Source organism: Antechinus flavipes, chromosome 1, assembly GCF_016432865.1.
Source record: "Antechinus flavipes isolate AdamAnt ecotype Samford, QLD, Australia chromosome 1, AdamAnt_v2, whole genome shotgun sequence".
NCBI lineage: Eukaryota > Metazoa > Chordata > Mammalia > Dasyuromorphia > Dasyuridae > Antechinus > Antechinus flavipes.
The window spans coordinates 560,408,844-560,480,932 of NC_067398.1; the positions used below are offsets into that span (position 1 = coordinate 560,408,844).

The 72,089-nt window shown below is 37.3% G+C and overlaps 1 protein-coding gene and 1 long non-coding RNA gene across 3 annotated transcripts; both read left to right on the forward strand.

The window, feature by feature from the left end:
• Positions 1 to 10,764: 10,764 nt before the first annotated feature.
• NRN1 (neuritin 1) lies at positions 10,765 to 22,573 on the forward strand. Of its 2 annotated transcripts, none has more exons than XM_051970735.1 (3): positions 10,765 to 11,759; positions 17,156 to 17,300; positions 19,287 to 21,340. In XM_051970735.1, the coding sequence occupies exons 1-3, from the start codon at positions 11,705 to 11,707 to the stop codon at positions 19,477 to 19,479; spliced, it is 393 nt and encodes a 130-aa protein (XP_051826695.1). In that variant the 5' UTR covers positions 10,765 to 11,704; the 3' UTR covers positions 19,480 to 21,340. The 2 variants fall into 2 exon arrangements, with proteins under 2 accessions (XP_051826695.1, XP_051826694.1); XM_051970734.1 differs by lacking the exon at positions 19,287 to 21,340 and adding an exon at positions 21,347 to 22,573 and having other exon boundaries at positions 10,999 to 11,759.
• Positions 22,574 to 23,661: 1,088 nt separating this feature from the next.
• Positions 23,662 to 28,366, forward strand: LOC127544207 (uncharacterized). The gene is made up of 2 exons (XR_007949400.1): positions 23,662 to 27,206; positions 28,044 to 28,366. It is a non-coding gene; the product is annotated as an uncharacterized LOC127544207 (long non-coding RNA).
• Positions 28,367 to 72,089: the final 43,723 nt, after the last annotated feature.

Here is a 72,089-nt window from a genome sequence, read left to right on the forward strand (position 1 = left end):
GCTCAAATACCCAAGTGCAATATAATAGTTGGTCCCACGGTTAATATTGGTTCTGTATTCTCCATCATTCAACCACTCAGAAACACAGACCAGACTGACACTTGCTACTTCCATCTTTTGTTCCATAGTTATTGACTTGCATCTCATACTTCTGATCACTTATCATGAGTCATGATTTTAAAAGTACCCAGAATGATTTCTCCTCCTTGCTTCTGATTCTTTTCCCAGCATTCCTTGACCTTGGTCCTTCTGAAGCATATATCTTTTAGCCCACTATTCTGGGAAATAGAATCTTTTTTTTTTCTACTGAGAAAATATCTATTGTAGCACATCCCTTTCTTCTCTCCCCTCAATTCCTGACAAAAGGATAGGAAAAAAAAGAATAGGAAGAAATTCACCCTGTGATTTGAATGCCTTCTATGGAGATGAATATAAATAAAAGATATTTATTATCTTTTTGATAACAACAAATTTCTGTTTGATTGTCTACCAACAGACTAAGACATCATACCCTCTGACTAACCATACTCACTTTCCCAACAGGTGCATAACTTTTTTTAAAATTGTCTTTGGAATAAATATATTAACCTCATTACTTAATACTTACACATAACCTTTTTCCTAAAACAGTATTAAGCAATCTGAGCATCACTTTATTCATTAGACTTGATTTCAAATCACTCTTGTCCTTTTCAAAATTTCAAATATGCTCTCAAAGAATGAAGTTTTGCCATAACTGTGGTTACTAAAAAGAATAAATAACTATTCTAAAAGGATTTTAAAAGAAGAATGTTACCAATGTATAAATTGTCAACAAATGTTGAGTAATTAGTTTTATTAAAATAAGTGTCCAGTGGCTCTTTTCAACAATGAGGTGATTCAGGCCATAAAACTTATGATGGAGAAAGCCATCTACTTTCAGAAAGAGGACTATGGGACTGAATGTGAATCACAATATAGTATTTTCATCTTTTTGTTGCTGTTTGTTTGCTTTTTTCTTTCTCATTTTTTTCACTTTTTTATCTGATTTTTCTTATGCAGCATGATCAAATGTGGAAATATGTAAAGAAGAATTGCACATGTTTAATATATATTGGATTACTTGTCTAAGGGAGGAATGTGAGGGAGGGAGGAAGAAAAATTTTGAACATAAGGTTTTGTAAGAGTGAATGCTGAAAACTTACTTTGCATACATTTTGAAAATAAAAAGCTGTTATTAAAAAAAAATAATAAAATATGTGCCCAGCCCCTAGGTAGACTACTTAGAAGAGGATATAACCTAGTTGGATTTATTCCTTTTGGTATGTTGGGGAAACAATTGTCTCTTTGCCTTACAATCATACTTTGACTTCATATATATCACACGATACTTTTGTGAAAAATAAAATCAAACAATGATAAGTCATGATTACAAATCACTTCTTTTGGCTATCAGTACTGACATCTCCAGAATATACTTAAGGATAACATGAGCCCACTGGGGCAAAGAATAACCATATTCTCAAGCTCAAACAAGATACTCCTACCTTAAGGATCTGCATCATCCAAGGATGTTATATTCCTTCCTCCTTGTGCAGAAATAACACAATGCACACACTTCTTGTTTGATGAGCTAGTCTGAAGCATCAAAAGTTAAAGCCCCCAATATTTGGCTGCCATCTATGCTTCCAGACTTATCCTATATTATTCCCCTTAGTGTGCTCAATTTCCAGTCAAACCAACCTACTTTCCCCCATACATTTGATTCCATTGCTTTCTATTCCTTTGCAGGGTTTACAATAAGTAGAAGTATCTGCCTCCTCATACTTTTTTCTTGGAATATATAGTTCCCTTTCAAAACTCTTGGCTCAGGTGCCTCCTACACAAGGATTTCCTGGAACCTCAAAAGCACACTTAGCACTCTTCTTCCCCCCCCAAAAAAAATCTTAGTATATTGTTTGACCTTATTTATGTTTGTAAAATTTATCCTTGCTTTCCCCAATAGAATATAAACTCAAGAATGCAGGAATGGATTTTTTTTTTTGCTTTTGATTCTCAGTGCTTAAATAATGCTTTGCACATAGAAAACATTTAATAAATTCTGGAGGAATTATAATACAATGGGAAGTATGAATTTGGACCAAATTTTGAAGTTTATCTCTGAAATTTACTAACTATTTGATCTTGAGCAACTCATTTAATTTCTCTCAGCCTCAGTTTCCATCTACAAAATAGGGATAATAATAGCACTTATTTCACAAGATTGTTCTGGGTATCATAGGAAATAAAAATGCTACATAATACTAGCAAGAAACAAACACAGTTCCTCTTCTCCTCACCAATTAAAATGCCAAGAAGTCCAAAGGAAAGATCAAAAAGCTGTAAATGATAAAGAAGAATTGGAAAATTGTGTTGTCTTCATCTATGTATAACTCATGTTTTACATCATCATGTGAATACCTGAGGAATCCAAAGAGGCAGGCAACCACTAGGTAGAAGATATCCATGACTCATGCTTACTAAGATCCTTACTAGGCTGTGGACAGCGTTTTCTACCTTATATAAGTCCTCTTTGGGAATATATCAAGATTATTACTGAGCAAGAGAAAGTTTCACAGATCTATTTCACCTTTCAGAAATCATACATTCCTTTTATTGGGAATTGTAGGAGGTAGCAATGTGTTACATCCAACACAGAAAAGCTTTCTTAAATTGCAAGATAAATTGGATTGTTTATATAGGAAAATATTATAGGAATTCTATGTGGAATTTCTCGACTTAGTCATTGGAGAGATCTGCAATCTTTTTATGTCTTAAATCTTAATCAGCCATCCCAGTTATACCATCTATAACCATTTCTTGTAATCTCCCCTTCTTCTAAGCCTCCAATTTGAGCCATATTTACTCACACTATAGCATCTGGGTAAGAAATGCTGGGAAAAAGGCTTCCCTATTGCTATATTCATGAAATCTGTTTTCCTGAGAATGCACAAATTAATCTAGCTCCCCTGAAAGACCTGAATATAGCTCAGGGGCAGCTTTACTGTCCTTTATCCTTGACATTCATTGTGTACCAAAATATATTTTGGTAGGTAGGTAGTATTTCCTAGCTGAATGAATGCTGTGAATTTTGTTGGGATCGTTTCCATAATGTCTCAACCACCTTGTGCAAAGATATGACTGTAACTCTGAAAAATTACATCTTTCTAACAAAACAAAGCTGAAGGCTTTGTGATTTGGTCCTAAGGAAGTCCCAAGCACAGTAATTGATCTCAAGCTGGAAGGAGCTTAGAGGGTATGTGACTGAACCCCTCAATTTACAAGTGAGGAAACTGAGATAAAGAAGGTTAAGCTATTTGTCCAATGAGACACAAATGTGTTAGAAGAAAAATTTCCACTCAGATTTTCTGACTCCAGAATTCTTTCTACCATACTACACTCCTGCCTTAGATGAGAAAAGCCTTCTTTCCTTGAGGGAAAAAAAAAAACAAAGGTTGTTGTGATGACCATGTATTTAAAATCAGCCGGAGTCAGGAATTCAGGTTAAGGGAAAAATCTTTAATATTTATTCTCAGTAGAGGTGAAGAAGGATTACAATAGCAATATGGACATTGAAGAAGGGTTGCGATAGCAATATGGGCAGCTGCAACAGGAAGCCAGTTAGCAGAGGGGGATCAGAGGTGAAGGGCAGTTGTGATAGCAATGCAAGCAGCTGTGACAAGATGCTAGCCAGCAGTCTCTCTTTCTCCTTGGTTCTAAGAGTTCTTGCAGCTTTGTCCTTTGCTTCTGCCTCTGCTTTCTTCAGCTTTCAGAGCCAGCACCAAGTTGAATCTGTTTTGCCTCTGAGGAGCACTTGAAGCTTTGTCCTTTGCTTCTGCCTCTGCCTTCTTCAGCCTCCAAATCCACTGAACTCTCTTGACTGGGCTTATATATGACTCTTCTGAGAGAATAGGATTATGGGTTTTCTCCCAGAGGGCTCTCTGGCCATAAGAGCTTCAAGAGAGGTATGAATTCAGAAATCTCCCAAACTGTGAACTCCAATGAGTAATTGTATTGTATCGATTACATTGTATTAACATTAGGATTCTAACATCTCCCTAGAGTTATCACCTTGTTTCAAGTTGAGTTAACACTAGGATTCTAACATCTCCCTTGAATTATCACCTTGTTTCAAGTTGAGTTAATACTAGGATTCCAACAGGTTGTGTATGCATATCAGACAGGATGAATATGTGACTTGGTCCTGCTTACCTGTTTGGTTTAGTTTTTATCTGTTAGAAGGGAAGGCTTAATGTGAGAGAACAAACGATCTGGAAATTATTTAAGAACAAGACTCATTAATACAACTTGAGCAAAATTTTAAACATTTTAAGAAAGCATCTGATTACTTTCTCATTTCTTCAAAAAGACTTCAACTCTCCTCAGTCAATCAGCTTCTAATTAAATATTCAGGGACAATCTCATCACTCTCAAAAAAAAAAAACTGTCATCATATGTCTCTCATATATCTTACCTATTTATTTGTAAGTAAATTTACACAACAAATAATATGGAAAAATAAATTTATTATGAAAATCAATGTTTAAGTCAAGTATTTTATTGGTATAAACCTCTCATTTGATTGTAAGTTCCTGAAAGTCATTGACTGTCTTTTGTCTCTTTTTGTATCCTCAAAGTTTGGCACAATTTCTAGCAAGTAGTAGGTGCTTAATGAATGTTTACTGACTGAATAATTGAATTATGCAAGAAAAAAAAGCATCTGACATTAGTCCATTCATTGCAGATGGAACTTTTAAAATTCCAATTTTAATTGCATTGGCAAGACAGAAAGATATCTAAATACTTACCTTGTAATCTAAACTCAGTATTTTAGTTTACCATTTCCACTAAGAACAGATATTGTATTCAGTAGAAGATGAAATAAATGGTAAGATTTTTTTAAAATTAAAATATCATCTTTCTAACAACAAATACATTTTACATCTGAAATTCCCTCTTCAAGTATTTCAACAAGAATCATAGACGAGGTAAATAAAATAAGCTTCTATTTGGAAGACGATTACCACACCCTTGACTTATGCATGATAAAATGTGTTGCCATACCAAGAATGGTCCTAGAAAAGAACCTATTCTTCTTAGTAGATACTAGGAAACATAAACATGAGGGGACATATTTATCATTTCACCACTTACTGGAGGAGATTGCATTAGAAGCATTATTTTAGCTAAACATTTGGGAAGAAATCCAAAGCTGTGCAGCTATTTTTGGTAGTTACATAGAATATTTCTTCTAAGGTTTTCACAAACATCATCTGACAGTGTTTGGTAGGCTCCTGGACTCTGGAATCTTGCTGAAACACTATCTGTTATCAAGTAGAATTTTTGACACAAAATAGATCTCAGACTTTCGCTCAATTCTCTGCAGACAACCTTCAGTTGCCTATAGGAAAGAACTGCCAAAAATGGACCCTAACCCTTTATCCTTTCCCTGAGAGGCAAAATTTAACTAATGTCCAGTTTAAAAATAAATGTAGCACTCCATGAAACATAAATGCATTGTAAGAAAATTATAATAGAAACCTATTGTAAGATTAGATGTCTTGATTAGATGACTAAATATTTTTCTGAACTTAGCCAACTCTAACATATATGCATCACCAAAAGCTAACATCAAAAATCCATTGGTAACGTACAGCTCAAATATGCAATTTTCCCTCCTTGATTTATTAAGTGTTAATCAGAGACCTTAGATCAATTATAAGCTAAATCTTTTATAAAGCACCAGAGAATGTAAGTCCCCATACAAAGTTTTCACAATAAGAAATGGTCAAACAACTATCACATATACTAGACTCTAAAAATCTAGACCCCATCCTGGGTGGCACGTTGGGGAAAAGGATGTGGCACTTCACAACACTTGGATAAGTTGAAAGGGATCAATGGCTTTCCATTGAAATTGAGTTCCACTATCTGTTCCGCCCTAGAGTCCTACAGGTCTAACCATTTGCCTTGTACATAGATCCTACAGACTTCTGGGCATTATCATCTGACCTGATGATGTTCCCTAAGGGACATTGGACTTACCATGGGTTGTGCAGCTGAACCCCTTAAGGCCTTTCACTCAACCAATTCAACTCTTTTATATATATGATGACCCCTCATTACAGTGTTAGCTCCTTGAGATCAGAGACCATCTCATTTTTTCTAGACATGCCTCCGATTGCTAAACCCCTGGTATAATGTCTCAGTTTCTCTGAATTGTAATACCTCAGTTCCCATGCCTCAGTTTCTCTGAATTGTTCTGCCTCAGTTTCCCTGGTGGACACACACCCCCATTCCTTGTCCCATTAAATCTGAAAGAATTGGGGCCTCAAAATTCTGGCCACTCTCACATTCCAAAGAGTCACAAAACTCCAGAGGGCTTATCTCAAATGCTTGGGTATCTCCTATCTCAGACTTTTGTCTCCTACTCCACCTCATTATCTTGACTCCCAATCTGTCTGGACTAAGTTATGGTCCTTCCTGGAATTTCCACTCAGCCAGTGTTCTGCTCCCCCTTGCCTTTGTTTACCTGATAGCTGGAACCCTATAAAAGTCCCTGGAATTACTTACTGGGGGGCTGGATGATTTGAGACAAGAGTCCCATTCAGCCAGCTGGCTGTGGCTAGTCTAAATTCTCCAGTATTAAAATATTAAAAATCTAATCTTTGTCTTGCCTCAGTTTCTCCAGCATTACACTTGTTCATCACATCTATTTTGATTTTTGCTGGTTTCATTCCTGGGGCTCCCTTACTAAGTTGCACTCAAGAACTGTGATTGTTGAAAGTCATGTGATGGGTCTTTTTCTCATACAGAAATAAGTCTTAAGCCAGGAAGTTAGTTACTAAAGTACCTGTAAGACCTTTAAGACCAAAATACAGATTTTGGGAAGACAACTTCACTTATAAAATAAGCCCATGCCACAGTTTCCTCGTCTATAAAATGAGGGGGTTGGACTATATGGTTCCTAAGATATAACATTCAGCTCTAACATTCTATCTAAAGTCTCTTCTAGCACTTAAATTCTATATCTATGAATTGTAATATTGAGGATCTTATATATAAAATTCTCATTGTAATCAAAGGAGAAAGAAACCTGAGTATGATGAAGCAGAATGTCCTAGGTAATCTAGAAAGAAGGAAAGAAGAGAGGGAGGGAGAAAAGGGGAGAAAGGGAGAGAAGAAGAGAAAGAAAGAAAGAAAGAAAGAAAGAAGAAAGAAAGAAAGAAAGAAAGAAAAGAAAGAAAGAAAGAAAGAAAGAAAGAAAGAAAGAAAAAAGAAAGAAAGAAAGAAAAAAGAAAGAACGAGGAAGAAAGAAAGGAAGGAGGGAATGAAGGAAGGAGGGAGGGGGGAAGAAGGGAAGGAAGGAAGGAGGGAGGGAAAGAAGGAAAGAGGAAGAGAAGGAAGGAAGGAAGGGAAGAAAGGAGAGAAGAAAGGAGGGAGAGAGGGAGGAAGTGAGGGAGAGAAAGAAGGAGGGAGGAGGAAGAAAAAAGAAAGAAAAAAAGAAAGGGTTTTTTAAATTAAAAAGCTATATAAATTCATGTTGATGACGAATGTTTTTAGTCGGAGATGTGAAATGACAGAAAATAATATGAAAGAGCCATATTAGTAGGCCAAACTCTTCATAATTTTATCTATGAATTTTATCTGAGAAGTCGGAGGTAAGATTTTTATTGTGGTCCTGGCAAATGTTCTTTGCATCTGAGAGTGACACAATCTGAGAAGATAGCTTCTGTTAAGTTCAGTTTTGATTGGAAGGGTTAGTTGAGGGATTGACTACTACACCCTTTAAAATATTTATGTGGGTGATTTTGAGATTGCAGCAAACCAACAGTGAAAGTTCCCACAAGTGGAAAAGGTACTCTATCTCCCATGCCAACCAAATTTAAAATTTTACATGACCTCTTCAATAATTAAAATGAACTCTGTATCTCTAAAGTTGGTCATGCAGACCGCTCACACAATCTAAAATGATTAACTACAAACATATAGCAACAAAGGTTTTTGCAAATACTAAGCATAATGAAAATGTGTATCTTCTTTTATATAGCATATTGATATCAAAGAAAATGACTTATTAAAGGCAGAGATGATAGGATATTCTTCCATAAGAGGCTGTCCATAAAAGAAGCATTGTAATCAGTAGCTTGGTCAGAGAGTCTGATCCTTTGCATTTGGGGTCTGTTCAAAGCAGTTTCTATGTTTGTTTTGTTTTTCCTCAGGGGAATTTATCCAGCATTTTCTGGGCACACCTTTAGTAATGGGATGTTCTAAAATAATCAGAACTCTTTGACAAAAAGAGATCCCATTTTCCTTTTGTACAAAGACCAAAAGCAGTACGTCCAGTTGACCAGTGTTTAGGCTGCAGAAGGATATGTGTCTTAAAACATTTGTCATCTGCCTCCCATCATCCAACCTGGGAACCCTTTTGCAAGAGGAGCCTGCAGTAGATGTAGCATTGTGCTCATTCCCTATTTTAGTGCAGCCTTTTTCTTCATTTTTTTTTTCCTTTAGTGAGAATTCCAAACAGAGAAGTCCATTTCGGGAACCGAGGCTAGGAGGAAGAAGTGCAGAAGAGAGGGAGGTCAGGTGGGGTGGGGGGGAAGGTTTTAGAAGTTGCGCTATGCAGTAGAGCCAAAGTGAAAACTCTTTAATGAAAGATGGATTTGTTAGATACTGGACAGAAGGCAATCCCACTGATCTTGCAGCATTGCACATCTCCAGCCTGCGCTGGCTAGGACCATCCTAGTGCGCATGTGCTTCCGTGTTTGGGATACAGAATGAGCAGATGCCAGGCTGCTGCGCACATACATCTCCACACGTTTTCCAGTTTTGTTTTGTTTTTTCTTGGCATTGTAGCCCTACATACACACACACACACACACACACACACACACACACACACACACACACACACACACACACCTTCTGTCCCTGGAGAAATATATCCCCATGCATTGTTGGAACATTACACAGCATTAAAAACTGCAGCTACGGGGAGAGCTAGAGATGTTCCCCAAGGACTAGCTGAGAAGTGGAAGAACCCGGGAATAGGCACAAGAGCCTAGCCTGAGGGTACCAATAACCTCACTTCGCCTTCCTTCCAAGCTAAACAAAAAGCTAAAAGTACGCGCAGGCTGGAGTAGTGGAGGGAAGGGCAGAAACTGGGAGCAGTGAGTGCAGATAAGCTCCAAAACCCCGAGACCAGAATAAAAGAGAGAGAAAGGTCAGAGCCCGAGCCGGGCGAGAGGGCGCGCGCCTCCCACCGTGAGCCCCGAATCTTGGGAAGGATCTGAGAGCTAGCCGGCGCCTCCACTTTCCCTTGGGTTCCCCGCGTCTCGCCCCCGGCTTCTGCCTTTCTTAGAATCTCTAGAGTTCAGGCAAAGGGAATACCCCAGGTTGCTGCTCTGCATTTGGATGCCGGGAAGGTAATCCCACTAACTCGTCTCCTGGCCACGTCCCCACCAGGGATGTGGGGAGGAGGAAACAGACCCAGGTCAAGTGGTCCCGCCCCGGTGACGTCATGTAAGGCGGGGTGGGGAGAGAAGATAGCTCCTCCCGTCTTCTTTCCCGGCTCCTCCTTCTGCAACAAACGGAACGCGCGCACGCGTGCACACACTCAAGCACAAACACACACATAGACATACACACACACAAACACACACATACACACACACACACAACACACACACACACACACACACACACACACACGCCTATCTCTCTAAAAAGAAAGTAGAATAGCAACAGGACAGATCACACTAAACCCAAAATAATGTACTTTGGTTCCCCTGCTCCACTGCAAGTGCCTTTTCTTCACTTCCACGGTTATAGTGTTGCACCCTATGCTTTCGTTTATTTTACATTGACCCCTTTTTCAAACAAACAAACAAACAAAAAACTGAGTCTTGAGAAACTGAATCAATAAATAGGTGGGTAGATTGTGAATAATTACTCTAAAAAGTGAATTAGATTATCCTCTTTCCTTCCTTTGTCATATGTACATTCATGAAATTGTTGGGTTTTCCCCAATTCGTATGTATTATAAAATCTCAGTCTATATAATCTATTTTTTTCAAAATAAGAGAGATGAAAAGGAGCAAAGAAGAAAAGGAAGAGAGGAGAAGAGAAGAGAGGAAAGGAGAGGAATATGTGAGGAAGGGAAAAGAAGGGGGGAAGCATTTATTAAGCACCTAGTTTGTGCCAGGCACTGTACTAACCGCTTAACAAATATCTCACTTGATCTCAAATAGATATGGATTTGTATATGAATCAGGGAATAAAATACTGGAGAAGTGAAATGACCTATTTATATTATTTATAATCTTTCGCATTTATAGACCTGTCTTTGTTCATCTTATCTTAAACACTGCGCCTAGCTCAGGATGTTTTTGCAGAAACATTGACTTGAATAATAAACTGGACATTGTATTGCACCCATCAAAAAAGCAGATATGAGTGTTAAGAAACTGATCTGGATCCAAAAACACTACCAAATATAACCCATCAAATTTCACAGTTTCACAATATGTGAAATCTGTTATACTAGAAAATAATCTTTACAGGATGCCCATCACACCTTCTCTCTCTCCTCATCCCCTTCTATCCTTCCCCGCCCCCCCAAAAGTGAATGAGGCCTCCCTCTTCTCTGCTGAGGGAATTGGATGCAATTCATGTATTTATTAGCCCAAGGATGATATAGATCAGATTGCGTGTGAGTGCACGCTTGTGCAGGAATATACCGGAGCGCTCTCGTGGGAGTATGTGGACGTGTGTGTGGACGTGTGTGCGTGCTGTGTGCTTGCTGGAGCTCGGGGCTGCATACTGAGCTCAGCTGTTGAGTTGTGAAGAAAGGGAGGGGGTAGACCAGTGCGTGTGTGTTCGGGGAGGGAGGTGGGGAGGGAAAGAGGGAAACAACCCTCCAAGATTAATAGAGCTTGTTTGGCTTTTTTCCTTCCTTTCTTTTTCTGTAGAAACTCCCCTGCAATATTAAAATGTTAAGGTGGAGAAAGGATTTTTCGATGAGCGAATTTCTGGTGAATATTAGGGAGAAGGACAGAAAGTGAGGTTGGGGAAAAGAGGAAGAATGAAGAGGCAGGTTTAAAAAAAAAAGGATCAAGAAATAGTGAACTGAGAGCGCAAGGACTCCCCAGCTCAGGGGGTGTGTGTAAGGGGGGTGGCCACGGAGCCCACGCCTAGCGCAATGACGGGGAGAAGATGGAGAGAGTGAAAATGGAAGAAGATGTGAATAGTGGTGGTAGTAGTACGGACATTTTCACCGTGAAAAGGAGAGGTTTCGTTCGGCTTGCACATTAACGAGAGATATCTGGATAATTCCAGCTTCTGATGACTATAAATGGCGATTCTCTTCCAAGGTGCCTATATTAAAAAAAAAAAAAATCATTCCGTGTCATCCCCCACGTCAGGCCTACTCGTGGGCGTGAGGCTGTACTTCCTCCGCCCCCTCCTAACGGAGTGAACCATTCCCAGCTTTCTCTCTTTCCCTGTGTCTCTCTCACTCTCTCTCTCTCTCCATCTCTCTCCTCCCTCTGCCTCCCCTCTCTACAAAGTAGTCTTCTGCTGCTGCTGGAACTTGTTGGCAATGCCTATTTTTCAGCTTTCCCCCGCGTTCTCCAAACTAACTATTTAAAGATCTGCAGTCGCAAATGGTTTTACTAAATGTAGGATGGGACTTAAGTTGAACGGCAGATACATTTCACTGATCCTCGCTGTGCAAATAGGTAAGTGGACGGCAAAATGATGTTTCGAGTTTTATGCACCCAGAACCCGATTAGTGTTTGTAAGACATCGCCTGTCTAAATAACTTAATCGGACTGATTTGAAGGGTGCAGAGGTGACAGGTAGCTCCTACTCGGATGATTGCATTAGGGTTTTCTTGCAGGGCTGGTAAAATCCAGAAGGGACAAATTGGTCATTGGTTTGCTCCTTAGATACTCTCCGTACTCTTCCCTTTTGCCTAAGAGAATAGGATACCTTGGCTTGCCTAAAATTTTTGTATGCGGTTGATTGCTTTTCTTTCTTTTTTCTTTTTCTTTAATCTCGTAATCTATATTTGCTTCTGTATCTAGACTCTTAAGGTATGTCATGGATGCTGGCGGAATGGCTTTGATTCCCCAGCATACGAAAAGGCACGTTTTGACGGGACAAACGGGTAAGAAAGGGAAGAAAGGCGATGGAGAGACAGAATTGAAAAGTTTGTGTGCCTGAAAGCAAAGATATGTGGGGTTCCAGCTGCTGCATATAGAACTTTGTCATGCCCTCCTTCCCCGCCCCCATCTCCCAGCTGCAGTGTTTGCCCAGGGAACCACATTAGGTGCACGGTTTATTTATCCTTGCTGCAGTATTTGCACAGTGCTGTATGGGAAGGGGGGTGTTAAAATAATAGATAACTTCACAGACTGAAACAGAAAAGGAGCACTATTCGATATATTAAAAATGTTATATGCAAAGCATATATGCATTTAGAAATACAATTAACCTTTGAACATACTTTTGATAAGAATTGGATTAGTTGCATATGGTTTCTCCAAACATTTATGTGTATTCTAATTATGTGTGAGAGAAGAGTTTAAGGTGCGTGAGTTTCTACAGTACCCTCTTGTTTAAGGAGGTCAGATGTCTTTGTTCACCATTTTGTGTCAAGGAATGTTTCTCCGTAGTTACACTTGTCAAACATTTTGGTATCCAGAATGAAGAAAATGCTATAGAAAGATTAAATGAAATTACTGACTGTGCTGCTTAGCTCAACCATTAATTAAATTTGATTTAACGTGAGAGGAAAGCAAGTTACTAATAGACTTAGAAAGAGGTTTTAAAAAAAAAAAAAAAACTCTTCAAACGGGTTTTCTGCAGACAGAGGGATTCGTTGCCTCAGATCTTTGCAGTCTGTAGCATTCTTTGCAGACAGATCTTTGCAGTATTGGGAGGAGGTTGATGAAGAGAGTTAAGAGAGTAGGGTTTAAGGCGGGGAAGAGGAAAGCTACACATGATAAATAGCATTTTGTCTTCCAGAGAAATCTGAAGGAGATGTTGGTTTCATGCAATTTGTAAAGGAAGACACTGTTTTCAGACGGATGTTTTAAAGTGCTTGAAATGATCTCCTATTACTAAGCCATTTTCTTATAAAGCTTTTTGGGATTTGAGAATGGACGAACACCAGAGGGGTGTGTGTGTGTGTGTGTGTGTGTGTGTGTGTGTGTGTGTGTGTGTGTGTTTCCCTGTGGGTTAGGTCAATTTCTTCTAAGAATCTTGATGTTTTAAAATTCTGCCATTCTTTCATATATCTATAATAAGGAGCTTTTCTAATTGTGAGAAAATTGGTTGAAAGTGGAAATAAATGAATTGGGCAGCCTCCAGTTAGATCCATAGATTTTCAGAGCATGAGAAGATAATTGATTTTGAGTTAGTTTTCATCATATAAAGGTGATTTTGTATCTGTTTCCCATGTCCCCAAAAAGATCATGTTTTCTTTCTGTTTTGAAATCTTGTGGGGAAAGACTGTTGTAAATGAACAAGGCTAGGATCAAAATTGGATGGTGATTTGCACCATGCTCTTCAAGTGCATTAAGAACTACTCAGAAATGATCATATATTGGAGTCGGAATTGAAGTTTAGGCTATTATTTGATCCTAAATGTATCTTTAACCTTATTAGATCCTTGTTCTTTATTAATTTGTGGTTGGGATCTCTCTGGAATCTTTGACATTTGACAAGAAAAGTGGGAATGAAGTGGGAGGGAAAAGACAGAGGGGAGGAGGTTGGGAAATAAGGAGAGAGAGGGATTAAGAATGAAAAATCTTGGAATGAATAAAGAGATGAATGAAGTTGTTGGTTTTTTTTTTTTTTAAGAATCAAGAAAGACAGAGGGCATATGATTTAAAAACAAGGAAGCATATTTTACTTGAGAAGATCCAATTAGAGGTTCAATTAAGAAGAATCCATTGATCTCTTCTAATATAGGCTTTCTAATTTTCTTATGTTCAAAGAGACTCTTTTTAGAGTAGCATATTAAAATGAGTTTTCAGTTTCAAAAACAAAGAAAATATAGATTATCTTTAGGCTTCTTATTTTAGCCAGATATCAACATGTGTATTTGTGTGGGTCTTTTCCTGCAGCAACTCTGAATGGTGTAATAAGTGCCTTTCTTTCCCCCTCTCCCCCCAAGTTTCCTATCTTTTGTAACTTTACTTTTGAAAGAAGGGAAGGTATCGGTATGAAGAGAAAAGAAAGAATATTTTATTTCGTTTCTACTATAGTGTTTCATTTCCTGGCATTTTCTGCTCTGATGAATTTTTGGTGATTCGTGACATTTTTGCTGAGTCCTATTTAAAACCTAGGCTCCAGCACACTCTCTCTCTCTCTCTCTCTCTCTCTCTCTCTCTCTCTCTCTCTCTCTCTCTCTCTCTCTCTCTCTCTCTCCTGCCCTCCCTCTTTCTCTCCCTGTCTCTCTCTCTTCAAGAGGTCAGGGTTATTTCTCCCAGAGTCACAATCTCTTCCCAATAGTATGAATGAATTCTTAGTCTGAATTAGACAACCAGCCCTAGGCTGGACAGTTCCCTGTCAGATATCCTCAGGCGGTGCTAGTCCAGCAGGTGCTGTTGCCGTTGGTTTGGTTTGTCATTCCTGTATTTAGGCCCAGTGCTAAGAGAGAGAGAGTTATTCCGGGGCAAGAAACAAGGTTCTTCAATGAGGGAAATTGAGATATCTTGGAAAGTCCCTTTGAGAAAGGTGGGGTAAAGTAACGAGTTCAGAACCCGAAGAGGCATAGCCAGAATCAAGACTGAAGCCCTAAGCTTGGTATCTCCGAGTCTGCTCTAAAAGGTGATTTTACTTGTGGCCAGCAAAATTAAGGCCCTCACCTCCATTTCACCTCTGTCTCTTTTAAATCCACCATACCTTCTGGCCACAAAGCCACACTGATGCAGCAGACTCTGTGGCGGGAGTAGATGCGGGAGATCTGGGACTCGGGGTTTTTTCTATTGTACAGAATCAAAGCGTATTAAATAACAGTCAGTTGCAATGGTGGTGACCACCGGGAAATGCTTTTAAAAATCAGAGACTTGAAGTACCTGAGTTCACTTATTGTAATTTGCCTCCCTGAGATCTGATAGTCATCCAAAGTGAGAAGAAACCTCCTTTCTTTTCCTCTACGGATTCCTCCCCTTTCCTCCCTTCACACAGAAATTCCCCCTCCCCCCGATTTTTCTGGAGAGGGAAAGAGCTTAAGATATATCATCAGCTGCTCTCCTTCCACTCTGCTTTGCGGGGATTTTCCAACCCCAGACACATCCACCCCCAAACAACGCACACCAAGATGCTAAAAAGCTCCAATAGTCTCTCGCCTCTGAGTTGCGGACCCTTCCTGCCTCTTCTTGAGTGATTTTGGAACTGTGTGCATATATTGGAGAAAAGCGAAGGGGGAGACACGTTGCATCCCTTTGTAGCCAGGTTTTTCTGAGCTCAAATGGGATTGCCGGAGGCGCCAAGGATCCCTGGGAGAGGAAGCTGTCACAGCCCTATGTTAGGATTGTAGAAATAGGCAGGTTTTTGTTTTTCCGGGGTGAGAGTAGGGAATGCCTAGAAATGAAATCCTTTCCGCAGCACTACATAGAGGTGAGATGAGGTAAACCAGTTCCCCTCCCCTTTCTTCCACATGACCGCATCGTTAGCCTCAGTGGACGTGACACGGGGGAGACCCAAGGAGATACCCATACAAAGGCTGTGAGTCCAAAGCCCCCAGCGACCTCTCCTTACAAGTCTTAAACTCTCCAATAAAGATTGCCCCTTCAACCCAAAAACATATAAGCACGCACGCGCGTTAACAGGCTTCATTGCAGAAAATATTTTTATATTAAAAATGTGTTTATATTTCTGATGGAAACCTACTAGGGGCATGAAAATTTAAAATTTTATTTTCTCCTGAATATATTCTAACATTCAGCTCTTTTTATGCCTATCTCTTAAGACTTCTGAGATGATGTACTACAGTCCCCTGTTTTTATAGATATAGCTGAAGTGATTTGTTCAAGGTCACACGGCTAGTTAGTAGTTGGTTAGGATTTGACTGAATCCAGGCTTTACACTAGTGATGGTGTTTTTACTTCAAATCCAGGGAACGATGGAATGAGTGAGCTAGCTATCTTTCCATCCCCCATCCACCTCCACCTCCACCACACACACACACACACACACACACACACACACACACATTCACGCACCATCCTACACTGGTTCAAAGAAAAATTTTAAACCACGTCGCCAATACTTTTGGTAAGCCCTTTCCTCTGTATTGGGTGTGTCATATACTAATGTATATTTAGTTGAGCAGAAATTATCCTTTAAGCTAGGACCTTGGGTTCGTGAGGACCTTACAAGTAGAGTAATGTGACCTAATATCCTCGACATTACACTGTGCAAAGGAGTAATTTGTAAGGGAGAGATGAATTGGAAGCTGGGAGTCCTTTTCATATATTCGTATCATTCCATCTGTCTCTCCCCAATCCCCACTAATAGCTTATCCATTTGCAGTCTTTGGAGACCCCTCTCCCGGGCTCCAGAAACAAAAATTAACAAAATGCTATAGTGGCTTAACTGTAAAGGTACCGGTTTGCTTTTTTTTTTTTGGGGGGGGGGGACAGAAGGGGAAGAAGAGGCGGACAGGAAGCGAGATTTGGGGGAGGAAGGGTCTGCGAAAGAAAAATTCCTCTCCCTCCCTCCCTCGTTTCCCTACATTCCCCACCCTAGCCCCAAATCTGAATAAGACTGGTGGCTTGGTGCCTGTCTGGGTTTTCAAATCTGTCATTCTCAACACACGTTTCTCATTTAAAATTAATCTGATCTGGTGGCTGGAATGCTAATGGGAACGGGCTGTACTGGTGAGTTGGAGGGAGAAGAAAGAGCCTGGGACCTTTCTTTCTCAGGCACTTGAGGCAGCGACTGCAGCTGAAAGACCCTGTCCAGACGTAAGGCTCTGAGTTTGGCACCTTGGACTTGGGGCATACCTCTGAGGGTTCCGGGGCCCCTGCTTCTGCAGTGCGGGATTTGATTGTGCTGGCAGCTGATCTCCGCCTTTGAGGTGCTGATATGTGTCCCCCTCCCTTCCCCTCCTCCCCCGCAGCGTACCTGGTGCAATCGGTGAGAGCTGCAGGGAAGTGCGATGCGGTCTTTAAGGGGTTTTCCGACTGTTTGCTCAAGCTGGGCGATAGCATGGCCAACTACCCGCAGGGCCTGGACGACAAGACAAACATCAAAACCGTCTGCGCGTAAGTTTCCCTGCTTTTGTGTTTCTTTACTTTCAAAACACTGCACACAACTTTGAAAACTCTGCTTCTCACTCCACTCACCCATCTTCTCTCTGCTACTACAAAAGTCGTTTCTTTCCTTCCTTGCTCATCTTCCTCTTATTTTCTTCCTTGTTCTTTCTCAATCTTCTTCCTCCTCTTCCCCCCTTCTCTGTCTCTGTCTGTATGTCAGTCCGTCTGTCTCTGTCTCTGTCTCTCTTTCTCTCTGTCTCTATCTCTTTCTCCTCCCTCCTCGTTTCCCTCCTCTCTCCTCGTTTTTTTTTTCTTTTTCCTCTTCCCTCCCTTTTTCTCCCTTTCCTCCCTTTCCTTTTCTTTCTTTGAAAAAAAGGTGTGCCATACTTTACAGAGGAACCACGCTCGGCAGTCCAAGTGATTATTCCCAAACCTTTGAAGTTTCAGCCTGTGATTGTAGTACCCTGCACTCGGAGGGTCATTAGAAGAGGAAATCCGATTTCTCTCTCTTTTGATTCACTATCCCCCTCGGGGAATCTGTAAATTATCTGAATCTCCGAATTGGGGGGAGGGTGTATTCAAGCTAAAAGATGGGCTTGAATTCAGGAGTATGCGTGAAGATGAGGGATGGGGTGCTCTACTTTATCAGGATGTCTGTTGCTATGTAAAGAGTGAGAAATTTCATGTTTACTATCTAGCTATAGCTGCGTCTGCTCAGTATCTCTGTTGTTTAGCTGCTTAAGGCCATTTAAAAAAAAAAAAAAAAAAAAGCTATTTAAATTTTACAGCAGTAGCCAAAGGAATTCTTAATGCCATGGAGAGAAAAAGAGGAAATACTCTGATATTCCCTCCTCTTTGGGGATCGGTTGTTGGTAAATAGTCTCCATTTTTGCCTGTTTAGCTTCGTTTTGTACTACAATAACGGCCGTAGGCTTGCTAATAAAAGGAGGGAGTGGGGGAGGGGGGTGCAGAGACTGATTGAGAAAAAATCTTGAACTTGATAGAGATTTTCTCCAGAAATAGAGATTAGAGGAACCGATTATTGGGTTTACTTTAGCTTCCCCCTTTTTTCTCTCCAGCAGTCCTACCAATGTTTAGAACCTGGAGTGCCGAATGAGAGCTTTTCTTTATAAAGTAACTGCGGTTCAAGCATGGCACCTGCTGTAGCTTTTTCCTTTGCCTCGGACAGCATTCGAAACAAATTGAGGAATTGCTCTTTTCTGCCGGGAACGGGTTAGAAAGAAGGTGCTTTATACCTCTTCGCTTCCCCCTCCCCCTGCATTTTTAAAGAGGGAATTTTCCATGCACCAGTCAAGGTTCCTGCCCTTTTCCATACAGTACTACAGCCTAGAGGTGGAATCGGACAGTTACAAAAAATCACAATAATTTGAGAAATTTCTTCCATTCTACAAAATCAAATCCTATCCCTCTCCGTCCCCCATCTTCTCTGTCAGCTCAACCCTCGCCTACGATTCTTTTTTTTTTTTTAAACTAATAAACCAGGTCTCCTTTTCGAAATATCCCTAGTGCCGATAGAGACCCAATACATTAGTTCCAAAAGCTATACTAAGATAGTAGAAAGGAGCGCAAACGTTAGACTCCTTCCGTACATGCAACATCTCTCTCCAAACATATAATGGTAGATAAGGGTCTATCTATAGCTTTATCGACAAGTATCTAAATATAGAGAGCAGCCCAAATCCTCTGTTATTTTCAAGGATCTCGATGATTTGCCAGGCTGCTGAATAATTCAGCAGCACAGCAACCTCCTTAGTTATTTCGTGAAACAGAGAAATGAGCACTGTCGTGTTATCCTGAGGTCCAACGCCTCGTTTGGGATCCTAAATACAAATCAGTTAAAGAAGATGTAGTTTCTTTCAGTGGATGGTTGAGTTCTACTTGGTTCCAATATCTCTTTTTTCTTCCCTCCCTCCCTCTCTCCCTCCCTTCTTCTCTCCCTCCCTCCACCCCCCCCTCTCTCTTTCTCATTTCCAGCTCACATCTCACCCAGGGTCCCTACCTACTCCTCCACAGACTCAGTCCCTCATGCCCTCTTCCCCCCACCAACATCAATAAAACAAGATGGGGAGAAATTGTAATAGTCCTATGGGAGGCGCAATTACTGCAGAAACACCGCAGGAGGTACAGGCTCGGCCCTTCTGGCATCTCAATATTTTATTTTTTGTAAATTGAGAAATCAAAAAAGTTCAGATTGAAGCTCACTTCCATCCCCCGCTACCAAACATGGAGTGCTCACAAATTAGGGATTAGAGCATGCATATTGGAATCCAGACTTCTGACACAAATAGAGAATATTTCATATATGTACATATGTGCACACACAAATACATATATACAAAAATATGTTGTATGTGTCTTTTAATGAGGGAGGGGCTATTTTATGATGGTGGAATGAAAATACAGACAGCAATTTGATGCATTCAAGGCAAGTTGGCTGTCAGACCCCTAGAGTTAAAGAGATGGAAGTGACCTAGGTCCTAAAGGAGTCAGTGCTCCAGTAATCGATCACGGGTTGGGATTATATTTAGTTCCTAGATCTATTTTTGGTTTTCAAAGGAAAGGGGGAAAAAACGAAAAAGGATAGACTTGATTGGGGGAGGGGGGGAGGAGAGAGAAGTGGTTTAAGAATTCATGAAAGGTATCCAGGAAGGACAGATGAAGGGGAGAGAGAGTGAAAGCCCTCTGAAGACTTACACTGCCTGTGTCCCAAGATAACCCAGTATCTATCTGGTTATAGATAGTTACCAGGAGGGTAACTAGCGGTTTCTAAACTTGAAAAGACATAATCGCTTCTGATTATCAGTTTTGGAGTCCGTATCTAAAATCTGTGGGAAGCTGGGAAAATGACCTGCATTATTCCCCGTTTCCATAAGTAGGGGTATACTCTGGTTCAAGGCACACACGAACGGAAGGGTTGAGAAGCAATAAGTCCAGAAATACAACAAGGCTGAGGAGCAAAAGTGGGGGAGAACCGAAGGAGAGAAGAAGGAAAACAAAATCTGAAAAAAATAACAAAGAGGCATAGAAATCCAGGGAGGAAAAAATGAAGTAATAAAGGAGAGGCAGGGAGAGAGGTGGGAAAGAAGGTAAGGGGACGGAAAAGGATAAACTGAAAGAGGAAAGGGTGGAGGGAAGAAGAGAGAAAAGAAGGAAAGGGGAAAGAGGAGTTCGAAATGGAGGGGGGATGATCAATGAAGGTAAGAAAGAGAAAAGAAAGGGAGACAAAGAAAAAAGGAGAAGGAAGGAGAAAGGGAAGGAGAGAGAAACAGGAGAGAGCGAGAGAACAGCAAGGACAACGAAATACAAAAAGAGGCAGAGGGAGTTGAGGGGGAGGAGAGGAAAAAACCATGGGAGAGAGACGAGCACAGAACAGGCAAGAGAGGCTGTGAGCCACACATCTTGCGAGTTAAGAGGCATTAATAGGAGCCAGCTTGCAGGGCTTAGCAATGTTTTCCTTGCTTTCCCCAAGGAAGACTAGCAATCTGTTTGCCGAGGCCACGGTGCCAGCGCCTCGCGATTGGTTTGGTCCTGACCTGCCCTACGCTGCATTCTTTGATAGACACAGCCCAGAATTGAGTGGAGCTGGGTAGGGTGGAGTAAACCACCGCGCTTGCGACAAAGAAAAGAAGATGCTGTGACTATCGTGACAGTCCCAGGCGTCACGATTTCTTTGTGCTTTTGCAACTAGACTGCGGAAGGTGGGAGTTAGAGAGGCGAGAGGGTGAGGGATGCGGTGTTTCAAGAGCAAACTAGGTCTGGGTGAACGAATGGACCGCTCCCAAATGTGAGTTTCCCAAAGGCAATGCGGAGTTTGGGGAAAAATAGCAGTGAAGATTGCTGGGGCCTGCTGTGGGGAGAGAAAAATTTGACTGCGAGCTTGACCCGAGGCGCAGTGACTGGGGATTGGTGTTGGATCGGTTAAGCTATTGAGCAGCCGCCGGGGGTGGAGAGCTGGGTGGTAGCAGTGGGCTCTCAGCTCAAGGTATTGAAAGTGAACGTTCTCCCCTGCTTTGTTGTGCTTTGTTCCTCGCCAGATACTGGGAGGATTTCCACAGCTGCACCGTCACAGCCCTTACGGATTGCCAGGAAGGGGCGAAAGATATGTGGGATAAACTGAGAAAAGAATCCAAAAACCTCAATATCCAAGGCAGCTTATTTGAACTATGCGGAAACAGCAATGGGTCGGCTCCTTCGCTCCTGCTCCCGACCTTCCCTTTGCTCTTGGCGTCTCTCTCTGCAGCTTTAGCAGCCTGGCTTTCCTTCTAAGGAAGGGGCTCCAGGCGCCCCCGGCAGACACACACTCACTTCATATTACTGGATTTATAGAGGAAGTATTCATCCGTTTTTTGGGGACGTTGTGATTCTCTGTGATGCTGAAAACATTCATATAGGATTGTGGGGAAAAAACACCACGTTATTCTCTTTTTTTTTTTTTTTTCCCTCCTTGTGTTTTATTTGCCAAATGTTACCAAACAGTGAGCAACAACAGCCAAACCGGACCTCAGCTTTATTAAGTCTTCAAACGGAAATACAAAAACGCAAGCCCCACTCCCCTGCTTTTTTGTTGTTGTTATTGTTTTCTTTTCTTTCTTTCTTCCTTTCTTTTTTTTTCCAAAAGAATCTCAGGAACGGCCCTTGGCCGCCTAATATATTAATCATGATAATACATGAGAAATAATGGGCTCCTCTTAATAGGAAAGAAAATATGGAGAGAAGGCCACGGGGAATGAATTCAAGATCGATGTCAACGTGCGAAGCATCTAGTGAATAATTCACAGTCTCTATCGCATCTTTCTTCCACAGAATCTTGTTTTTATCATTTCCACTGCGAATTTCTCCTTTAAAAAAAAGAAAAAGGACAATTTGTTGTTTTTTTTTTAAACGATGGGGGAGTGGGGAGAGGGGAAGAGATGTATCAAATGACCACAGGAACCGAATGCTGCTAAGGTTGCTGGGAGATTAGCTTTACCTGCTGTTGTCAATGCATCTTTCCAAGTTCACTGCCTTTATTTTCCCCTCCTCTCTTGTTTTAGATGTTACACATACAGTAATACCTGAATATCCAACGGTATAGATCACGAAGGGGGCTTAAATGTTATCCTAAAATACAGTATAACGATTTTGACATAAAGAGCCTTGATTTAAAAAAATAAAAGAGAGATGTAATTTTAAAAAAAAGTTTATTATAAATTAAATTCAGCAAAAAAAGATTTGCTACAAAGTATAGAGAAGAAGTATAAAATAAAAATTATTGTTTGAAATGAGGGTGTCATTTGTTTCCTATATCATGCCTGCTTTCTTTGCACTGATTTCTACAATTAAAAAGAAAGGATTTAGGAGGAGAGGAACATAACTGGGAAACTGAAGTTTACTTACTGTCTGAAGTAGAGAGGCAAATATTTAAAAAACTGTCTATTCAACAACCTTCAGTTAAAAAAAATCATACAGTTCCTAAAAAGAGATGCTATGACTTGTTGACTCAGTAGGGTCAAATGCTTCCTTGTGAATTATTCAATTAAGAAAAAAAAAACACTCTTGCTTTTTAGGATTTGGTTTTTAAAAAAAAAAAATCAAAGAAACAACTAACAGGGGAGACTATAGGAAAGCTTTTTTTTCTGGGTGTAAGAAAAGGAGAAAAAGCCCCACAAAGACTAGAGTATAGAGCTTGTATTTTCCCCCTCTCACCAGCCTCTAATACTATTGGTTAAAATAGCCGGCACAGCAATAGCTGTACAGTAGAACTCAAAACACTTTTCTCTAAGTCCACGTGCAGAATAAGATAAAATGCTTTGTGGTGGGGGAAAAGGCTGTTCTGAGCTAGAAAAGGAACGGAACCACCATTAAGGGCTGCAGAAGAAGGACAGAAAGGCTGTCTTCTCTGGCAGGGATCAGATGAATCCTTTCATAATTAATAAGAGAACTCAGCTGAAATGGTAGAGCTCTATTGATTTGGCAGCAGAGACTGCTTTTGCCTCCTCTGTTTATAGGTTCCTTGTGTCTTTATAAAGAAGTAAACAATGAAGAGTAAACAAGGATATTAAAGACCTATATTGAAATTTGTAGGACAGAGAGACTGAAGCTAATTTGGGGTTTTTGTTTTCTTCTTTTTCTTTTTCCCCTTTGAAGAGAAATCTAAATCCCATTTCAGGAAATTTTAAGGATAAAAAGAAAAGGTGAGAAACTGGAAGGATAGAATGAAGCTAATTGAGGATCATAGGTGTTAGAGGGGAAGATTGGGAAGGAAGAGAAGGTAAGGAGGGAGGGAGAGAGAGAGAGAGAGGAGAGAGAGAAAGAGAGAGAGAGAGAGAGAGAGAGAGAGAGAGAGAGAGAGAGAGAGAGAGAAAGAGAGAGAGAGAGAGAGAATGAGAATGAATTTGGTTTTGTGCGCTCTTCACCTCTCGTCAACTTCCCCCAATTCACCCCTCAACCCAGTCCTGTACAGTAGTTGTGAAATGTAATGTGTAAACAATAGCTAGGGTAACAGCTCATAAATCAAACACAGTAGGTTGCAGTCCAATCTGCATTTCCCCAACGGATTGAATCTCGGCAACACATGTGTCCTCGATCTGGAGCTTTGGACTTTGAGCACTGGAAGCAATGTTGATTTTTAATGATAAAACTGATTACATGCAAAGAATTCTGGAGAAGAAGCTCAGCATCTTCTGAGTGGTAGGATTCTGTCCCAGATTGCTCATCCCACTCACGCCATCCAAAAGCCGGTCATTCTCACTATCAAGGGTAAGAAACAAAAATTCCAGAAGTTTATATTGAAGGATCACAAAAGGTGAGAAGAGGAACCTTATCTTTGTTCTTTTTATATCATCGGATTTTTATTGTTTATAATGAGTATAAGCAAAGGGTTGTTATCTGGAATTTATTTTCTTCTTATCCAAAGACAAATCAAAGGACTAACCTGCACAGCAGCCTTAGGCATTCCATTTAAACAAGACTGAACTTGTTTTAAATAAATGTCTATTAAATCCTGCTGGAAATGGATAGGGGGGAGGGGAGAGGATTTTCTTTCTTCATATTAGTCCTAGAAGCATATTGCCTCTCTAATGATATCTTCCTGTCCCTAAACAGAATAAGAACCAGTTTTCCTGGTATTACTGTAATGATTAGGGGCTTCACTAGAGAAAAGAAAGCTGCTAGTCATCTATCTCCTGGGGAGTAAGCTGCTTCAGGAAAGGTAAGGTTCTAGAAAGAAAGGAACAATCTGATGCCCTAGTTAAGGAATTTTATTTTTTCAGCAGCTCAGGATAATATATGTGGTACTTGCCCAAGGGAGGGATCTCAGAGCATCAAAAGGGTAGAAAAGGGTCCAGGATATTTGCTTCTTCATTTGTCTGCTTGTTGATTTATTTCCATTAAAGGTGTTCTCCCCTGGGGAAACCCATGGTGTCCCAGCAGCTCCAGCTGCAACTGCATGCAATGTACAGATGTGCCTTCCTAATGGACACCTTTCCCACTGGCTATACCAGAATCAGGTTCATTTTGCTTGGGCATCTTACCTCCTTTAAAAATGGTATATAAAATTTGAGTTTAAATAATAAGGGATATGGTCCTGCAGTGTGGCTGGCATTCTTAGCAGAGTTTCCAATCAAGTTGACCTTCTGGACTGATATCAGAATCCATTTCTGGGTGTCTAGGAAGAATCCCAAAGGAGCCACTGCTGGATATGCAATTTGTGCCTATGAAACATCTGGCTCATTCCAGAATATTTCTTCTTATTGTCATGGTTATTTTTTATAATTATACTGTCATGTTCTAATTTGCTGTTTGATGATGATGATACCTCCAGATGCTACTTAATCGATATTATTGTTTTTGAGTGTCTTTACTGTTATTTCTGTTTCTATCACAGATGAATACTGTGAAACTAGACAGCTCCAACTGGAATTTGCAAATTTCTGAGCTCACTTTGCAGGGAGGGAAGTGGTACTTACTGCTGAATTTATTCCCACCCACCTTACTTCTTTCCCTTTTCATCTTTCTACAGGTGTGAAATTTGTGTGGGGCATTTCCGAATTCAAGAATTGGAATGATCAGGCAAATGCAGGAAACTAGTTATGAGACTTCTGAAATGGAAAGAATTTGAATGGGTCTGCACATTCTGATGTAAATGGATACAGAGAGCAATCAAAGAGCCTGGTTTTCTATTTTAAGCCAGTTATTGTTTTCACTTCTTATTACATTTTTAGAAGGCCAGCTCCTTATCCCAACAGAGAGTTGTTAGCTTTTTCACCTGAATAGGGAAGACATAGGAAGAGGTGAAGAAGGGAAAGAGGAAGACATAAAGGAGAAGGGTAAAGAGGAAGGAAGCAGGGGGAAAAATGAGGAAGAAAGAGGGGTCATAAGAAAGGGGTGAGTAAAAGGAGAAGAGTGAAATGAGAAAAACAAATAGGAAAGGGAAGAGAAATAGGACAATGAGACTTAAGAGGGAGAACATGAAGAAGGGGGAAAGATGAGCTAGAGAAGAGAAAGAATGAAGGGGAGAAGTAGAAGAAAAGGAAAAGGGAGGGATGGAAAAAAGAAGTAGAGGAGAGCTAAAGAAAGAAAAGGAGGAGGGGAAAGAAAGAGAAGAAGAGAGAAAAGACAAGAAAGACAATAAGGGAGAGGGGAGATAATTTTAAAAATTTAGAAAAATGTTTCATCTCTATTATTTAATCAAAGGGACACAAAAAGTTATCAATAAATCCATGTGTATTTATTGTCTCTACGTCTGTCCATCTACCAAATTATTCGTGGGTTTTAGTGTAGAGTTTTCTTAGCACCTCTGATAAAGGATTAATAGGAAGCTTTGAAAAGATAGTCTACTTCCTCTCTTCTTGCTTCCAAAGAAATGGAGTTCTTGATCCATAGCATAGTTGCACACACAATTCCTTTCTTCCTTTTCCCCTCCCTGTTTCTCCACCCAAAACTGGTTCTGGAAAAAGGAACCAAATGGAAGGATCGTCTGCTTCTTCACAAAACTTCCCTCCCTACACATTTTAGATAGAGAACTAAAATTTGAATCTGTTATCTGATTCCCAGTGGTCTGCTAATGCTGTGGACATCATACTATTCAGCCCAACTATCTCCTTACCCAGCACTTGAAAGAAGAGAAGCATATGGACTATAATGCCTTTCTTCCCCAGGAGAGGGTTTCCTTGTGATTGAGGGAGTGGGGAGAGGAAGAAGTAGAGTAAAATTATTATCAGGATTTAATGTTCCCAGAAGAGAGTGGAAGTTGTGAATGGCTGTTGATCCCAGTAAAGGCTCTTCTTAGCTATTTCAAGTAACCTAGCAGGAAAGAACTCCCCCAATGTTATGTCTCTAAATTAACAATGCTGCTGTCCCCCCAACCCACGTGATTGAGGAATTTGAGAGAATTTTTTTTCTATTTTATTTCCCTTTTTTAAGGAAAAAGAAAGGAAGAGCCTCCAGTCTTAACATCTTAACAGATTTTGCTTCCTAGCCCATCCAGAACTGCTTTGCATTTATAAGAGAATTTTTTTTTTAGAATAGGTGATCTCAGAGGCTCACACAGGAGCATTTTGAACACTGGCCTCAGCTCCACCTCTCAACTCTGATCCTATTTCAGGAGGTGAGTGAGGAGCAAATGAAAGCTTGCCCAGCCTTCTGACTTTTGTCCTGAACAGCTGTGCTTATTTCCCTTCCCTGGCCCAAAAAGTCTCCTGGGAGAAAATAGATTGCAGATAAGACTGAAGTACAGGCAGGGAAACTGTGAAGCTCAAATAAAATACTGGAGATAATTTTTTTTCAAACTTTAAGGCATAATATAGATACCAATTATTGTTGTTGTTGTTATAGAGTTACCAGGCTCCTGTCTGATGATGATTTTATTCCCTAAACCTTCTACTTGATGATCTCAAGCAAGACTGGAAGATGCTGGTAAATTAACAACCAAGTTCTCTGAAAAAAAAGTATATACAAGGGCACATATGCATGGGTACATGAACATACAAACATATACACAGACTTTTAAGTTCAGTCTGCATTAACACATTCCCTAAACAATCATCAAAAAATAAATCAAACCCTGATTTGCAGTGTTGGTTTCTGAGGTGTAAATGCACAGGCTGAAAATTGAAAAGTGAAAAATCATCTTATATTTATAGCTATTTACTATATCAGAAATAAAAAAAATATTGAATTTGTAGACCCCCTGAAAGGGTTTCAGAGACCCTTGGAATCAATTGGAACTGGTTCTAGCTTACCTTGGAGTACATGTTTCTTCACTCTCACACTCCTATTCTATTGAAGGTCTTTACATTCCAGACCTAGATGAAAATTCCAGAGTTCACTTTGTCTTTTCTCTTGCCCTCAATGAGCTTAGGCTGATTAATATTTTATTCTGAAAGGTTTCATTAGTCAATAATCTATCAGGTTTTTGCTTATTTTTTCATATATCTGTACTTTAATTCTCCTGGGTATCTACAAAAGGAACCTCTCTGTCCTTTGGGCTATCTAACTTGTTTGGGCGATTTAACTCAAAAAACTTTAAATGGTATTCTGGGCAAGGCTTTGTGTTAGGCCCTGTGGATACAACACAATAAAAAGAGAGGGGACTTATTTTCTGATTTCTTCCTTGATCTTAAGGAATTTGAAATTGGGAGGGTAGGGAATGAAACTAGAAATAACTATGTACAATTCGGACAATTATTAAACGCATGGGATTCATAGCACTTAGAAGTGGATATTGTTAAGCTTATGTCTATCATTTTGCAGATGGGGACATTAAATCCAAGACACTAGGTGAAATAACTAACAAGGAGAAGAGCCATGATCTGCACATCAGTACTCTAGGCTTCAAATCCAATGTTTGGGAAGTTCTGAAAGGAAGAATCATTCCCAAATGGTGACGATGATTGTGATCGTGGTGGTGATGATGGTTCAGTTTCTTATCTGTAAATGGAGGAGGTTGAACTTGATAAACTCTTATGTCCCTTTCAATTCTAAACACAATAATCAAAAAAGCCATCATGGATGTCTCATTTTGGATGCAACTTGATGAATTGTTTAGATATTAATAAAAAGAAATTGGAAAATTGGTATGGTGGTCTGCTAGTGGTGATCTTCTAGAGCAGTGGTCCTCAAAGTGTAGTCCAAAGAATTGTTGGGGTCTCTGAAACCCTTTCAGGGGGTCTACAAATTCAAAATTATTTTTTATTTCTAATATAGTAAATAGCTATAAATATAACTTATGTGAACAAAAACTCTTTGAACAGATCCTCGATAGTTTTTTAACAACATGAAGATACTGAGAACAAAGGTTTAAGAACCACTGTTCTAGAGGAACTACATTTAATTCTGATGGAACCACCTCAGCAAAGGATAGGAGGATATAATGAGATTAGTGTAGACTAATTTAGCTAGAACACCAAGTCCTATGAGTTTGAAATTAATGGTAACAATAACAATAACAATAATAATGACTAGCATTCATATTAGACCTGCTGTGTACAAGGAGCTATGCCTAATTATCTCATTTTCTCCTTTTGACAACCTTGAGAAATAGACCTTATTATCCCTATTTTTATAGTTAAGGAAACTGAGGCAAAGAGAGTTTAAGTGACTTGACCAATATCTCACAGCTAGTTATGAGACTGGATTTGAAAGAGATTCTTCCTGACTCCAGGTCCAGCACTCTATCTGCTGTATCACCTAGCTTCCCCAAGCAAGTATATAGAATTATGCAAAGTGATTTCAAGAGGAAACAAAGGAACAATAAGCATTTTAGTACCTTCTATGTATGCTAAGCACTTTATAAATAATATCTCATTTAATTTTCATAACAGCCCTGGAAGGTAAGTGCTATTTTATATCTGAGGGAACCAAAAGAGATAGTATAGATGGAGGGGGAAGTGCCTGCAATACAAGAAATTTAAGTCAGAGGCAAATCATAGAATCATCAAATATTGGACTTTAGGAATCATACTATGCTAGAACTAGAAGGAACCACAGATTATTTAGTCCAAATCCTTACACTGAAAGAGGAGAAAACTGAAGCCCATTGAATGATTTGACCATCAAGTATGTCTTGAGCATCCTTTCAGAAAGGATATGTGGGATGGGAATATGGTAAATGAAACTGGAGGGGCCTAAAGATTGTGGACAATAGTTAGGAATGCCAAGGGAGCACTCAAAGTTCAAGCTGTATCAGTAGTCCAGTAGTGAGAAAAGATGCCGAGGAACTTCACTTCCAGAATTCCTTGAAAGCATTCTAAAAAGGCTTTTTTTCCTCCTGCTTCTTTCCTCCTCTCACTCCTTCATTTCTTCTTGCTGGAGAAGTGACCTAAAGATCCAAGGAATAATTCCCTCCAAATCTGAGTGAAAGAAGGAGCTGAAGCCCCAATAAGGCTGAAAGTAACAGCCAAATGTATGGTGATTATCAAGGGCTTTCCCCTCCCAGGGTAAAATGCATCAGGGAGAAAAATTGACTTTTATGGAAAGTCAGCCATAATTAGTCTTGGAAAATACTGGCTCTGTGCTTACTAAATTAATCAAATTGCCATTCAGGGCTGACAGAGTGGGCTGAGCTAGGCAATCAAGGTCTAATAATTGATGGCTAGGGAGCTTCACCTCAGCTGGAATTTAGGAATCTCTCTCTCTCTCTCTCTCTCTCTCTCTCTCTCTCTCTCTCTCTCTCTCTCTCTCTCTCGCTCTCTCCCTTCCTCCTGCCCTCCCTCCTCTTTTCTTCCCTTTTCCTGCTTCAGGACCTTCAACTACCAGTTAGTCCAGGTAAACCTCTAGAACAGGGAGTAGCTGATGCCTGATATGTGCACAGAATCCTCCTCTCTCTCTCTCTGTTATAGAAAGCAAGCAGAGGAGAAGAAAAAGGAAAATGGCAGGAACATGGAAAGAACTACAAATATGGTGGGTTGTGGATCTTAATCTGAATATAACACAGCCTGGGAGACCTACTCAGGGTCTATCCAGAACAAATAAAGCACAGAGTTAGATGATATGGCAGTGATTTTATCTCTGTGAACCAGAGCTAAGAGAGGGACCCATTTTAAACATTAAAGCTATATAAATGTGAACTGCTGACTCTTTAAAAAACAAAACACTTTTCTGAAATACCTGGAGTTCTATGAAAAACAGTTTGCAAACCTTAAATATCTCTATAAATGTTAGTGATCATGATTATGATTATTTGGTCTGAGTTATGTGATTAGTTATTTTAAAGCTTCCTCTCCTTTTTTATCTAGTTTCCTGATGATTATGTCGGAAAGAGTGATAGCTTTAATCCAACACAAATATATCTCTGAAGGCCTAATTTGTGCTCCACCAATTTGGCAGAAGAATAAATTACAATTGTCTAGAGTACAGAGTATGTTTTCATGTAGGTATGATGATAGGTACTCATCATATTCTTACAATATATATGTATGTGTGCTTAATAAGAGAGGAGGGATGAGGGAAAATATCTGTTTTTAGTCTGGGAGACAGTATAAGAAAGAAGATCTGAGGGACTAAGCTTTCACAGAATAACAAAATAATTGGATGTTTTGAAGAATTTTGGCCAAGAAATGTATAATTAACTCCACTTTTGTAGCCCCTTTGCTCAAAAGAATAGAATATCTGCTTCTTTTTTTTTTAAGGAGCATAATAGAAATGGATTTGATTTCCCTTAGTTCCCTCTCAGGACAGTCACAAGGGATGCGTAGATAAGAAAAGTTCATCATTAGAATGATAGATGGTTTGATGATACATTCATGAAATGTATCATCAATGAGTTATTCTCCTGACAAATTACAGTGACTAATATTAGCTACCTACCTCATCACCTGGGCAAATCACATGTTGGATTGATTGTTAATGGTGGTGGCATTTTCAACTTAATATATTATTCAGAGAACAGAAGGAAGTTGGTCCAGTCCCTTGAGAATGCACAAAATGAATCACTTGAGGTATATGTCAAAAGAATGTGGTATTAAGTAAAGATGCTGTAAAGCTACAAAGCTCCTATCACCACTTACTCCTGCTTCCTAAATCAGAGGTCTACCTTTGAAATTAGTCAAGACTTGATAAAGAAGGTGGGGGAGGTAAAGATAGGGCTACCCCTCTCCTTGCGATGATAAAGTCCCAAGGCACTCTATTTAAATGACAGCCACCAGAGTATTTTGTCTTCCTTGGAGACAAAAGTATGAATGAGAAGGTAAGCTCTGTTTGTAGCATCAGCCAGAGACAATTAATTTGAGCATGATTGAGTGACTGTGATCAGATGCCAGAGATCAGTGTACCAGGAGCCTGTCACTATTTTTCTTCTACAACTCAGCTTAGCTCCAAGGATTGATTGTGAAAAACCATAATGGGCCCTTTATTGGTTCCCTAGACCCTCCCTTGAAGTAAGTTGAATTGTTGTATCCTTTAGGCGCTGAGAATATCTCAAATGAAGTAGGTCACTTAACTTTGGTCAAATATAGATAATATAAAATAGTTAACTTGGAAGGGGAGACAGAACAAGGATCATTCATTCATCCATGTATTGTTTGGACATTTTGCAAAATCTGGTTTTCCTGTGAGTTGCAGAGTCTTCCCCTCACAGATTGATATTTTTAACTATGTAAAAAGCTGTTCTTTTCCTTATTTCTTTCCTACCCTTAATTAGTAACTAGGTAGTGCCTCAGTCAAACTGAGACCTGTTAAAGACCTCATTTTTAAAAGGCCAAGGTCTCCACTGCATCCAGGGCCATCTCCAGTCTTCTTGATCCATATCTGGCCACCACTAGACCCAGATGGCTCTGGAGGAAAAAGTGAGGCTGCTGACTTTGTACAGCCCTGCCTCCCTTAAATCCAATTCACTTGTATGTCATGGCATCACCTCCCTGATGTCCTGGTTATCTTTGAGAAAATAAGAACAAACAACAGTACTTAGGAGTATTTTGTTCTACCCAGCATAGTAGAAATCATTTTCATATTGATTAACAGGTTATACAAAACTTTATTTAACAAAACAACTTTTATTCCATATAATTTCTTTTACAATTATCCTTTTTTCCCCTTTGAACTCTTATGTGCTTTTTACACTACAATGCAACAAGTTCTCATGCCAAATCTATTCTGGACTTTGTTTTTTGCTGTCTTTTTGCACTCTTCCAACTTTTTGAGGTGTACAAGTTACAGTCTATTCTTTAGGTACATTAATGGAGACTTCCAATATGAAAGGGATCCATGATTTCTTTCTTGAGATTTCTTACCTTTCCATGTTGATGTCAATCCAGCTTTATGTTAGTAAACATTCTTTAAGATGCATTATTGTCAAAAAAGAAAATTCACTATCAATATGTTAAGCCTCTCAGAAGCTGGATAGGCTGCCCCTTCAAGTAATCAATCAGCATTTTAAGCACCTGTTATGTGCCAGATACTTTGATAGTTGCTAGAGGTATTAAATAAGAAAAGATCTTTGCTTTCAAGGAACTTACAGATCCACAGTCCATGACTAGTCTCTTATTTGAAAACTTTCTCACTTAGTAAACATGAAGTTGTTTTTTATAGCCATATAAGAACCTAGGTATCATTGAAGGACTTTTGTGAAGCTTTTTTTTTGTAAAATTTTATTTTTTCCAATTGCATGTAAGTACAATTTTTAACATTCATTTTTAATAAAATTTGAGTTCCTTCAGATCATTATTCTTTTGCTTTCCCAAATGCTGAAAGCTTAGACAACTGATTTCTATGCCTCCATCACTCCCACCTCAAGTCACTCTTGAAATACTGCTTCTCCTGACTGATGAAAATCATAGAATCTGAGATAGATAACATTAGAGATTTAGTTCATCATCTCATTTCACAGATGAGAATAGAAGTACAGAGAAATGAATTGCCAGGCTAAAATGTGACAGAGATGGTATTTATTTGATCCCTGGGTGGCTTGATTCTGTATACCATGATGTTTTCACTATGCCTTACATTAAAGAGGCAAAGTATTCACCCTGACCCCATTCATTTCCTGTCCTACGATTTGTTTTTCCCCACCCCTCCAAAAATAATGTCAATTATTTAATATTTTGTGATTGGTCAATATTTTGTTTAATTGTTTGCATTCATATCAGTATTGCTGTCTTAAATTTATCAGACCCTAGAGATTAAGACCTGGGATTGTTTCACTTACATTATGTGGTTTTCAGCACCATGTTTTTTGTAGCCAAATATGTAATAAGGTACTTTTTAATGTTTATGATTCTGGTATTGGATGGGAGGCTGTGATACAAGGAAGTGTATGAAGAACTAAAACCGATACTGATTTGAAAAAATTCTGAAATGTGATGAATCTGAGAAGAGTAGGAACCCTATGTGATTCTATAGTGTATGAATAGTATTTAAACACCCAAATGGACTTCTGAGGATTAGGAAAAATGGAAAAGATTTTGTTCTTTCCATATACAACTTTTAAATGTTGCTGTCACATATACAAGATCATAGAATCAGGAGAAGAAAAAACCTTAGAGGGCATTTGGTATAGAGGTGCTATACTTAGGGCCAAAAGTGTTTATGGATAGGTACCAGGAGATCCATGAACTTAGAAGGGTAAAAAATATTCATTTTTATTTTTACTTATTGCTCACTGGAATTTAGTGTTTTATTCAATTATGAATTAAGGTGGTGGGGGAGGGGGGATATCCTGAGAAGGACTCCATAGGCTTTACCAAAGGGGCTGATGATTCAAAAAAAATTAAGAATCACTGATCTAGTGCAACTCTTTCTTTACAGAAGAAAAAACTGAGTCCAAAAGAAGGAAAAGGGTCTGCCTCAGGTTTTACAGATAAGAAGCTGTTAGAATTTGACTCCAGTCCTTTTATTCCAAATCTAGCATATTTTTCTAATAACTACTGGTTTACTCACCAACAAAATCAGGACTTATAGAGAACTTATACATTTAGCTCTGAAACCCAAAACTTAGAAATGCCTCTGTTTTTTATCAATTATGAAAGATATACCAAGTGAGTGAGAAGCCCAATCTTTCTGTAGAACTCAAGTTCATAGAATTTTCAATCTATAAAGGGGGTAAGAAATCATCCTTACCAATTTTTTTCCATGGAGGGATGATTTAGGGTTAGGTACACCTGTGTCCAAAATAAAAAAAAAAAAAAAGGAACAAATGAAAAATAAAAGAACAACAATCCCAGGAGTCCTGCCCTAGGTTATATAGTTCTGGCCTTAGAAAGATGCTCAGTGCTGATTCCATCTTTGAAAGACCAATTAGTTTCTTTTAGAAAGAAGTGCAGTTTATTATATTTATCTCAGAACCCTCCTCTGAGGATATCAAAATGTTTTTCTAGTGTAGAAATAAAAAATCTCCCTATTATCTAAGAGATAGTAAGCAAAACACAGGAAGGATCTAGAGGGAATAATAATTCACATTTAGTCTTTCCTTGCAACAACGTTATTGAGGAAAGCAGTAGCAATGTTATTTCCTCCATTTTACAATGCACCATGGTCAACCATATTGTAGTTACTGGTCAGTGTTGAGATTTGAACCCAGGTCTTCTGACTACAATTCCCATTCTTTCTTTACTACACAGCATTGTCCCTTTGAGGTCAGACACTAAGAAAACACCCATGGAAAGCCCAAATTAAAAGCATCCAGTTATTTTTTCTAATGCTAAGCTGTAAAGCCAATTAGCTAGCTTTTTGCTGACATACTAAAGTGTCTTTCCTTTTGATAGAAAGACCCAGAGAGCTACTGTTGTCAAAGTGAGCAGGAGGGATGCTCAGTCCTTCAGCAATTGCATTCCCCAGTTGGTGACAACTTTATTTTGCCTGTTCTGGGGATTTATTTTGTTTTTCCATAGAGCTAGCAACTTATATAGTGTGGAAATAAATCAGTGACCTGGCTCATCACACCTTGGGAGAGACTGAGCCAGAGAAGGGAGTTGAGGAGCATTTCTCCATATTACATAAGAGCATCAGTTGCCCCAGTGTGAGTCCTTGTCTTTCTACAAGCATCATTTCATTCCCAGAAGGAAAATGTGGCCACGGGAACTTAAGATTTTAAAAGAAGCAAAGGGAAATGAGTAGAAGATGCAAATTCTTTTTTTTTATTATTTTTTTTGAAGATGCAAATTCTTAAACAGCTTTACCAAGTGGCTTTTGGGGTAATCAAACTAACTGGCTGAGCTATAGTTCTGAAAAGAATCCTATAGACTTGGAATGGAAAAATGCCATCTGGATCCAGAGAAAGAGCTATGGGGATTGAATGCAGATCAAAGCATACTCTTTGTACATCCCCCCCCCCTCTCTCTCTCTCTTTCTCTCTCTCTCTCTCTTTCTTTCTTTCTCTATCTCTGTCTCTTTATCTCTGTCTCTCTCTCATGGTTTTTTCCTTCTGTTCTGTTTTTCTTTTACAACATGATTAATATGGAAATATGTTTAAAATAATTGTAGATGTATAACCTGGATCAGATACCTTGCTGTATTGGGAAAGGGGAGAGAAGAGAAGAGAAAAAAATTTGAAATTCAAAATCTTGCCAAAATTAATATTGAAGACTATCTTTACATGTAATTAGAGAAAATAAAATACTATTAAGTAAAAAAAAATACTAGGAAGGAAGGAAGGAAAGAAGGAAGGCTGTAACTAAAGCAGGTTAACAGGCACTTTGCTTCAAGGGTCCTAAAATTTAGAAGCTGCTAACAGTATTGACTTGGGTGTGCTTATTCCATCCTGTGGCTGCACCCCAGCCCTAATTCCCAACTCTTCATCAGCATAACCCCATAATCTTCTAGAATATTTATACTTCTTCCTCAGCATCCATACAGGAGGTAAAACTCATCATCTTTCCCCTCCCTCCCCATTTTTTCCTGCCCCAATTTGACCTACACATAATTCCTAACTATAGCTTTGGATCACAGTTGGTGCATTTTTTAAGTCATGCAATTGTGTGATATTGGACTCTACAAAGTTGCTCAAAATGGGGCCCACCCCTCTCCTCCAGGAATTCAAAATTTTTATCAGACAACATTGACATGGAAATTTATAGAACCTTATCAAGAATGATTATAAAGAAATAAATGTATATAGCCTATGAAATTCTATCACATTATTGTCACACTGTATAACAATCACTGATAAAATTTAGAATACTCTTTAAAGTTGGAACACAGTTTTCTATCTTTTATCTCACTTGATTTCCAAAAACCTTTGAGAATACCAAAAAACTATTCCCTTTCATGAACTCTATGCTCCAGCCAAACTATATTACTAACTACACTCCAAACCCAATGCTTTATTCCCTGTACATATATACAGGCTATCCTCTGAACCTGGATTGCATTTTCTCTATATCTCCACCTTTCAGATTCTTTAAGTCTCTGCTCAAGTGCCACCTTCTCTAAGAAGCTTTCTCTGTTCTGCTCAGATGATTAGTTTTTTTGATCATAGAGGTAATTGGGAGATATCACATTTTATAGAATGGGAAAGGGTGACATGGTCAGACCTGTACTCTAGGAAAATCACTTTAGAAGGCAGATGGGAAAATGACCTGAGTACCAAAAGACTTGAGGCAAAGAGCCTGATATAGAAGGTTATTGCACCAGATCAGACTATAAGTAATGAGGATATGAATTGGGGGTGGGGAAAGAAGGGTAGTTATATGAGTTAAGAAAAGGAACACATTAAAGAGATATTATGGAGAGTAAAGTGACAAGACTGAATATGTGAGCTGAGGTGTTAGTGATTATAATAATCATAAGTAATATTTATATGGAGCTTTAAGATTTGACAAGCACTTTAAAAATAATTCATTTGATCCTCACTACAACCCAGGAAGGGTGATGCTATAAATGCCATTTTATAAATGAACAAACTAAGTTAAAAGTTAAATGACTTATTCAAGGTCATACAACTTAGTTAAATGTCTGAGGCTGGATTTGAACTCCAAATCCAACACTGAACTATACCACCTAGCTGCTACATAATAGGAGGTTGTAAGTTTGGGACTCGAAGGATGGTGGTGCCCTCAACAGAAATAAGGAAGTTCAGAAGGGGAATGGATTGAGTAGGAAAGACAATGAATTTTAATTTGAATATGTTTCATTTGAAATACCAATGAACTATCCAATTTGAAAGGTCCAGTAGGCAGTGATGCAGGACTGAATTGAGAGAGACTAGGGAGTCATTTTCTTTAAAATGATAATTAATCCCATGGGAGCTGATGAAGCTAAAAAGTAAGAGAGACAAGAGAAGACCAAAGACCAAGACCCTGGTAAATAGCCACACTTATAGGGTTTGACATAGATAGTGATTCAGTAAAGAAAACTGAAGAATTATCTAACAAATAGGAAAATCAAGAAAGATTAATGTCATAAAAACCAAAAGAAAAGGCAATATTCAGAAAGGGAGGGCAACACTGTCAAAATATATAGAAATGTTAAAAAAAAAAAAAAGATAAGAGACTGAGAAAAGTCACTAGACTTTGTAATTAAGATATCAAGTGAGAACAATTTCAGGTAAATGATAAGGTTGAAAGCCTGCTTGATGACATTCTAACCAACCTAATATTATGATAGGTAGCTAGTTATTTTCTGTCCTTAACATCATTGAAGAAGGATCTCACGTATCCACTGCAAATCTCTCCATGTTGAAGTCAGTTTTCAAATGTGTCTGAGAAGCTCTGAAAAGCTCATTAGGGGCTTGAACTTTGAGATGACGGATGAGAATGTAAGCAGCCATTTTGAGTAATGGGACATACTCACAGACTGTGGTACTTAGGAATTCAAATATCAAATATTCTTGGTGGAAAAAATGTTCCTGGGAATTTGGTAAGTGAGAAGTGGAGGCAAGTAATGTTAAATTTAAGCTCCCATTTCATAGGAGATTAAGATCTATGCATGGTCCCACAGCCAATAAAGCAGTTTTTAAACCCATTGCGCAACACATAGGCATGGTGTTGTGTTTGTGACCAGTTGGACATTATACAGATGTAAACAAAGACAAATTGATGGGATTGATCCCTACCTGGACCTGAAGGCTGCACCCCTGCCATGGTCAGCAGAGTCTAAATGCAAAGTGCTTTGTCAGACTTAAAGTACTATGTCAATGTGAACTATACTATTACAATGGGATTGGTTCTGGAAAGGTTCAGCCTACATCTATCACAATTACTTTAAAAAACAACCCAACACCTATTCCTATAGATGATGGGCCAATGGTGACATTTTCAAAGAACAACATAACTGATGATGTTAGGTCACTTAAAACTGCTGTTAACATCAATCAAATGGAATAATGGATTCGAGACACTCTGTAAATTCTTAAGTGCTAATTCTATCAATGTAACTCATTATTATGATAGTCACTGCAGGGGAATTTTAAGAAGAAAAACATATCTTAAGCCAACTCATTTTTTTTTCAAACACTTCATTACAAGTGCGATTTTTCCTTTTCAGCTGTGTTGAACGGGTAAAGTTTCTCCCACTCAATACTCCATGTCACAAAGCAGTGAGTAAGCTGAGATGAAGGGCTGGGGGGTGTGGGGAAGAAACTTCAAGGAAAGAAGAGAAGGTCTGGGATAACTGCTTGGAGAGTGTGAGAAAAGGTCACTTTGGAAAGAATAACAGGATAATTATGCAGCTGCAAGGAGCCAAGTTGAAATTAGGTAACATAAATTTGTAGTGACCTAGTTGACTTGATCGTGTGACTTTCTCCAGATATATTTATAGGACCATAGATTTGGAGCTATAAAGGATCTTAGAGGTCACCTAGAGTTGTACTCAACTCACTCATTTTTAAAGTGAGGAAATTGAGGCTTAAAGAGTTTGAGTGGCCCAAGAGATGCTAAGATCTCACAGATACTATGTAGCAGAGACAGGATGGAACTCAGGATTTCTAATTCCAAATCCAAAACTCTTCTTCTGCATGTGAACTCCAGGGTAATGTGAATAGTAATATAGAAAATACATAGTAGAGGTAAACCAGGGTATCACCATGACTGGTGATAAATCAGGAGGAAAAGAGATTCAAAAGTAGTTGATAGAGTTTTGTTGAAATAGTTACTCACAGGTTAAAAACATGAAGAGGTAAAAGGCAGCTCAGACTGGTTGTGATGGACTAAGAGACCTGATAGGATACTGGGATAAGAGGTTTAAGATGAGTGAGGGACAGGGAGAGATGGGAGGACAGGAGCGTATGATCAGCTCAAGGGATTTCAGAGTTCTGGATAATGGAGATGGAATAATTAAAGATAATAATCATGTCAAAGACATGATCACCCCTGTATGCAGCTGAGATGGAGTGAAAAGAAAGGTTATGATATTTATGAGAATTCAAACAGGTTATCTCTTCCAATTTTGAAATTTTATGACAATACCTTAAATCTTGTTGCCTAACACAGCTAGAAATTATCCTAATGAAAGACTGCATATTGATTACAAACCTCTAAGGGAAGCTAAACCTGGTTTCCTGAATCACTCTGAATTGCAGGTGAGCAAAATTCTTAAAGTACTATTCATATGAAAAATGGAGAAAAGGGAAAGAAAAAATTTTTCCTCCAGAGACTTCTGGTGTCAAAAAGGGTAATCAGTGCAAAATAAAAAGTTTCCATGACAATGATATTTCATGGTTGTCAATGAAGTGCCATTTAAGGTCTTTCTCTTGGTGACATAATTCCTGACCTCCCAGTTATTGAACTAATTTATTTTGTACCAGACTTACTAGCATTTCCAATGACCAGACATTCATTTGAAACCATAAATGCTGCTCTTCTGCTACATCTCTATGTTTGTTGTATTGAGACAGTCAGAATTTGGAACTAGCAAAACACACTTGCCACTATAGAGAACATTCCATTTCAACAATTTTCCTCATAAAGAATGAATGTTGATAGTGTAGGACAGAAAATCAAATGAATTGTTCAGCCAGTTTGCAAAGGAGATAGAGAAGGAAGCTTTGTAAAATAATATAGGAGACAAGAATAATCATGAGCCTGCCAGCTTTGCTGACAAGGGGTAGTTCTGGATTGAATAGGAGTACTGAACCTTTGCTAAAGTACTATAACAATCAAAGACTTAAACCCATATAACAACTCACCCCCACTCAATAAAAAAGCTGAAAATGTTTTGGAACGAAGCATGAAGAGTTATTTTTCTCCCTCTCTCTATCAGTCTAGTAAGTCAGAACTCTCCCTACCATTGTGATGGTGGAAGAAAGGATATCCCTTCCTTCTCTCCTCCCCCTTTTACCCAACACAGCAGTAACAATTGCAATAATAACAGACACTGCACATACTTACCTATGTGAACCTGAGACTAGAGCTCAAGTTTCTGGCTTTCTCTTCTGCTTTATGGTGTTTCCCTCCTAAGCATAGCTAACATGGATCTGTATCAACAATAACATGGATTTGAGAAGTTGTAAGCTTCTGGATTTTGGTGCTGATGGTCTAGAAGGAGGTGATCTCTGAAATAACATCTTTGAGGAGAAAATGATTATTACCAGGAAAATGATTCCAAGCCAAGAAAGGGTAAACTCAAGCCATTCTCTGGCTGGTAAAAAGATATGGACATTGAGTGCATTGTTCAGATAGTAATGAACTGATAGGAAAATAGAACACTTGTTGAACCTTCCCATAAAGTGGTTTGGGTTTTTATTTTGGTTTAGTTTTTAATTATCAACTTCTGAGGAGTGTATTAAGAAGAATTATGCGTTACTATTTCATAGTATTTGTCAATATGTGTTTATAGTCTTTTGTGTATTTTTAAGATTTCTTTTGTGATAAAGTAAATAAATAGCTGCCCTTTGCCTGAATACTTTGTACATTGAGTGGCTTTCTAGAAGAGATTCTGTTGATTCCATTTGGAGAGAACCTAGATATGAGCCAATTTTAAGTTTTAAAGATATTTTTCCCTTACACATCCTTGTGGGTACACAGATGAATCAGGATTACTAAGATAATTCCCTTCTATGGGACCAAGCTTCTCCAGGACATAAACATACTCTAAGTGAATAAAGAACTGATTCCCTTCAGAAGAAAAAGCACCTTCCCCACCAGTTCTCAGACTTTTATACTTAGAGAAAGAACCCTACTCTCCTCCATCATGGAAATCATAGGAAGAGGCTCAAGTTGTCTGGCCAAGTGAGAGAGACAGAGAGAAAGAGGGAGAGGAAGAGAGAGAAGGAGAGGGAAAGGAAGAGAGAGAGGGAGAGGGAGAGTCAGAGTCAGATAGAGACAGAGAGAAACAGAAAGATACAGACACAGAGTTATAACAAAGTTTCTCCTTTTAAAGTTAGTGGACAACTCTTCCTGCTCAATTGCTTATTATGAATGAACAAAAAAGCATTTATTAAGCATTCACTATATGCTAAACACTGTGCTAAAGACTAAGAACAGAATACAAAAGGTAAAACTTTTGCAAAAAGTCTCCTCTTTCAAAAAGTTTGCATGCTAACAGGAAACAACATACAAAGCAGAGGAAAGTTGGATGGATGTAAAGTAAGGCTGTAAGGAAATAGAATGAAATATCTCATCCAGGTACAATGACAGAGTTAAGCTTATCCTGGTTTGTGAGTCTAAAATTGAGAATGAATGAGGAGATGGGAAGTAGAGAAGAAAAGAAAGAGGTATCTGATATTGTGGAGATGTTCAGAGACTCTGAAGTTAAGTGAAGCAAGGCTGGCAGGATTTTTGTTTTGTTTTTGTTTTGTTACTGAAATAGTGGCCTAGGAGGAACAGCCCACACCTCAAAGTGGAAGTTCCTCCATTATAAGGTAGTAATTGGCAAGAAAAAATGGCCAGACTTGAACATGAAAAGCACCAGGATACCAATTGTTAAGACTCTGTTTTTATCTGTCATTTAGAAAGGAGGTCGTCTATTAGAAGGATCACAGAGATAGAAAGAAAGAGAGAGAGAAAGAGAGAGAGAGAGAGAATAAGCTAGATATGTCAGAAACATATGTACATTATACATCTATATCATGTATGTATCATATACATATATATATACATACACACAGAGATGAGAATGGGGGACTACTCTGATTATCCCCGTTATATCTGAAGACATCCTAAAACTTCTTCCAAATGCTATGCCACCCCCCCACACACCTCCTTGCTAATAAAAATTAAAGCCTTTTTTGTCTAAGGTAAAGATCCCGGATTTTTTTTAATTATGTATTTTTAAATTTTATTAATAATTTCTACTTTCATATCACTTGTATTTGTCTATTTGTGCCTCTTTCTTCCCCTCCCCCTAGAGGAGAAAAGGAATGTGGGGAGACAGACAGAGAGAGAGGAAGGAACAGAAAGAAGAATAGAGGAAGAAAGGAAGTGAGGGAGAGAAGAAAAAAGGAGGGATAGAGAGATTAAAAGGAAGGAAGTAGGGAGGAAGAAAGACAGAGGTAGAGAGAGAGATATCCAATTTCTTACACATATTACCTATGTGAACTTTGACAAGCCACTTATTCCTTGGTTCCCAGTTAGTTAAAAAAAAAAAAGTATAACAAAACTAACCAATATATCAGCCAAACTGGAAATTAAATGCAGTATTTTATAACAACATTCAGTCAATCAACAATCATTATTAAGTGTTTAATAATCTGTCAGGCATTGTGCCAAGCACATCCTCCATCTCTTCAAAGAAAGGAGGGAGATTTATTTTCATCTCTCCTTTTGGTACAAGTTTATGTTGCAGATGCTCAGGAGCCACTCTCTCAACAGCTTTAGTTGAACTGACTGGTTCGCCAGGACCCAGCTGCTATTTGTTTTGGGGCTTTCTAATGCTATAGCTCCCAAGCCCCCATCAGTATGCTTTCCTCTTTGATAAATGGTTGCTATCAATCAGTCAGATTTAATTAGTTTTTAGAAAGTAGTATTTACTAAGCTGAAATAGTAACAACAATCCCCCTCAACAATCTGTGAAATACTCTCCCACCAATACATACAGAATCCAAAACAAAATTGGCTCAAGTTTAGAGTGTATATGTGACAAAGGGCTAACTGAAATTTCCCAGGAAATTCTTCTGTTAGAGTCCCCAAGACACCCTAGGTATGTTGGAGCTTTTTTTGCAGGACTGCTTAAGAGATTAGAATCTGTATTTTCTCTTTGAATCTAGACTATCCTTAACTACTGGGGAAATTCTTCTAGGATATAGTGAAAGATCAAAATCCTCTGACAGTTACCAAGTCTCTAGTCAAAGGGGCAAAAAGGCAAGATTCTCTTCCTGTTCTCCTTTTCTCAGAGATTTGGTTTTTGTTCTGTCTTTCAGACACACAAATCTTCCAGTTCTGGACTGGCTCACGATTTTATAGATGAACCACAACATTTGATCAAATTTCCTCGACCAATCCAAACACACTTCCTATAGAACAATACTCCAGTTTATCTAGTGGGTTTCAAAGACCTCTAAATTGATCAAGAGCATTCTCAGACTTAATTTAAACTCTATGGTTAATTGATTCAACAAGGGAGTCAGGTTTAGTTCACATAGTAAACAGTTGAGATGTGCTCTCAGCTAGCCAATGTATTCAAGATGTGGAGCACCTTGTCATTTACTTTAAGGTTTAAGTGAGGCTGATCATCACTCTTACCTTGGTCATTGTAATTTCAAAGCATTTAATTTCAATTTTTCTGTTGTTTTCACTTATGTTGTTATAGTTACTGTTTAGGAGGTAGCAAGGAACCTTGCAAAGACTTAGGAGTCAGGAAAATCTGTGTTCAGATCTCAACTCTACCCCCTTACTATCTGGACAAACAAGATAACTACTCAACCTCAATGGGCTTCAGTTTCCACAACTATGAATGAGAGATTTCCACTAGAAATCCTCTGAAATCTCTTCCAGCTCTGGACTTAGGATCCATAGTCCATTTTGCACCAGTTCATGAGTTTTCTCATGTTTCTTTTTATTCATTCTTTCTTTCATGCAGTGATTCATGTAACTTGTTTAACCATTTCCCAACAGATGTGCATAATACTTTGTTTCCAGTCTTTGATACATCAAAAAAAGGTGCTGGTAGGAATATTTTGGTGTATATTGGACTTCTCTTTTTATCACTGACCACCTTGGGGTATATGTCTTGCATTGAAAGATTCCTTCAAGGAAAAAGTAAAGGGCTACAAGCTGATAGTTGTCATTTACATCTTAGTATGACTGAAGAATCTTCCAGCTGTTTTTGATAGCTGACAAAGAATAAGAGAACATGGGGTGCCTGAAGGAAGAGAGAAGGATAAGGGAAGCTGGAAGGCCAAAATAACTGAAGACAAACTTCATCTACTTCAAATTTTTGCCTGGGGCTGGTCCTGTCAACCAGAATTACAAATGGCCCTTCTCCAGAACCCTTCTGTCAAGCAGAATGTAAAAACTACAGTATGAGATCGGGAATTAAAATCTACCTGGGCTATCCATGTAAAGTGTATTAGCTTATTACATGTTTAATCAAGCATTCATTCTGCTTCATTCAGGGACTATATAGGAGATATAAAACATGGAATTATATTTTTTGGAGTGGAAGGGACACTATAGACCCTTAGTTGAATTTCTTCATTTTATACATAAGGTCACACAAGTAGGAAATAACAGAACCATGATTTTCTTATTCCAGATCCTATCTTCAATGTCTGAATTTTGATAGGCTTTTGCCCCTATTTGACTCTTACAATATCTCTAAGGGACCCTTTCAACCAACAAGCTCCAGTTATCTTGATCCATATCTTGTCACTGATGGCTCCAGAGGAGGAAATAAAAGTGATGACTTTGTACAGTCCTCCCTCACTTAAATCCAATTCACTTGCATTTTATGGCATCACTTCCATGTCATGGTTCTATTTGAGAATGAAGTACAAAAACAACAATTATATGCCAGGAACTGAGAATACAAAGGCAAAAAATGAAACTATCCTTACCTTCAAGATTACATTCTATCAAGAGAAATAGCATGTGAATACCTACATATGTGGGTAGGTCTGTGTACATGTATATATAAAATATGTTTTTAAAATAAATAAAAGATTTTTTTTTTAGAAAGGACGAATTAACAGCTGAAGATATCAAGATAAAAGCCGTATAGAAAGCTTTAAAATAACCTTATAGGAAAACAATACTTATATCTCTGAGATTGGAATAATCATAGTTTTGAGTCAAACTACTAGATTCATAGAATTTCCATAGTCTAACAAAGGAGCCTACCCTTGATTTGCTTGTGCAGATTTTATTTAAAGATACTCGAACAGAGACAATTTAGCAGTTTCAATGGCCCTAAGCAGTCATAGTTAACCTGCACAACTTCCAAATTCTAAGGGATATTCCAGCAAGCATCAGTAGTTTGCACCACCCAAACGCTAATAACTATTAGAAAAGAAAAGCCTACCTCTTTGAAGGTTTAAATAGGGTCTCTAAGCAGAGATGATGAGTAAAGGGAATTTGACTCAGCTTACCTTAATCTAAAAGGAATTTAATTCACAGAGTAGTTTTCTTTCTTTCTTTTCATAATTTTATTTTATTTTTGTTGATGCATTTTTTAAACATTCAGAATTGAATGGATAGCTCCCCTGTCCCTACTAAGTGAGAAATTCCTTATAAGCAATATTGAAAAATAACTTTTTGCCTTATATTTATTTCTATTTTAAACTCCTTTTGATTAAGGATTGTTTCATTCTTTGTACTTATACTCCCAATGTCTGAAATGTATTAAATTTAAATCTAAATACTTGTGGATTGATTGAGTTTATATAAATTTCATTTACAAATATATCACAACTACCTCCTACCCTTACGTGGCAACAAAACATTATATACACACATGAGTGTAGAGGAAGAAAGAAAGAAAGAAAGAAAGAAAGAAAGAAAGAAAGAAAGAAAGAAAGAAAGAAAGAAAGAAAGAAAGAAAGAAAGAAAGAAAGAAAGAAAGAAAGAAAGAAAGAAAGAAAGAAAGAAAGAAAGAAAGAAAGAAAAAAGAAAGAAAGAAAAAAAAAAGAAAGAAAGAAAGAAAAAAGAAAGAAAGAAAGAAAAGAGTTAAGGAGAGGAAAATAGAGAACAGGACAGGAGAGGAGAAGAGAGGAAAGGAAAAAAAAGGAGAGGAGAGGACAGGAGAGGAGAGGAAAAGGAAGGGGAGACGAGAGGAAGGGAGGAAAGGGGAGCAGAGGAGAAGAGAGGACAGGAGATCAGAGGAGAGGAGAGGAAAGAGAAAGGGGAAGAAAATCAGTTTGGCACATATACACATCCACTGTCCCCAAACTCTGCAAAGAAGGGAAGGAAGTAAATTTTTCAATTCTTTTCTATGGCCTAAATTTGTCATTATAATTACACAGAATTCAGTTTTGTTTTTTCCCATATACCTTGTGGTAATCATTATGTATATTGTTTTCCTAAAAGATATTTATATTATATGGCAAGTTGACTTTGCTTAGTTCATTCTATCTTCCTGAGCTTCTCTGAATTCTTCAGATTTATATTTTATAGTGGAGTTTTATTCCATAATGTAATGGAATAAAACTCCACCATAAAATACAAATTAATTAATTTATTAATTGACATTAATGTGTCACAACTTTGTTTAGCCATTTCTCAATTTGCAGATGTATTTTGTTTCCAAGTTTGTGCTACCACAAAAAAATTCTGCTGTGAATATTTTAGTATGTATTAGAGAGTTCTAAGAGTTTTTGACATTCTTAGCGTATGTGTCCAGCAGAGAAATCTCTGGATCAAAGGGAAGGAACATTTTGGTCACTTTTTAAAGAATAATTATAAATGTTTTGTAGAACTGTTTACCACTCAACAGCTCTACTGGAACTGAATCACCCTTCCTGCCTCTTTAAAGCCCCTCCAACTTTTTTCCATACTTTGTCATTTTTGCAAATTTTCTAGCTGTGAGGTAAAACCTCAGAGTTGTTTTTTTATTTATTTTCCTCTAACTATAACTGATTTGGAATAATTTTTCATATGATTGTTTATACTTTGTAATTTTTTCCTTGAGAACTCTTTGTTCATATCTTTTGATCACATTAATTGAAGAAGAGTACTTTGTCTTTTTAATGTATATTAATTGCCTATATATTTTGAGTATCAGACTCCTACCAGATATCTGACCAAAAGTTTTTCCCTCTAATGATAGTCTCCCTTATAATCCTATTTCCATTGATTTTGTTCATGCAGAAAAGTTGTCAATGTCATGTAATTAAAATTATTTTTTGATCCTTGTGATTAACTCTCTTCTTTGGTTAAGAAGTCACCCCTCCCAATTGTTTTTCCCCCATCCCAGGTAGAATACCAGCCTTATTCCCAGCTTCAGTTGATCCATGCAAGCTTCAGGAAGCAGCAATGGCACGCAGCTTGGATCTATTTCAACAACAATATGCCATGCTGCTTTATGGAGTGATCTGGAAAACCTGGGTATTTAAAAAGGCCTGGAAGCCTTATACCTCATCTCATGCTTGTGGTACCTCCTTCCTCTGCCTTTTTTTTTTCTCATGAAGACTTGTGAAGAATGTAGTTTATGCTACAAAACCCACAGTGTTTGGCAGAATTCCAAGCCTGAATCAAAGAAATGATTACCAACATCCCCCATCAGCTGTCTGAGGATGTGTTGGCACTGCTGCAATCTAGGTGTAAACATTGTGTATGGCTTAAGATAGTGACTGTGGAGAAATCTGAGTATTTATAATAATTTGATAGGGGGAAAAATCTTTTAGAATTGGGCTTTATAAAGCTATTCACTATTTTCTTTTATCTTCTAAGGATTAAAAAGTTATTTTTTTAAAACCTGTCAAGGACTTCATAAACTCCCTTTACAAAGTGATATATCAGTGTCAAATATTATTACCATGCTGTGGGTTCCAAACTCCTCTCCTGTGAGCACTAATTTCTCCTTTTCCTCTCCCCATGATAAACCTTTGCATAATTAGGAAGACTATAATTAGGGTTTATGGTCTCCTTGGAAGTCTCAGAAAAGAAAAAGCCAACTACCACAGGTTAGGAAACTGAATCAGAGAAACTAATTATAGATCCCGAGGGTAGAAAGAACCCTCCAGAGGTTACTGGATTCATTTGGACCCATTTTTCTTTGCTGCAAATAGGACTGACTACACCTAAGTAATTCCGTGCATAGAGGATTTTTAGAGAGGAAACATTAGGTCATCTAGCCTTTCTAATCCTCAAAATTAATTTTTGACTGTTTTGAATATTATTCCAGACAGAGATCATGCTGTTTTGCATCTTTGTGTCTCCATTACCAGACAAAGTGTTTTACTTGTGATAGGTACAAATAATAATTAATTAAAATTGTTGAACTTAATCCATTAAATTAAACTCAGAGAAGATAACTAAGGAAGTGTACTTTATACAAAACTAAAGTATGGCAGGAACAGACTTTATTTTGCTTAAGTTTTATCAACATTCTCTTCTCAACAGTGAGGTGATTCAGGCCAGTTGTGATGATGAGAACCATCTACACCCAGAGAGAGAACTGTGGAAACTAAATGTGGATCACAACATAGCATTTTCACTTTTTTGTGTTATTTGCTTGAATTTTATTTTCTTTCTTTTTGATCTGATTCTTCTTGTGCAGCAAGATAATTGTATAAATACATATGCCTATATTGGATTTACATATATTTTTACCAAGTTTAACATATATTGGATTATTTGCCATCTAGGAGAGGGCATGGGGGAAAGGAGGAGAGAATTGGAACACAAGGTTTTGCAAGAGTCAATGGTGAAAAATTATCTTCGAATATGTTTTGAAAATAAAAAGCTTCAATAAAAAAAGTTTTATTAACATTTTTTTAAATCACATATATATGTATATGTATATTATAAGGAAAGGTATAAATATAAACATGTATATATATATGTATATATGTATATATATATGTATATATATATATACATATATATATATATATATCCTCTTCACCTACTTTAGTAATTTTTAAAAATATAAAACCAACACACCATGTCTGATAGTTCAGGTGCCATGCCACATTCACTTTCCACATCTTTTCAACAAAAGGAAAGTGAATTTCTTATCTTTTTTTTTTTTTGGGGGGGGGAGGGTGCGGCGGGGGAATGGGCCAACACTCATTATAATAGCATAGTTTTCTATTTTTTTGTTATCATTCTTTACATTGTTATAGTTATTTTTGCATTATTTACCTGGTTTTGCTTACTTTGTTTTTATATTAGTTCATATAAGTCTTCCTATGTTTTTCAGAATTCTTCACTACAGCTGGATAACATAATGGCTTGAGCTGGGTCTGGGGTGAGTTCAAATCACTTAACCTCTTTCTGTCTTTTCTCTTTTGTACAATGGTGATAGTAATAGCACCTATCTCACAACATGGTTATGAAGATAAAATCAAAAAAATAATACTTGAAAAACACTTAGTTCAATTCCTGGCACATAATAGGAGCCATTATTATCTCATATGTGTCAAAATGATATTTTGTTACATGCATGCATATACATACATACATATATAGAGACAATATATCTAGATAAGGATAAACTCTATAGGTATATGAATATATGTGTGCATATTTATAGATGCACACATATGTGTTTGTGTGCACACATGTGTATACATACATGTACGTGTGTGTGCATGCACATACATCCATAGGAATAAACTTCAGCGACTAGAAACTAAAAATATTTAAGAAGCAGTCCATTAAACCTGAAGCCCTAACTGTATAGTTTAACCAAAGATTTAATTTTTTTTCCACTTGAGACCCATTCTTTTTGCTGGATAAATTTTTAGGCAACCCCATCTCAAATCTGAGCTAAGGTTATTTCTGACAGTGTTCCTGCATGCAAAGTGTAGAGTATGTTATGTGTCCAGAACCAAGGCTGCAGTGAAATTCTGCAGTGCAACATGGACAAGTACTATCAGAAATACCTCAGATTGATTACCTCAGATTAATTGTTGATCATAGAATTATTGCCAAATTTTTGCCATCCTCATATTCAATTATGTGACCCCAAATGGGGTCATGACCCATAATTAAAGAATCTTTGGTTTTGCCAAACATTAAAAATATACAAGATTGCTTTCTTTCAGTTGTTAAAAGACAGTCAACAAACAATTGCTATGACTGAACTGTTGGTAAGAATCACTGAAATAACTGCCTAGTTACATTTGGTCTAGTCATCTCCAATGTTCAAGCAAATGTTCAAGGATTTAGTCAGTTTATTTTCCTTGCTGGTGGGCTATCTGTAAAGACTCAACCTAAGTCTATATGTGTAAAGTGAAAGGGAGGGTCAAGGAAATATACAGATACGTTAGACTAAAAATACTATTTCTGAGTAAAAAGTGGGTACTGGTCCTGAATACACATGTAAAGTTCCTTTAGGATAAAGGTAGGGGAAGAGATGAAAGAATAAAAATTTTAAATGGTGAAGATGTAGTCAAAAATATATAGAGAAAAGAAAGGCAATTATAACCATAAAAATTATTTATACCATATACCAAGCTGTCTTTAGGACAAAAACAAATTTCAAAGAATAAAATAACAATAATGAAATTGGTCAAATGTAATGATCAAAATTATAGCTAATATTTCCATAGCCCTTTGAAATTCACAAAGCATTTCACATGCAAAATGATCCTGGGAAGAAATTACTACTGATATTATTATCTCTGTTTTATAAATTAAAAAACGGAAACACAGAGAGATTACATAATATGCCCATGGTCACACAATACATAACTATCACATTCATGATTTAAATCCAGATTTTTTTACTGAATTTTGTTGCATTCTATCTACCACATGGCTCCTGGTCCTCATAGTATTGGTGCAATGATACTTTAGAGAGTAATTTTTGACTTGGTCATGAATTGAATTTCAATCATCAGACTTCATCTACCCTTAAGAATCATCATCACCAGGAGCAAAACAAAGGTCAAGAGGATTGTTGCCCAACATGTAATCAGCGACCTCAATCTTTCTAAATCAAGATCTTTCTCAGGTTTCAGTTTGCATGAGTCCATACCCATTTAAAAACTAAGGATTAAGTAAGAATGAAGATAAAAGGCAGTCCAATTTACCATTCCAAAGATATCAGTCAAAGCCAGTGTTAGTCTCTTAACTACTACAAACCCACATCCCCATGCCTACTGGACATCTCAAACTCAATGTCTTGAAATTCAATGCCTAAAGCAAAACTCCCCTTTCTCTTAAAATCTACTCTTCTGACTTTTTTTTTTTTTGCCAATAAGAATACCATCATTTTTACCGTAAATCAAGTCACAACTTCTCACTTTCTCTCATCCCACACATCCCATCAGCTGCCAAATCTTGTAATTTCTTTTTCTTCAACATTTCTTATATATGTTCCCTTCTTTCCACCTAAAGTCACCACCCAGTCCTTCTCACCTGGATCATCACCGTACCATTGGACTTCCTGGATCAAGTAACCCCTCACTTGTGTTCAAATTGTATCTTGTTCTAGACCCTCAACCACTCCTTTTAGCTAGTATAATAAGTTTATAAGTAGCTAATATGAGATGACAATACTAGAAAGTGAGATTGCAAAGGAGAACTTAGAAGTCACTTATAGACTCTTCCATAAAGTAAGGGAGCATAACAATTATTTACAACTCATAAATTAGGAGAGTATAGGAGCCACTGCAAACTATTAACTAAATATGAGAAGACAGCCTTACTATGAGGGCCCCTCAATACTGGTAACTTCCCTCAGATAAATGTCAGACATGTGCAGTAAGAGCAGAAGAACACTAGTAAATGTTTATGTGTGTATAAATATATATGCATATATATCTATGTATGTATATGTGTGAAAATATATGTATATAAACTAATCCTGTGTTGCTGATGCCTTTGAGATAACGTGATTATGTTCATTGTCAATAATTGCCCATGATGGGGTTATGCTAACTAATAATAATTATTTATTGTTTTGGTCTTGTTTTATGATGTTTATATTTAAGTTTTCTTTGTTATATTGATGATGATATTGTAAATCTTCCTTCTGAAAATAGGTCTATTGTGAGACCTCTAAAATAGTTTGATCTATAACCATCTATGTAACCTAACAATATAATTATGAATATGAATTTATGAAAAAGTCTTATAGATTTAGCTTATAGATGAGTGATCCATAAAGGGAGTGGATTACTCACTCTCCCATAAGGAAAAAGGGAAAAATAGAATGAATTGGGGGTATTAGGAAAACAAGCAGTTAATAGTAAGAATTGAGTAAACTATCCTGACTCCATCTTGTGACTCAATACTGGAACTAGTTTAGTATCTATTCAATTATAGGTCTAGCCCCACATCTGTCTTCTGAGAAAACTTTATTTAATTGTGGGAATTGAATGGAAAAAATCTTAGTTGTATGGTTTGAACCAATCCCTGCGTGATTGGGAAAGCAGACCATCTCGATGCTGTTTAGAGACCTTGTTATGCTGACCAGAAACTCAGAATCAACGATTGATACAAGGAGTTTTCTCACAATTGTACATCTCAAACAACCTATGTCTTATTTAAAAACTGGCCCAGAATTGATCAATCAGTCATTGTTTTCATGTTACAGATAACTGAACATGTTTATTCCCTGCCTCAATTTAAGAACCTCTACCAGATGCTTCTAACTATCTCTACAGCTGCCAAATTTGTGTGGGTAGATTCCTGGTTCATCTGAAGAAAGCCCCAGCAGAACTTAAGAATTATCTAGTACACATCCTGAAGCAGCAGACATCCAAAAGAAAGTTGTCCCAAGAATCAGGACAAGGGCAAAGTATACTGTCTTTGTTTTGTTTTGTTTTTTTCTTCTTTCTTTTTGTTATGTATCCAACCACCAAGGCCTTGATTTGAGCGGTTTTTTTTGTTTGTTTGTTTGGTTTTTTTTTTTTTGGGGGGAGGGCATTTTTCTCCTTCTACATTCTTGGCTTTCCTTTTCTTTTTTTTTTTTTTCTGCTTGTAAGAAACAATGGCTAGATAAGACCTAGGGCTCATTCCGCTTATACTCTTTGCCTTATTGGGAGTTTTGCAATGATACCTAATATGCACTTCCCCAATAGGTTCTCCCAAGGAGCTAACTTCCTAAGATAAAAATGCCATTTTACATTATTGCTAAGTGGAAGGGGCTAACAAATTATTGGATTTGCCATCTTACCCCCTAAGCTCATCAACTCTGCAGTAGTTTAATCACAAAATTGGCTCAAACCAGCCCCAAGTTGTCCCTAAGCTCAGACAGAAGCCTGCAGGAACTATGTTCCAGTCATGAAACCTACTATAAATAGATTTTTTCACTAAGCAAATGTCTCATTATTGCTGTTACTTCTAACTGTTATGGCTACACCTTACTTCCTGGCTCTTTGTCTCACCACAAGCATATGCATCAAGGCTTAACCTCGCATCTTGGGTCTCCATCTAGAGGAAACCCTAGCACACATGTCTAATTTCCCTCCTCCAATAGAATAAAGAAATCTTTTGGCTCTGCAAGCTCTTTGGTTTTGTTTTATTTTCGTTTATTTTTCAGAGTTGACCATTAGTATAAAGCTTTTGCTACAACCTCTGTCACAGTTGACAGTTGATGTAATAACCTCTTTGGTGCCTTGTCTTATTTTATTTTATTTTATTTTTCAGAGTTAATAGTTGATGAACAACCTCTGTGAGCTCTTTGGTATTTTCAGAATTAACAGTTGTTGTATAACCTCTGTGGTTCTTTGGTCATTTATTTTCAGAGTTTGGCATAGTAAACTAACCCTAAGGTAGCACAGACGAGAGTGAGCCCATCTCCTACCACCAAACCCTATAAAAAAAGAATTCCCCAAACTCCTGCCCCTAGCATTCTTCTATCTGCTACAAGTTATAAAAATGTTCCTCTCTTCCCTTTTCTCTGCTCCATACTCATTTTTCCTCCCTCTACCATCCCATCCCCATGCCATCTGCTTCTATATCTCTGAGTCTTGCTTCTAAACTCTTTGTGCCTTAAAGTGTTATTGATGTATTACTTCCCACTTGCTGCTATCATGATCTTTCCCAATGAATCTTCCAAAAAAAAAAAAAAACCAGCTATGAACACTGTACCCCTTGATCCAGAGGAAATCTCTTGTGGTTCCATTCTCTTAGTCATAAACTGGGTGCACAAGGATTATGCTTCTCATACTCTTGAATAACCTGGGTACAATGAATTCATGGAAAGAAAACATAAGTGGGGAGCTGAACTTCATGTTCCTTTTCAGAAGATATTTTTCCACTTTTATTTGGGTCATAATAAATCAATTAATAATTCCATAAATTAATTGGCTATTCACCCCTCTCTACTCATTCTCTACTCAGCTGGCAAAGTTATTTTTCCTAAGGGTAAATGTGACTATATCTCTGCCCTCTTCCAGTCCAAGGACTTCCTAATATCTCTAGAATCAAATATAAAGATCTCCGTTCATCATTTCAAGCTCTTTACAGTTTGTCCTTTTCCTATTTTTCCACTCTTCTTCTATATTGTTCCCCTACACGGACAATACAGTTTAGCCATGTTGGCTTACTTGTTTTTCCTCATACATAATCCTCTCTGTGTGTCTTTTCACATAGATACATGCCCATATATGAAATGTTCTCCTTCTTCATCTCTACTTCATAAATCCCTGGCTTTTTTCCAAGATTTAGCTCAAGGTGCACATTCTATAAGTGCTGCCCCATAAGCTTCTAAAGCCCTCCTTTCTAAGGTTGCCGTTCCATCTGTACTATATGGGAACAGTCAGGTGGCACAGTGTCCAGAGCCTCGGGCCTATATTCAGGAGGCCTGACTTCAAATTGATGATATTAGTTGTGTGACCTCGAACAAGTCACTTAATGCTGTGTGCCTCAATTTCCTCATCTGGAAAATGAATCAGAGAAGGAAATGGCAAAACATTCCAGTATCTTTGCCAAGAAAATCCCACTCGAGATCACAAAGGGTCACTTATAGTTGAACAACAACAAATTTATGTAATGTTCTTACCCTTTAGAATGTAAGCTACTTGAGTGCAGGAATGATTGTTGGGTTTTTTAGTGGGGGAGAGGAGAGCTTGTATACTCAATACTTAACAAAGTGTCTTAACACATAGTAAGCACTTAAATATTTGCTAATTGATTAATTTTGAAAAAGACTTCAAGAAACTATGAGTTACAGATCTTAAATGTAAGAGGTGACCTGTGTAGTCTTTTAATAGGAAACTGCTTTCCTTTGTACTATCTACCATGTTTATGGTTATATTCTAGGTTCTATCTAGAAAGAAATAAGCATTTGTTAAGTGTCTACTATGTACCAGACACTGATAAGTGATTTACAGATATTCTTATTTGGTTTTCACAGCAATACCATGAAGTAGGTCTATTATTATTCCATTTTACAGCTGAGGAAATTGAGGCAGGCTAAGGTTAAGTTTATTGACTAAGGTCACATAGATAGTATCTGAGGCAGGATTTGAACTCAGGACCAATTCCTCATTCACTGTGTCCTCACTGTAGTGAATCTAGTTGCTCCTGTGAACCATTATTTGTCACTCATTGTTTATAACCCATACCTACTAGTCACTCTCATTGAGTCACTAAAACCTCAAATCCATAGTTAAATGCTTTAATCAGATTAGAGGAAATGTAATATTAACTCAGAAACAAGACTTGACAAATTCTCCAACCATTTTTTCTTTTTTTCCCAATAAGTTCTGTTATTATTTTTCCTTTTTTTTTAAAGCTTTTTATTTATAAAACATATGCATGGATAATCTTTCAACATTGGCCCTTGCAAAATTGTTTCAATTTTTCCCCTCCTTCCCCCCCACCTCCTCTAGATGGCAGGTACATATTAAATATGTTAAAATATATGTTAAATCCAATATGTGTATACATATGTATATAGTTATCTTGTTGCACAAGAAAAATCAGATCAAGAAGGAAAAAAACTAGAAAGAAAATAAACAAACATAACAGAAAGAGTGAAAATGCTATGTTGTGATCCACACTCAGTTTCCCTTGTCCTCTCTTGGAACTGATCTGAATCATTGCGTTGTTGGAAAAAAAAACACATCCATCAGAACTGATCATTGTATAATCTCATTGTTGCTGTGTACAATGATCTCCTGGTTCTGCTCATTTCACTTAGTATCAGTTCATATCTCTCCAGACCTTTCTGAAATCATTCTGCTGATCTGCAACCATCTTTTCATATTAGCCACAAAGTATCATTTCCCAAGTAAAAACTACCCCCCATGTTAGAGTCTTACCAGCATCTTCTGAGTCTTTCCTACATTTAGTTAGTGGTCCACAAATAGGGAACTGAAAAAAACTGAACACTTGATACATGTCATGATTCTCCAAACTAGGACACTATTGCAGTTTGTCTCCAACAGACTTGAGAATAATATCAGGGTTGAAGGTAGCTGTGGCTGCTTCTGATGTATGAGTGAACAAATAAATGAAATCATGGGCTCCAGCAGGACAAGACAAATCAGAATCTCCCTTGATCTGGCTCAAATTGTCTTACTGTTTTATATAACTGACAAAGCACAAGAAAAGGAAAGGAACAATCCTCCAATTGTTACCCAAGCCTGGGTGATGAAAAACTTTGGGTTATAGGCTTAGCCCATGCAACAATTCACTGTATTTTTTTGTCCTTCCTTTTATTTTCAACCTGCATGAGATCATTAGAGCTGGAGGCATCTTGAAGATCATAAAATTCAACCTTCTTATTCTATTAATGAAGAAATTGAAGTCCAAATAACCAAGTTAATTAGTTTGTTCAAACTCACACAGTAAGTAGTAGCAGATTTGAAATTTGAACTTCAGACTTAGGATACCAAATATCACATTTTCCCCACCATATTACACACCCTTTGCCTGCATCTTTGGTTCCCCAAAATTCCACCCATCCAATTCAGTTCCTTTTTGAGCTAGAGCTATAACTAGCTGCCGGTGATTTCTATGACCAGTCTCTCCAAGCTCAGTCAGTAGAATCCACACTGAAACTTCATGGTTTGGCAACATAGAATTCCATTTTCTAAAGCAGGTGTCCAGAAATATCAGGAATATTGCATTTCATAGAATTTGAATTTATGAATGTTGGAGCTTTACCATCGGTCTACTAAAATTCACTCTTAGGTGACTTGCAAGCAAGTCATGTAGTGTTCCAAAAGGTTTGGCAAATTGTAGAGATACTAGGAGAAAGATCAGTGCCTAAACACAAGAATAATCTGCATTCCATGAAATTCAGAGGGTGCAAATTGGCCACAACCTAGATAATGCTGAAACCCACTTTGGAAGGCCTGATTATTCAATTTCTATATGACCACATTGTACAATTTCTGTATGAGCACACATTGGAAAACTAGCAAACTCTACAAATCAGAGTTTGATTTATTGGGGGTTTTTTTGATTGTCTAAATTTAAGAAGGTGATGGAGAATATGTCAATAATGCAGATTATTCTTAAAAGCATGCTTTAGAGGCAGTTAGGTAGCACAGTGGATACAGCACCAGCCCTGAAATCAGAAGGACCTGAGATCAAATCCAGTCTAGCTAAGGAGATCCCAGGCAAGTCACTTACCTTGATCGCTTCCAAAAGAAAAACAGAAAGGTCTGTCATGTTTGTATATGTATGTGTATGTAAATTTATTTATGTATATATAAATATATATATGTACATACATATATATGTACTATATGTACATATATTTATGTATGTCGGTGGGCATATATACATGCTTATATGTATATATAAAACCATTTCCCATTCTCCAGAAAGCCAGTTGTAAAATATTTATACCAGGCTCTGAAAAGTGTTTCTCCTGTTTGACATACTTTGTCTCCCTATTTCACAATCTCTAAATCCTCTTTCACCAGATTTTTCCATTTCTGTGATTCTCATTTTAATTTCTTTCCCACTGCTGAATTTGTTTGACTTAAATTCTAAGATTATCCATTTTCAGTCATATTTAGCACCCCTTGCCTTTTCCTGTTACATACAAGATTTTAAAACTAAAACTATCACAATAAAAATACCTTGTTGGTTCAACTTTAAAAGTAAAAGGTAATCAAGAATCCTAAAGTGAACAATAACAAAAACTATTTATTGAGTACTTACTATATTCAAGACACTGCTAGCTGATCATTCATCATTTCTCATCCAGCTGCTCTCCTGGATTTCATGATCTCCAGGAGCTTACCATTCTTTAAGATGCCATCAATCCCAGAACTCACAGATCCTCAGTGCCCCCTGCTTCTGAGGCCCCTCCTTCACTGTGATTGAAGAAGAGAGGTTAGGAAGTTGACATCTGAGAGCTCTTCCCATATCCTTAGTTTGAGGAAGGTACCTAGGGCATTCAAATCACCCACCTGGCTGCTCTCTAGACTTCATGATTGCAGAAGCTATTTATTCTGCAAGATGACTTCAATTCTGTTAACTAATGTCTTCTCAGATCTTTTACCAATCTGCCTACAGTAGTTTTTTTTCTGCCCAGTACAGAGTACTCACCAACCTTTTTCTTTTTTTCAGCTTCTTTTTATGTATTGTTCTCTTACCCATCCCCATTCAGATTATGAGCTTCTTGAAGGCAGGAATTGTATCCTTCATGCTTAGCATGGAACATAGTGCCAGGAATATAGTAGGCACTTACCAAATGTTTATTGTCTCTGACTCTGTCTCATTCAGAGGCAAGATTGAAAAACATTCCTTGCCCTTAGAGAGCTTTATTCAGCAATTGTTCCATCTAAATTTTATAGGGCACCATTGTCAGACTTTGCTTATCAAATGATGGACAGGTCTAAATCAAAAAATATTTATTTGTTTTTGCAAATCTAAGTATATATTTACTTATAAGTACTAAGGAAAGTAAAGTGAAAGACTTTATTAAGAAACAGGATGAATTTTGCTGTCAACTAATTCATACTGCTGCAAATCTCTTTGGATCCAACATTCAAAGGCATAAATGTAATTAATGGTAGCAGTGCTATTGTACATTGCTTTAATATAAAACAAGCACCGTTATTTGAGGCTAGAAGTGGAAAATGTACTTTCAAATGTTGCAAAATATAGAACATCTTCAGGTGTTTGATTCATGACTGCCGCCTGATATTCTTCAAAGCATATTTCCCCTACAATATGTTGACGAGCTTTTGCAATGATGTATCCTCTGGCTTCTTACTTCTTGTCTTCTTCAGATTCCTCTGTATTTGCAGTTTGTAAAAGAAATTAATCTATGTCTGGTAATGCACTAATCAATACATAAACTTTTAGGTGAAAAAAACTCATTTTCATTCTTTTTCTGTCCCAAAAGGTAAGCATATTATAAGGCTCTTTTCTTAGTCCTTCTACTCTTCTGTCTATCTCTGTTGATCCTTCTACTCTTCTCTCTATACACTCTGTCCTTCATAATCCTATCTTTTTTCACTCTTTTCACCTATCATCCCCTCTCTCAAGTCTACATTTGCAGCAGTATCTTCTTCCTTAAATTCAGTTCTACAATTTTAATTGTTTGACAGACATTTCTCACCTAGATATCCTCCATGGCCTCATATTCTACATGTCTAAAGTCAAATCTTTTCCTTAGTATCAACTCCCTTTGTATTTTTCTATTTTAAGCAGTGATACCATTCTCTTTTTAATTAGTTAACCAGATATCAAATCTTGGAGTCAACAAGGTTCAAAATCTTGATAATCTGAGAATCCAAAAAGTATATGTAGGGGAGTAGGAGAGAAGAATGAGTTAGCATTTGTTTATTAAATCCAGACCACTTTATATACTTCTCATTAGTTGTGAATTTTTTACTTCTCTCTCATTGGCCAGCAATTCCGAGCTCTTGTGAATGTTGTGAATGTCTTTGATACCACTAATGAATGTCTGACCTCTGAGTACCCAGACACCTCACACACTGATTATATCTCTAAGCCTAGATGTGGATAAATTCTCTTTTCACCTTGTTTTACCTGACTCAAAGATAGATGTTTAAATAAAACTATTAATATATCAGTTCAAGATAAAGTAGCTTATAGAATATAAAGCTGAAGAATTTATAGAATACATAAATATTATCCTTAAATTTCAAAATTAATAACAAATAACTGGAACAGCTTTTAGAACTATCTGGTCTCATTCCGATCTAATTAGCATTTAGATCTTGATTAAGTTCACATCCAGCCATCATGGTTCCTCTGAAGACAACCAGTATATGACTAATTCTTGCCAGTGCTTGAACTTGGCCACTTCTAAACCAGTTAGAAGGCTGGTGTCCCCTATTGTACTTCCCACCAAGTTACAGCATTAGTTCTTGGCACATCTGTAGGGCTGAGAAGACTGATGCTTGCTGATTCCAATTAACATTTCACACCTGTCCAGTCCAGTAGCCCACACCACCCACTTGTCTGTTCACAAATTGCTGAGTTCTTTGACCCCAGAAAAGTGGCTATCCTAGATGGATTTTTTATAGCTTCACAGATATTTCACACAGTAATAAAAGCATTGTTTTGACCAATGATAAGGAAAGGATCATTTCGCCTCATGCTGTTTCCTTTTCCCTCACCTTACACATCCAGCCAGTATTGAAGTGATTTCTTTTGTAATGTATCCATTCTCTGCCTAGATTATTGCAATAAATTTTTATCTGGTCTTGTTGCCTCTAGACTCTCCCTCAATCCAACTCTAAAAACCACTTCCAGATTAATTTTCTCAAAATTCTCATTTATACATGTCTTCAAACTTCTAAACCACTCACCAGTGCCATCATTGCTGAGTGGGATACCTTATCCAGGGAGTTCAAAGACTAGCACTCTACACACATCCATGATACCTCTTCTTTCTTCCAGTGGAATCACTTCATAATTATCTTTTTTATCACTAATCTTTCCCTACTGATTTTTTTTCTGTTGCATATATCTACCCATATTAAAGAAATCCCATAGATCTTACCATCTTTGTTTGCTATGGCTGTTCAGTCATATCTAATCTTTCATGATCCCATTGTGGAGTTTTCATGACAAAGATACTGGATTGGTTTGCCATTTTCTGTGGATTAAGGAAAAGAGAGGTTAAGTGACTTGCCAGGTCATGCAGTTAGTGAGTTTCTGAGGCCAGACCACAACTCCTTCTAACTCCAGGTTTGGTTCTTTATCCACAGAACCACCATCCCTGCTAGCCATTGTCTATCTCTTTCCCCCTTCTCGCTAAACTCCTTGAAAGACCCATCATTACTCAGTGTTTGCCTTCCTTTCTTTTCACTTTCTTTTAAGCCTTCCAAAATCTGGTTTCCAACTTCATTGTCAAATTGAAATTACTCTCTTCAAAGTGACCTGTGATTTCATTTGGCAAATAGGGACTTTTTCTTTTTTTTCAATCCTTAGTCTTCTTACCTTCCCTGCAGCCATCAACGCTGCTAGCTGTCTTTGTCTCTTGAGGACAATCTTTCTGGATTGTCAAGACACTGCTTTCTCTTGCTTCTAACAATGCCAAGAAGTGGGAGAGATATAAAGATAATAGAAATGCAGTCCCTGTCTTTCTGGAGCTTACAATCTTGCATATCTCACAATGTGAAATCCTAATAAGTATAGCAAAGAATAAAACAGAGGAAGAATATAAAGCAGTTACAAAGTCCTAGAATTTGGCAAAGAAGAGGAAAGATGGGGTGCTTAAGTTTCATGGAGCAGGGAAAAGTATATTTTTGAGGACTTGGGACACCTTAGCATGTTTATAAGCTGAGGAAAATGAGCCATTGGAAGGGAAGAAATTTAAGATTTTAAGAAATTTAAGAGGAAGAGGGGATGATTCATGTATAAAATCACAGAGGAACTTGAACAGAATAGCATCAAAGGTACAGATGAAGGTAATAACTGTTATATCCTGCTTTCTAGAGCCCCCAAGTTGGGGTGACAAAACATACTGTGCTTTCTAGAGCCCCCCTTGCCAGGGTGGTTAAAACATATTGTCTTAGTGGAGGAGTGATGAGGCAAAACTCCTGAGGATGGTGGAAATATGGAGTCCATTTATTCCCAGTTCTTTCTCCTTTTTATACCCTTATGTAACCAAAACAACATTGGGCATGCCAAGTGTATACTGTGTAAGTGAGACCACATAAACAACTTCCTATTGTATGTAGTTTGCCACCTACTATCACTCTGCTTCAATCACAACACAGGTTGTCACCACCCCCTAACTTCTCAGAAAAGCCAAAATCCCTTAGGAGAGATGGGGAGCCAAACCAAACATTGTCAACAGGTTCCCTCTGGGCTGAAGGGTCTTATACCTCATCCAGAGTTCCCCCACTATCTGTGGCCTTCTACAATTAACTATCTCCTTTTCTGAAACAGGAATAGTAAAGGAAAACAGAATGAGTGAGAAAACAGATATTATGATTATACAATACTCATAACAATAATAACTAATATGTATATAGTGTTTTAAAGTTAGCAGAGTGCTTTATGTATATTATCTTTTTTGATCTTCCCAACAATGATCCAAGATTTATTTTCACATTAAATATGAAGAAACAGAGGCTAAGAAGCTAAGTGACTTGCCCAAGATAACAGATCTAATCAGTATCTGAAGCAGAATTTAATCCCAGGTCTCTCTTCCCTTTCGGTAGAGCACCTTTTGTACCATACAATAGAAGCAGAGGAATCTCATGATGAATGACCTCAATATCTTCAGTAAAGTGGAAGCTGAAGCTATACTATGAGAGTATAGAAAGTGGAAAATTCATAGGAGATTGAAAGAGAGGTAAGATTTGGAATACTTGTAAGGGAACAAGATTGGGAATCAATAAGATGAATAAAAATATTACCAAGGAGCAATAAGGGCTCAGTTACAGCTATGCAATATGAATTTATAGTGAAAGAAATCCAGAAAGCTAGATTTTGATGCTATGCATAGCAACGCCTGGGAGCACAACTTGGGGGAAACAACCTGGAAGACAGGAAATATCTAGCATTGAAGATTAGCAGGTTTGGAATGGTGAAAAGTCAGCAGTCAAGGAATTTTAGAATGACATATCAGCTCATTTAAGTGGCAGGTTAAGGGGTCAAAACTGGATAAAGTAAGAAAAGTAAGGCTAAGATATAAGGTCCTAGGTATAAGACACAACACAGCAATAATTCAGTAGGATATGAGACTGCAAGGGGTTTTATCAACAGAAAAGGAAGACAAGCAGCAGGTCTTAACAATATTTAATAATGCTATTTTAATTCCTTTGCTAAACCAGGGTCTTTTTCTGTGCCAATTCAGCCATTTTATATGTGACATCAATCAGGATGAGAAGTAGCATGATAGAGTGAATAGAAAGTCAGATTTGGAGCCAGGAAAACATGGGCTCATGTCTTAGCCCTTGACATTCTATCTGTGTGACCTTGTGAAAACTATTTAATCCCTTAATACCTCAGGCAACTATAAAATGGTTTGTTGTAAATAAAAGATTGATTGGCATTGATAGAGAGAGTTTCTCCACTAGATTGTCTTCCTTTTGCCAATTAAATCACACATCTGGTCTAGGAAAAAGAGATGAACCAGTCATATAGAAAGAGTAAGGAACAACAGATAGTCTGACTAAAGATTATATTGGTACCCAAAGAAAAGGTTAAAAAAAAGTCTTCCATCACCCTGAATACAATGTCTTTGGAAAATTTGTGGGAAGGCATGGATTAGAATATAATAGTGTGAAAAGAAATGAATGATTGGAATGACTTCATTAGTTGAAGGGAGGGTACCCACATCAAACTGATCATAAATCCATTGAAATATAAGTATAGACTTGAAAGTGTTGGGAGGATCTTCTCTATCCCTGATCCCTGACTCCTTATACAATTCCTTTGATAAGTGGGTATCTAAGCTCTGACTGGCCAATTACTATCTTGAATGTGTCACTTGACCCATCAGTGTATTCAGCTGCAAAATTAGGGTGTTTTATTACATGGCTTTTAATAACTCTTCCAGATCAAAACCCATATATTTCCATAAAGTACTTAATAATATATTTAATTGTTGCTTTTGTCTTTATAGTTAATCTATAATCAAAAAGCACTATGCTAAACTCTGGGAATAAAAATACAAGCAAAAATAAAGACAATCATTGATCTCAAGGAAGTTACATTTCTTTTTTTTTTTTAATTTAAATTTTGTTTTTTCAGTTATCAAGCATTTATTGTTTTTCTCTCTCCCATTCTGCCTGACACCAACAGAAAAAAAAAAAAGAAAAGAAAAGCAAAACCCTTACAACAAATTCACATGATCAGGAGCTTACATTTCAATGGCCAACACATAAAAGGAAACTGAAAAGTGAGGAAAGAAATGAAGTTATTCTAATGATATATTGTCATATGGTAGTATAATAGAGGAGCTGGGAGTGTCTCCTGGGGAGAAATGAAGAGACGGCTGATCTAGGAGACTTCCTTAAATGCAGGTTTTTAAAGAAACCATTCATTCAGAGGAAGAAGTCAAGAAGATGAAGAGTATTTCTGAGAGGTGAATTCCAGGGCTGAAATTAATTTCCAGGATGAAGATATTTTTAGGCCATAATGGAGAAGTTTGGAGTGTAGTATATGAGAAATGAAGATACATTTATATCACATTCATTTCTAGGGAAGGAAAAATACTTTCATTTTTCCCTTCCCATATTTGAATCTTCCTTCAAAACAAAGAAAAACAAATAAGTATAAATACCCAATGCAATAATTACATAGGCAAACATATATAATGTTCTGCCTTGTTAGTTGCCTCTTCACTGTCATGAAGAGGAAAGTTCTTTATGACTATAACTGAGTTTTTTTTTTCCCTTCAGTTATTCTGACTTCCATGTCCTTTTAGTGAACTTTTCATTTACATTATGGTAGTTATTATTCATTTTTTGGTTCTATTTATTTTTAATCTGCATCAATTCACACACATCTTGACATGTTTCTCTGAATTCCTCATAGTCTTTATTTTTAAACCCTTTTAATATTGTATGATAACCCTATAGCATTGTGTTTTCAGCCATTCTTCAAATAATGAATAGCCACTTTATTTCCAGTTCTTTACTACCAAAAAAAAAAAAAAAAAAAAAAAAAAAAAGGTATCGCCATGAATATTTTGCCGAATTCACACTTTCAAACCATGGTTCTAAAGAAGACTTTTGAGAGATCCCTGTATAGCAAGGAGGTCAAAAAAGTCATTTCTTAATAAGAAATTAATTCAGGCTATTCACTAGAAAGTCATATATGAAGTTTAAATATTTTGACCACATAATGAGAAGACAGGATTCATTGGAAAAGACTGATGTTGGGGAAGTTTGGAGGTAAAAAGAGAAGGAAATGGCAAAGGATGAAATGGATCGATAATGTCATGGAAAAAATGAACATGAAGTTGGGCAGACTTGGGACATAATGGAGGACAGAAGTGCCTAGAATGCTATAGTTTATGGGGTCACAAAAAGTCAGACTTGACTGAACAACTGAACAACAAATAAGCCTTCATTTCTTTCAACATCATTGATGTTTTTTGCTCAGAAATGGAATGACTTGATCAAATGGTAGGGACAGTTCTATCACCTTTCTCATATAAAATAACAAAATGAAATTTAAAACTGTGCCATTATTTCATAATTACACTATAGCCTTTCCAATTTCCAATTCTTCATCTTCGTCAATTTGTGAGGAATGAGGAAGAATCTCGGAGATATTTTATTCTGTAGTCTTTTTATTCTTAGTAATTTGGAGTGTTTTTGAATGATCATTTCTAATTTATGATTTCTTTTTTTTTCTTAATTGTTTATATCATTTGACCTCCTATGTATTGTACAATGATTTTTGGTATTATATAGTTATGTAAAGTCCCTAGATAGCTAAGATATCAGAAGATATCAGATTGAACTGGTGATATGTGTTGCAAAATTATTTTTCCTACTATACTTTCCCTTATTCTAAATTCACTGATTTTTTTTTTATGCAAAAGCTTTACTTTGGGTAATCAAAATTGTCTATTTTTTTCTTTTATACTAACTTATATGCCTTATTTGATTAAGAGTCTCCCTGTAGTCATAACCCCTAAAGATATTTTCTCCTCTTCTTTTCTAGTTTTTTAATGGTATGACCTACTACATTCATATTCATGCATACATATTCATTTTGAGCCCACTATGGCATATGGTACAAGATGTTCATCTAAAACTAATTTCTGCCAAACTGTTTTCCATTTCCCCCCTGTAGTTCTTGTAAAATAGAGTCCTTCCCCCACTTATCTCAATTCTTAGGATTATCAAACATTGGACTACTGTTTTTAATTATTTTTAATATTCTCTGTAAGCTTGAAAGTACTGTATATCAGCTGTCATTATTTATTTGGCATTATAGGAAAATAGGTTTTTTTTAAACAAGACTAAAAGTCATTTTTCAATAGATTAATATACAAGTAAACAGGAAGTTTTCAAAAGGAAAAATCAAAGTTATCAATAACCAAATTAGAAATGTATCCAATCACTAATACTTAAAAAAATGAAAATTATAGCAAACTCCAAAATTCTATCTCTCACTCATCAAATTGACAAATATGAAAAGGGAGGAAAATGACAAATATCAAAGGGCTGTGGGAATATTAATAAACTGTTGATGGAGATATGAATTGGCCCAGCCAAAATTAATATGGAACTATATCCAGTCACAAGATTATTCATGCTCTTTGGCCCTAGCAATACTACTAGTAGTCCTATAAACCAAAGAGAGCAAATAAAGAGAAAAAGGACCCATATTTACACCAAAAGTAGTTATAGTAGCTCTTTTCATTATCACAAACAAATTGAAAACTAAGCATCTGCCTATCTATTGAATATGAACATCATGAAATATTATTGAGCTATAAGAAATGAACAGTTTCAGGGGAAACCAAGAAGATTCTATTACATTGTAAAGAAAGAAATGAGCAGAACCAGGAGAAAATAATTTATATAATAACATTATAAAGAAAAACAACTTTGAAAGACTTTAGATCTCCATTCAATACCATATTAAACAACAACTGTAGAGGACTGGAAATGAAAAAAGATACCTTCTCCTGCCACAGAGGATGGAGTTAAAATGAAGAATAAGGCATACATTTTTTGATGAAACCAATGAAGGACTTTATTAAGATATGCATATTTGTTATGAGGATTTTCTTTTTTCTTAAAAAAAAAAGAAGATTGTTCAGTAGTGGGTGGGGGAAGTAGGAGGAAAAGATAACAAATGCTAGCAAAAATTAATTGCAAAAATTAATCATGATTCATATGCAAGTAAAATATTTTTAAATTAACATAATATTCTTTTATACAGAAGATCATAAAATACTTATGCATCAGAGCTGGAAAAGATCTTCAAGAAAATTTAGCCCAAAGTCCTTACATAGATTAGGAATCAAAAGCAGGGGTCTATCATTCATATCATTCATATAAGCATTCTTTCTATCACAATGCTGATGAATGTGAAAATATGCCGACAAGTGCAAAAGAGATAGGAGAATGGAAAGTTACCTTTATAATTAAAACACAATTACTATCTTGACTTCCTTTAGATACTTCAAATACTAGTGGATGTTTGATCTTCAAAAATGAGAGTTCATATGCATGGAAATGGAATAAATAAAATTAGAACTATATTTCCTCTTTAACAAGTACAAATTTGCTTTTTGTTTGTTTGTTTCATAAATAAAAGATATACCCATTTGGTTCAGTCAGCACTATGGGCTGCTGTCTATAGGTCACATGATTAATTTTTCCTGTGTTAACAAAGATATTTGAATCATTCAGGCTTCCCATTTCTCCAAACCTCTTTTTTTCTTTCTTATCCATATTTGAGGCCGGAATTGTCTGGGTAATTTTCTCCATCTTTCATAGCTCTTTACTAGAGAAATTCACCAGAAAATAAATATCTTTGAGAATGAATAAACTGAGAAAGATCCATGATCATCCATTTGGCACTATATTCTACAATTTCACACTCTGGGGATAAGCAGAATTAGTACAATTCTCTCTTCAAATTGCTTGACAACAACACCACAAGTGAGCCAGTGTTCTAGAATGAAAACTGCAGATTTCAACGGGATGTGACAAAGCAGTCATTTTGAATGTTTTCAGTGAACTGAGTGAATCTGACAGAAACCAATTCTTTGGACCTGGGAACTGCCAGCTCTTGTGCAAGAAGCCCTCAGAATTGGCCAGCCTCATGCCCTTTTCTCACCAACAACACCACTATTTAGGTGGAACAAGCTATGGTTTAACATTAAATTGTAGCTCTGTTTGTGTACTTAGTCCATCACTGTCTTTTATACAACCTGAAATTAATGCCAGTACAGAGTTGTCTTGGCAGTAAGTTTTGCTGGATAGCCCTCTCCTCCAATGGAGGAAAAGAAATGGAAAAAGGCCTCTGTGGTTATTGACTTAGGAGACTGTGGGTATTGGTTAAAGATTTCCAATGGATCCTTCTTCCTTTGAGCCAGGTATAGGAAAAGAGAACCATGAGAGATTTTTGTGTTTCTTTTCTTGCTACTTTCTGGACAAGTAGAAGGAAAGGCTGGCCCAATTTCTTTATATGATTTCCACAGGAACACAGTACTGTGACTTCTAGCTCTCACAGATCTCAAGAGAGCACACAGAATTTTTCCATTGCTCTAGTAAGTCTTATAAAACACTAACTGCAGCAAGGGATCCTAATTCACCCTCCCTCCACTTCTCTGTAATCCATAAAAGTTTCAGAGTGAGATGGTAGAATCTGGATTTCCTTTCAACCAGATTACAATTTGGAAGTATTTGATTTTTTTCCCAATACTAAAGAAGACTCATGAGATTGCATAACTAAACATTTAGGAAATGCTTTTTTGTGTTTGAGTCATGGTCCCTGAAGAAGTGAAGTTAAGCATTACCCTAAGGGAAATGGAGTGTTTCATAGTAGTCATGATGGGGGCAAGCAGAATATAGCATATAATATCTAAGAATCTGGCATTATTATTGAGAAACATGGCAAAAGTATTGTGAAGAATTCAGAGAAATTTATTATCAGAAAAAATAATGGGTCAGTCACCTAATGAGTTAGAATAACAATTTGATTGCCCCAGTGGTATTCATTTAATGTGAAAAGAAGTCAAGGGAGGACTCTTGGGAGGTTGAATGTGGCTCCTGTGGAGAATTTATGGAAAAATATGGACAAGACACCACACAGAATGGGCAGACATGGATAGGTTATGATCTGCACTATTGATGAAATCAGAGGTTCACAGGTGTTGAAGAAGGCATATAGATTAGGTAAAAGATGGTCCCTGCTCTTACGGTGTTTAGGATTTACACAAACACGGATGACCACAGTACATAAAGAGATGTGACCTAATCAGAGAGACCTAAGAAAAGGTTTTTATATCCCTTAAGAATAAAAGGGAGCTAGATGATTGTTACCAATGGGGGATTATTGAAGTTTACTTATGGAGATGTCATCTGAATTGGGATTTAAAGAATGGATAACAATTTAATAGAGTAAGAGGAGGAGAGGCAGAGCCAAGATGGTAGAATAAAGGCAGTAATTCACCCAATCTTTCCCCAAAACTGCTCCAAATTTCTTTAAATAATGATTCTAAACAATTTTTTGAGTATTAGAATACCCAGAAATATGGAGTAGAGCAATTTTCAGCTGAAGGCAACTTAGAAGTTCAGCAGAAAATGTTTGACTCCAGGATAGGAGTCCAGTGTGCAGTCCTAGTGCAGGGCATGCCAGAACAACCCCAATCTCATGTCAACAAAATAAGAATGGATCTAGGGACCTCTGAATAAGTGGCAGAAGTAGCAGTTTCTGGATCTCTCAGCCTACAGATATAAAAGACAACTTGGGAAGTCAGCAGAAAAGGTCTGTGGAACCAAGGTTTCAGCCCAACATTCAATCCCAGTGTAGCCTAGGCCAGTGTTGTCCTAGCCCCAGACCCAGACTCAGCATCAGCAAAACATTACTTTATTGGTTTAATACAACAGATTTTACAGCTACAGTGGGATGGGTATACCCCTAACTATTCCAGGGCAATAAAGAATGCTTGTGGTCAGCTCCCTAGAAGGATCTCTGCACAAAATCCCAGAAGCTTAGGACAGTGCACCTTTTACCCTGGAAACACAGTCCTACTTTAACAAAGAGTAAAAAGCCAAGTAATAGACTAGGAAAATGAGCAGACAACAAAATAAGCTCTTGACTAATGAAACTTATTATCATGATAAAGAAGATCAAAACACACACATTTAGAAGATGATAACAAAGTCAAAGCTCCTACATCCAAATTCTCCAAGAAAAAGTAAGAATTGGGCTTAAGCTATAGAAGAGTTCAAAAGGAATTTTGAAAATCAAGTAAGAGAGAGAAAGAGAGGAAAAATTAGGAGAGGAATTGAGAATGATGCAAAAGGAAATACAAAAAACTAATGAGGAGAAGAATGCCTTAAATAGCAAAATTTGGGAAATAGCAAAAGTTGGGAAAGGAGATACAAGAGTTCATTTAGGAAAATAATTTCTTAAAAATTAGAATTGAGCAAATGGAAGCTAGTGACTTTATGAGAAATCAAAATAAAAAAAGAAAAAGAAAAAATAGGGAAAATGTGAAATATCACATTGGAAAAACAATTGATCTGAAAAATAGATCCAGGAGAGATAATTTTAAAATTATTGGTCTACCTAAAAGTCATGATCAAAAACAAAAAGAGCCTGGACATTCTCTTTCAGGAAATTGTCAAGAAAAATTGTCATAATATTCTAAAACCAGAAGATAAAATGGAAATTGAAAGAATCTACCAATCACCTCCTGAAAGAGATCCCAAAATAAAAACTCCCAGGAATATTTTAGCCAAATTCTGGAATCCTAAGATCAAGGAGAAAATATTGCAAGCATCCAGAAAGAAATAATTCAAATATAATGGAGCCTTGTCAGGATAACACAAGATTTAGTAATTTCTACATCAAAGGATCAGAGGCTTGGAATATGATGTTCCAGAGAGTATCGAGCATTCATGACAAAAAGACAATTCAGGAGAAGCATAAGGAGGTAATCTGGAAGGTGATATCATAAGATTTGTCTGTTTACATTCCTACATTAGAACTTTCTCATTATTATGGCAGCTTGAAGGAGTATATATAGACAGAGGGCACAGGTGTGAGTTGAATATGAAGGGATAATATATTTTTTTTAAAAAAGAGATGAAATTAAGAAGTAAGAGCAATATATCGAGAGAAAGAGAAATAAGAGAAATAGAATGATGTAAATTATCTGCCATTAAAAAAAGAGGCAAGAAAAAGCTTTTACAGTGGAGGGAAAAAAGAAGAGGTGAGAATGAAACTGAATCTTATTTTCATCAGAACTGGCTCAAAGTATATTATCAAATGTATATTATTTACACACTCAATATGGGCACAAAAATCTATCTTACCCTACAGGAAAATAAGAGGAAAATAGAATACAGGAATGAGGGAGAGTGATGAAAGAGAGAGCATATTGGGGGAGGGAGTGATCAGTAACAGGGTAAAAAGAAAGAGAACAGTATGGGGAGTGGGGAACAGTTAGCAATAGTAATTGTAAAAAGAATATTGAAGCAATTTTCTCTGATGTTAGTTCTCAAACATAGAGGGAACTGAATCAAATTTATAAAAAAATAAAAATCATGCCCCATTTGATAAATGATCAAAAGATAAGACTGAAGAGCCATAAATTCTAGCATATCCTTTGACCTAACAATACCACTACTAGGCATGAGTAGTATAAGAGATTGGGGGGGGGGGGAGGAAAGAGGGGAAGAGGGAAAATAACCTATTGGTGCAAAAATACTTGTAGCAGATCTCTTCTTAGGACAAAGAACTGGAAATTGAGGGATGCCCATCAAATGGGGAATGGCTGAAT

Bases quoted from the DNA above. Each gene is read 5' to 3' on its own strand.
- NRN1 (XM_051970734.1), top strand. From the start codon at position 11,705: ATGGGACTTAAGTTGAACGGCAGATACATTTCACTGATCCTCGCTGTG. The intron at 11,760-17,155 runs GTAAGTGGACGG...CCTCCCCCGCAG, and splicing joins GATCCTCGCTGTGCAAATAG to CGTACCTGGTGCAATCGGTG. The intron at 17,301-21,346 runs GTAAGTTTCCCT...GTTCCTCGCCAG, and splicing joins AACATCAAAACCGTCTGCGC to ATACTGGGAGGATTTCCACA.